Source organism: Bos indicus, chromosome 2 (genome assembly GCF_029378745.1).
Source record: "Bos indicus isolate NIAB-ARS_2022 breed Sahiwal x Tharparkar chromosome 2, NIAB-ARS_B.indTharparkar_mat_pri_1.0, whole genome shotgun sequence".
NCBI lineage: Eukaryota > Metazoa > Chordata > Mammalia > Artiodactyla > Bovidae > Bos > Bos indicus.
This window is the reverse complement of record NC_091761.1, coordinates 103,251,877-103,312,824: the sequence shown is the minus strand read 5'-3', so window position 1 is coordinate 103,312,824 and position 60,948 is coordinate 103,251,877. Positions and strand designations below refer to the sequence as shown.

At 39.7% G+C, this 60,948-nt stretch overlaps 1 protein-coding gene across 1 annotated transcript; it reads right to left on the bottom strand.

Annotated features, from left to right (window-relative positions):
- Positions 1-741: 741 nt before the first annotated feature.
- ATIC (5-aminoimidazole-4-carboxamide ribonucleotide formyltransferase/IMP cyclohydrolase) lies at positions 742-23,909 on the bottom strand. Its single transcript, XM_070771864.1, has 16 exons — positions 23,753-23,909; positions 23,314-23,440; positions 21,701-21,777; positions 20,949-21,015; positions 17,270-17,358; positions 16,240-16,391; positions 15,733-15,889; positions 12,751-12,876; positions 11,533-11,640; positions 10,676-10,761; positions 9,589-9,678; positions 8,170-8,298; positions 3,877-3,969; positions 2,497-2,679; positions 1,369-1,524; positions 742-1,045 (listed from the first exon to the last, which is right to left on the bottom strand). The coding sequence occupies exons 1-16, from the start codon at positions 23,769-23,771 to the stop codon at positions 926-928; spliced, it is 1,779 nt and encodes a 592-aa protein (XP_070627965.1). The 5' UTR covers positions 23,772-23,909; the 3' UTR covers positions 742-925.
- Between the last annotated feature and the right edge of the window lie 37,039 nt (positions 23,910-60,948).

Here is a 60,948-nt window from a genome sequence, read left to right as displayed (position 1 = left end):
TGGGGTGTCACACTTCTTGGTGCTCTCAGTCGATAGAAGTAGTTGTGTATTTTCTAAAGTGTGAGAATATTCCTTTTAAAAACTATTTTCTACTTTATTTTTATATTAACTGATTGAAATATTTACAAATGAAATATATAGACTTTGCTTCAAAATAGTGTTTAGGCATTGCAAGTGGGGGAAAAGTAGATAAAACTCAAGCAGTATTATAGATACACAGAATTTTACTATTTTGTGTTCATCCCAAAACATCCGTAATAAAGATCTTTTAAAAATTCAGAAAACTACTTACAACTATATGCTAATTAACAATTTTGAAAACTTAAAACAGTCAAATTCCTAGAGAGGAAAAAAATACTTTGCTAGAAATTACTTAGAAATATAAAAGCTATTTAAGCTACACCAATTATTATAAGTTATTATATTTATTGGTGTAAATTTTTGGACTAATCCTTCTGCAGATAATTATGAACACTGGCCAAAAATATTTAAAAGGTCTATTTGAAGCTCCTGTAAAGCAACCAAAAGCTGGTGGGAACCAGAGGGGCATCAATCTTCAAAGGGAGAGAAGATGGTACATCAGTTCTCCACAAATTGATCTACAGATTCAATGCAATGCCAATTAAAATCTCAAGAGGTTTTTTTCTGTAAAAACAGACTAGCTGATTCTAAAATTTATATGAAAATGCCAAGGACCTGGACATAGCCAAGAAATCTTTCCAAAACACTACTGCGAAGGACTCACACTACCCAATTTCACAATTTATTAAGTTACAATAATCAAGACAGTGCCTATAACTAAGACAGTATAGACTGAAGATTATTAAATTTTATGCTTTAGTTTTAAACAAAGGCCATTTTCAAAATTCCGTATGTGATTTTTCACCTACACAGAGGCAGGGTATAAAATAATGTATTGATGAAGTCAGTGATGGAAGAGCCGGAGATTCGTGTGAGCAAGGATTATTCCCAGCTCATCGCAAGCCTCGATCACAACTTTGTCAGCGGCAGAACCGGAAGGGGCAGCGATGTAGGCCACGCCACTCTGGGAGGGGAAGACAGAGATCAACTCTCAAAATACAACCTCATGCCAAAACATGCCAGAATCAACCACTACCACTGCCAGCCCCAGTAAAGAGAGTAAGCTAACAACAATTCACATTACAGACTGATTCATTGTCAAAGAGGCAAAATAATGGAATTTGGGCTATCCATAAAGCAAATAATTCTCTAGCTATTATACTGATACATCGTATCATCACAACTTACATATAACTCATAGAACTGAAAAAACCAGAAGCACTATTTCTAAAATAATTAGTACATAATAACCAAATCTATGCAAACACACACCAACTTCATACTTACCCTTTTAGCTCTGTCTACATTGTCCCGGAAAGGAAAGAAGGCATCAGAGCTGATGGAAACTTCATTAAGTTTGTCAATCCATTCCTTTTTTTCTGTCTCGGTTAACAACTCAGGGACCTCCTCAAACAGTGCCTTCCACTTGATCAAATCTTCACCCTGTAAGTGGGGACAGGGGGGGAAAGACAAGTATTACACCATTTTCAGTACTATCTGATACAAATCAGAATGCTGGGATGTACTCTACAATCTACTTTTATTCTTATTCATATATGTAAGTCCTCTTCCAGGACTTAGAGCACAATTTGCTGTGTAATTATCGAGCAGAAAAATCAAGTATTAACGTCATTTTTAAAAAAGACTGTTTGAAACACCTCCTGGTTACAAGGCATGTTCTCCAACAACACTTGTTGATTGTATTGTGGATTCCTATCCCTGGCTGGACAACCTAGTGGAGCTGACTCACCCCCTCAGAAGACCAGAACTTAATTTTTATTTTGTAACCATTACCCATTAAGCACTTGTATTTCCAGAAACTGGGCTAAGTCCTACTTTTTTAGCAGGCTACCTAATACCTGCAATTTTAATGCTCCCTCATACCTTCTTTAAGGTAGAAAACATTAAAGCACATGAAACATAACACAAGTACACTGAGTTGTTAATGGAGTTTCTGGAGAATGTCAGGGGCATTTGCTACCTGCTATCAAGTAACCTGTATGCAATGTTGAATACACATCCATCACACAGCAAGCAACATGCCTGGCACTGTGACAGATATCCAAGATGGGTGAACAACAGTCCCTGCCATCAAAACTTAGAACCAGCGGGGGTACAAGTACACAAAACTAAAGCAGTGGCTATAATCTAAGAAGACATGATCTGTGGTGTCAGAAAGGGGTAAAGAATGCCAAAGAGAGGTAAATGAGACAGAGGTTGTTTACATTAGTAATTTTAGACAATCTAAAGCTTCAAGAAAAATACGATGGCCAAAAAGTTCATTCAAATGTTTCCATAAGATCTTACAGAAAAACCCAAACAAACTTTTTGGCCAACCTGATACCTTTTCTCTTTGGAGTGATGACGACAGTTACACAGGAAAGGGTAAACCCCACTCAGTAACAGCCCTTTTACCTCGCCGATAGTTCCAGTAACATACTGATCGATGGCATTGGAGATTTCCGCTCTCTTCACGCCAGTTTTAAACTTCATGGAAAGCACTTGGGGGTGATGTCTAAGCCACCAACAGTTTGCCTTATCACCTGCAAGGCGTGTGCAGTGTATACGAGACTGCTGTCCTGCTCCGATGCCAATAACCTGAAGAACATGGGCATTAAAATGAATACTTCTCCAACAACATGTTTCTCAATGGATTTTTTGTGCATAGTCCCCTCAAATCTATCAATTTTATGTGGGGGGAAAAATCAGGCCAAACGACGTATAAATAGTTTTAAAAGGTAGGGTAACATGTTTTATAAATACTATTCATGTTTTACTCTTCAGTGACATTTGAGGCATGGCTATTAATATTACAGAAGTTTCTAGAACTTCTAGATATCAGCAGTAAAGCATGGTCTTACTGGAACTTATTAGACCAGCAGCCACAATCTTCCAGATTTTTGTTACTACAGGTTAGCAATCTTTCAACAGTTTTTAGTCACTAAGTCATGTCTAGCTCTTTTGCTACAGTAGGCAATCAATAAAATGCTATATTTGAAAGGGTCTTCCAGGTTATTAATATTAATTAATTCCAATTAATGCCCACTCTCCCCTTCCACTTATGGGCTAAATAATTTAACAAATGTCTAGAGAGGAGCTCAAGACACTATGAGAAGAAACAGTGCTAAAGTTATTATGGCAAATCCAGGTACACCCCAGAGCTAGTAGAGTTCTGGTGATGAGCCACCTTGGTTCTATACTCTGTGGGCTGGTACACTAAGAAAGAAGGTCTCTAGCTTAACATCAGATCAGAAGAGATGTTCAACATCTTGACTGTGGTAGTGGTCAAACAATCATATAATCTGTGCAAAGTGTTAAACTTTTTTTAAAAGGGTGCATTTTACTGTATATAAATTTATACCTCAATAAAGTTGATTTTAAAAGATGATGCTAACTCCCAGCTTGCAGATTCTTAGTAAAATGACTTACAGAAATATAAATAAAAATACCCTTCAAGCTGCAAAATAATGGGCTAGTACTTTCTCCTCCCTCTTCACTGGAATTACTACTGACAGAGAGGAGGGGAGCGAATAAACTAGCTCCGTAGGAGCTATTAACAGTCTGCTACTCCAAAATGTGCCAACTCATTCCAGGTAAGGAACAATAGAACCATTCTAATACTTAATTCCAACAATACTTTGTAGTCATCACCGAGTAAATACTGACAAACCCAAGGAGAAAAACTTGGCAACATCTTCCTTTTCAAGCCAGTCTAGTTCCCAAGGCAGACAGATTTTTGAGTATCACTTTGTAAAACCACAGTTTCCCCCAAGGTGAGCCTGACAGCTTGGTTACCTGCCCATTCTTGGCATAGCACACGGAGTTCGACTGGGTGTACTTGACAGCAATGGTGGCCACGATGAGGTCCCTGAGCGCAGATTCCGGCAACTAGAAAAAAGACAAAATAGTAAATTGGTGTTTCTTTTAAACTTCGTTTGACTTTTAGCATCCTATGCTTCATTTATTATAACAGGCCTATAATGCAGTTCTATCCTTCAGATGAGGGAATGAAATTAACTGTTCATTCAGTTCAGCTGCTCTTTGTGTCCAACTCTTTGCGACCCCATGGACTGCAGCACACCAGGCCTCCCTGTCCACCATCAACTCCCACAGTTTACTCAAACTCATGTCCATTGAGTCGGTGATGCCATCCCACCATCTCATCCTCTGTTGTACCCTTCCTCTCCTGCCTTCAATCTTTCCCAGCATCAGGGTCTTTACAAATGAATCAGTTTTTCGCATCAGGTGGCCAAAGTACTGGAGTTTCAGCTTCAGCATCAGTCCTTCCAATGCATAGTCAGGACTGATCTCCTTTAGGATGGACTGGTTTGATCTCCTTGCAGTGCAAGGGACTCTCAAGAGTCTTCTCCAACACCACAGTTCAAAAGCATCAATTCTTCGGCACTCAGCTTTCTTTATGTCTTTGTAACTGTTCATAGGAGACACTATCATGTTTTACTGAAAGATCATGTCTAGCATATTTGTCATGGAACTCTGTGTGATGCCTAATGCATCACAGACTCAAACTGACACCATTTTTACAGGAATTTTGGCTTAAGCCTGTTTACATATTGCACTAGACATGAAAACTATATCCACTCCAACACTGATGAACAGTATTCTCTCTATCACAGTATCAACAAATAACTGGAGATGCTATTGTTCAGAAACTACACTGAGAATAATTTGTACAGATACTACAATCAACTGTGATGCACACACATCCAAGGCTCTTCAGGCAAAGTCATATTAGGATCATTTTTTGGTTTGCCTAGAATATTCTATGTAGAAGGTATTAAAAAATGTATTATGAACTAAATACTGGTTCAAATAGAATGAAACAACTATGATAACTAAAAATGTCACTATCTTTACTATAAAGAGCAAATAAAATTGAAAAGAAGGATAATGATCTATGTTGGTATGCTAAGTGGACAGAATATATAAGCACAGCTAATTGATAAATTAAGCTAACTGAAAAACTGATACAACTTCATCAAAATTAATACTTCTACTCTTTGAAAGGTACTGTATTGAGGATAAAAAGACAAGCTACAGACTGTAAGAAAATATTTGCAAACTACATATCCAGCAAAGAAGTAGTATTCAAAACATGTAAAAACCTCTTAAAACTCAGTCACAAATCTAATTAGAAAACGGGCAAAAGACATGGAGAGACATTTCAAGAAAAAGGACATACACATAAAAATGAACACATGAAGAAGGGAGAGGAATATAAAGGAAGATAAATCCACCATTCTCATCCGTAGGTTTCCAAATTTCTATTAAAAATACATGTGAACAAGTAGAGAAGAACTTAGATAAATGATTAAAATCACAGACTTGTAAAAATATCCAAGATAGCACAGCCAGAAGCACAAAACCTCTCAGGTTCCACTAAATTATTAATCAGTCCAATACCTATAAACCTACAAGGAAAACTTACAAAAATTAAGATTCTCAATAAATAGGCATGGTTGTCAGCATGGGTACCACAGAATTTGGCTCAATGCCCTTTCAGTATTTTTAAAAATACGTTAGCCAACCAGGTTAAAAAAAAAAAGTGGAAAAAAAAAAAAAAAAAAAATCCAGAGCCCTATTTTACTGTGAGCTGCTTCAAGTAACACTGCTAACCCAGGACCTCAGGGTCTTTACCAAAGGAGTGGATTCCAAAAACCTGCAAGATATCTTTACTTATGATTCCTAAAATGTTCTTTTATTTTAGGGCACCATTAACTTTCAACAATACAAATGAAATACCCAGTAAATCAACAAAGATCATGCCTTAATCACTATACGTTTATTAACAGAACTAGCCTGATGAAGATTTTAAAGCCTATTTTCAGCATTCTACTTAAAGCCTCAGAACTCACACTGGAGAACAATAGCTAACTCATTGTCCACTTCTGTTACACAATGACTTGTTAAGAGACTAATCCTTTTCTAAGAACAAACAGAAATACTGAATACAGAGCTCATAAAATATCGAGTACTGAGAGGCAAGAGGCAAACACCCTGGTGATAAAGGAAGCAACGGTGTGACTCTGTTTTCCCCTCCAAGCCTTCTCCTAGTTGCAAGGTGGTAACTAAGAGGTAAATGAGCTGAGCTCAGCTCTATGGAAGGAAAATATCACTAACCAGATGCTCAAAGTATCTTTATGGCTTTTTCATATTACGGACAAAAAAACTGATCAACAGTCAACCTACAAAAGAAATGGAAATTCTGAGTCAACCTAAGGATTATAAACCCAGGAGAAAGCCTCTCAGAGAGCCTGGAGAACAGTTCCCAACAGGTAAGGGTGTGGCAAGCATGTACTTGATGTTGATGAAGGGGCATATGCAACCAAGCACACATCTCAGTAGAAGGTCACTGCTGTCCTCGAAGACCCACCTTAGTTAACGGTTTCAGTGCTCTTCTAAGTATGGGATGATCTTCTAAGATGCATGAAACTGGGTTTCATAAAATCTCCTGAAAATATCCAAACTATCTGAGGGCCAGTTCTGTCAAGTTTCTCTAGAGCACAAAGTTACCTCATCCTGAATTCCTTTCAGTGACTGCCGTGGCTGAAGACTTGATTCTTACAGAAGTGGATGGTAGGTGAGCTAGTTAATTTTGTGATCCGCTCCCTCTCTGTCTTAATTTCAACCAAGGTTTGGGAGGCATTTCTTGACTAATTTGTTCCATGGTGCTAGGAATGCTCCCTTAGTTCAGGCAAGCATTTTGTTGATCGGCCACCTAATGTGTTATTACTGGTCCCTTTTAACAGTAACCAAAAGCCTCTGGGCCACATGTCTGTTACAGTACAAGAAATGGTTCCCTCTTTTTGCTTCTTCCCGTAACTACAAAAGCCTCTGGGCCACATGTCTGTTACAGTACAAGAAATGGTTCCCTCTTTTTGCTTCTTCCCGTATCTATAGTTACACTGTCACAAGTCTAAGACTGAATGATGATTGAGCAGATAGTTCTATCATTGGGGAGGCCTGGTTAGTACATAATACAGATGCACACTGCACACTCAAGGGGAGACAGGAGGCCAAAGGGCAGAGAGTAAGTTTTATGTTTAAATTTTTCCCGTCTTGCCTTAAAAATATGAATTTTTAGTTCATCTGATTCTCATGACCAGCATTCAGTCAAAAATGCCAGGTATACCAGCAGACAAGACCAGATAACAATGAAGTTAGTTACACATCCGAAGTAATGGAAAAAAAAAAAAGTATAGCCAACATCAGATCCGGAGAAACTTGAAGGCCCAATCAGGAGATCTCAGAAAAACAAGTACCATCTCAACCATTTCCTTACTGTGTAGGAAACTGAAGGCCTTTAAAACTGAAGGCCCAATCAGGAGATCTCAGAAAAACAAGTACCATCTCAACCATTTCCTTACTGTGTAGGAAACTGAAGGCCTTTAAAACTGAAGGCCCAATCAGGAGATCTCAGAAAAACAAGTACCATCTCAACCATTTCCTTACTGTGTAGCCAAATCTCTTAACTGTCCTCTATGTCACAATTTGTGATCTTTACAATACAGATGACAGTGGTTACGCTCCACCCAGAGGCAGCTGTGCATATTAAATGATATAAAACATGTAAATTAAAAAAACAACAACACCCAATCCAGTATTATCCTAGGAACATGTCCTTCTAAAATATGACAACAGGACAAAAGCAAATTCATTACTACATGTAAACATAGACCACAGCACTGAGCGTGGAAACAACCTAGATACCCATCACAGTACACAGACTGCATGTGGCCTTTCTGATGAAGACGTGCACCTATGCTTATTGATACAGAAACACAGCTGTAGCTTAATGCATGGAAAAAAGCCAAGTGATAAAAGACATGATCCCATTTATGTAGAACTGAAGATAACTGACCACATACACACAGGTGCACAAAAGTTTCTAACATGGTTGGTCTTTTGCTCACTTTTTAAGTTCTCAAACTTACTTGACAAATCAAAAAAGGACTAGCTCTTTGCGTATTGATCAGTTTTAAAATATGGGCCTTCATAAATGCATAAGCATATAAATGTTAAAAAACTGATCTACGGAATTACTAGTATTCAGTTATTTTTCAGACTTACATCTTTATTCTTGGTAACAATGTTGCTAAACAGTGACCTGTTGACAACACTATTATTTCTCTTCTGGCTTAAACGAAGACCAAAGAGAGTTCGAACTTCATTTTCGTCTGGAATATAAGACTGGTCCATCTAAATAAAACACAAATTTAAAAAGTTAAGAGTAAAAAAATCCACATCTCGCAAAATCATTCACTTAATTTATGTTCAAGGTATATTATTACAAGTAAGGTTATATGCATGTTTTTTTTTTTTTTTTTCTGACTTAAGCAGGTACAAGATCATTTCAGGATGGCTGTAATAGAATGGCCAGGCACCAATATTTTACTCCAAAACTTTATAGGCTTTATAACCTCACAGGATTTTGTAACTTACACCAACATAATAGAACCAATAATTCTAACAGAGAACTTCTGGTTTTAGTAACTGAAAGCACTGCCCACATAGTTTTTTTTTTTTTTTAAACAAAACAAAACAGTAGATAAAACAGACTGGCTACAAAACAGGCAGTGGCACAAAAATTAACCACTAGTTTTCTTTTCTTTCTAACAATTTACTACAAATACTCAGCCAAGATTAAAAAGTTCAATGGAGAACAGCATTTGTAGTATGTGTCTTTGTCATTTGGAAAGGAGTATGTCATTCACGGCTCTCTTGACCTCTTCCAGATTTTGATCTGAAATGATGGGACATGGGAATAACCTATGTCATAATACTACTCTCTCCCCAGACATTTTTCTATACTTAAACAGTACAGAAAGCACTGATAACCTGTAACTCAGAAGCAAGCCCTCATATTAATTCTACTTAATTTGCATTTTCATGAATTCTAAAATGGTCCTTTTTTTTTTTCTATTATAAAATTTCTAAAACTGAGATGTGCCCACCTATAACTGATGTCAAAAAACTTGCCTCTGGTCAGGCAAAGGAAACACGTTTTTCATGGTTGTAATTACATGTCTAGGTGCGAACTTAGCCAAATTCCCAAACAAAATATTGAGGAAGCCCTGATACTCTTCTGACACCCTGAAACATGACACTGTCTGGTGCTGACTATCAATCGAGTATTTGCTGAATATGCACAGACTATGTATTTCAGGCAAGATGAGCAAGAATTGAAAATATTACTTTAAAAAAAGGTAACAGAGTGGCAGAAGGAAAGGAAAGATTTCAAATAACCTTTAATACCTTTTGAATAGGAAACCATTTTAAATAAATTATTTAAAAAATTAAAAGAAAGGGTGAGAAAGCTATCTTGATCTGAAACTCAAAAAATTAACAGGAAGAAAAAACCTGTAGGATTAAGGATAAAGAAATCATAGTAAAAAAGGATAAATTAGAATGGTTGTCAGTATAAAGAAAAGATTAAATATGGGGAAAAATAAAAGAGCAATTATTACTGTAAATATGAATTGCACTAACCTGAAGAACACAGTAATTACCATTTTTCTTTTTGGAAAGTATTTTCAAAGCTTCATTTTCATATCCCGGGGCAATAATACCATCAGATACCTATACATGTATCAACATTAGATATTAATTTCTATTTTAAAAAATCAGAGAATACCACCTAAACAATCTAGACATACTTATGTGTCATAAATAATGCAGCAGCAGTTTCTGGTTTCTACCTCTACTAGATAATACAAACACTATACTTGGAAAGGATAAGTCTGTGCTAGAAGACATCTTTTTACAGCTGATCTTATCTCATTAGTGTCATTTTGGTTGTCTGTTTCAATTTTAATGAAGAATATATGAATGATTTGCTGTGATACATGTATCTTAGGAAGACACATGACTTTTTTACTATTCTGTTCAGGGGTTGTTCTGCACTAATTAGACAGAGCATGTTCTTCCAGTTCTGGCTCTGCTAGAACCTGGCTAAATGATCCGAGGCAAGGCAGGCTCCTCAAAAGCAAGAGAAGGGGTTCAGAGGAAATCAGAGATTAACACAGTATAGCTAAAGACACAAAAAGTACAAAAGTCACAGCTCACACCCCAAGCCTCATGCTATATGTAACCTGTAATGGGACATGCCAACTCCACTGTCGCTGGGGATGGTAGGGGTGATGGTAAGAAGCCCTGCGATGAAACTAAATATCGTCAAGCCACTGGCCCTGTTAGCCTTAATGCTATCTGTTTCCTTCCAAGCTACCTGAGCTAACTTCATTCTTCTTCTGTCTCCCCAATCCCCAACACCACCCTCCCACCCTTCTGGAATGCTTGTTTGATACTCAATTGATGGGGTTACTTTTTCAGAATAGGTTATAATTTCCCCCACTAAACAGTCTCTTTCATTACAGACCTAATGAAGGTATACAGTCAGCTTCAGAAATAATAATTTTGGCATTAAAATAATGACTAGACAATTTAAAAGAATTAAATATGTAAAACTTTACATCACAATAGCCAAATACAAATATTATACATTATGGTTTCAATAAACACTACGTAAAATTTGGCTCTACTTAGCTATATATGGATCAAGATGCAGAATTCCACTAACCTCTCTGGAGATAATCTTGGCAGTAGGGACATCACAAACATCAGATAATGCAACAAAGTCACCAAAGGAAGACATCCTATCAGCCCCTGTAAATAAAAATTAAAACAAAGTGTTTATCACAGATTATCCTTATACAGAAAAAAATAACATTCAAAAAAACCCCAAAGTAATCACATAAAATCTAACTTGAGATTTAAACAATAGATTAGTAACTTGTTTAACTGAAATAATCAGTAAGAAATATTCTTTAATTTTACCTTCTAGAGCAACATTCAGCAAAGGGCCTGATAGTAAATATTTTTTAAGCTTTGTGATCCCTGTTTCAACTCTGAGGTTGGAACAGTCACGGACAATACCATATCACCCTACTCCACCTGAACTACATCGATAAAGATGCGTGGTGGGCTGGCTTAGCCTGTTGAGTAATAGCTGGCGAACCCTTGCTGTAGAAGGTAAACTATGATAAAGTATCTCAATAATCTCCCATTAATGTTATTACAATATTCATAGGCTATTAAACTCATCAGTTAGACATTTGTGAATTATATAAAATGTTAACTTTAACCAAATTCAGTGTACTTAAATAACTATAATTTAAGCAAAACAAACACATTCAATACGCTAACCTGAAATTGTGTTCCCCTTTATTACATTAAAATACTAAAACACACATTTTTATAAACAAATTTATTCCAAGGCTCTCATATAGTTATTCTGCAGTACTAATAAAAAATGAATTAACATAATTTGAAATCTTATACCAAAAAGGATATTTAAGATCAGATATTACCTTTCCTCTAAAAAAAAAAAAAGAAAGAAAAGAAAAAAAAAAAACTACACGCTATTATTCGTCTGACCTCTTGCTCTTGCGTATGCAGTGGCTACGGGTGTGAGGGTTTTGTACAGATCATAGACCATGCAGACGTTGGCTTCGTCTTCACTGAGTGGAATTCCAACAGCAGCACCTGGTATAGAGACCCGTTTATAAGTCAAAAATCTCAGTTACCACTTGTCAATTCCTACATTAGGACAACATTTTTCCAAACATCTAGTCCATGCAGGGTACTTTCTAGTGCTTATGCCAAATTAAACAAAAATCTACTTGGCCAGATAAATGGCAAAATATAACTGCAGGGGAGGGTGAAGCAGGGGGTATCTCTCCTCTCTGGCCTCTGAAATAGAGCCACCGAGTCTGCCAGCACCAGGCATGTGTATGGAGCTCCTTTACTTCATTACTGACTCTTTCTCTGTCCTGCCTGATATCACACACTATTTTCCTGCTGCTCCCATTGTGTGAACATCCAAACAGTATCTGAGAACTAATTATGTGGTGAATTGTCAGTGGGAGTTATAAATAAGTTGTAAAGTTGACTGAGACACAGAAGCAAAAAGGTCTCTCAGACAATGGCCATAGAAAGTTAAAAGTGTTGTAACAAATTCTTGACGTCTGCTCAGTTAAATTTTCATCCATGTGGAAAAATTTTAGTCATATTGCATTAGGCAACATAACTTTTATTTTCTAAAACATGCTTCCACTACAGATAATGGGAGAAGGCAATGGCAACCCACTCCAGTACTCTTGCCTGGAAAATTCCATGGAAGGAGGAGCCTGGAAGGCTGCAGTCCATGGGGTCGCTAAGAGTCGGACACGACTGAGTGACTTCATTTTGACTTTTCACTTTCATGCATTGGAGAAGGAAATGGCAACCCACTCCAGTGTTCTTGCCTGGAGAATCCCAGGGACGGGGGAGCCTGGTGGGCTGCCGTCTATGGGGTCACACAGAGTCGGACACGACTGAGGTGACTTCGCAGTAGCAGCAACTACAAATAAAACTATTTCCTGACCTTCCTATCTTATAACAATGTCACACATTATTTTTATGTAAATAATACGTGTGCATGTTATTGTTATCTGATTTTATCCCGTTACTACATTAATATCATTATTAATCAAAAGTGGTTTCACACATCCCAGACTGTTCACATTTACTTTAGAGTCTTGTCAAATTTCTAAAAACTTTAAAAAGAAGTTCATTTTGAACAGTTCCAGAGAATCCCAGGGTGCAACGGTTTACCTGCTGGGCTAACATGTTTGAAAGACGCAGCAGCTGGAAGGCCTAAAGCTTCTTTGAGTTCCTTCACCAGCTGCCAGGCATTCAAAGCATCACACAAGTTTATAAATCCAGGGGCTCCATTCAGAACTACATATAAAAACACACATGAACAAGCAAGGTCAATAAGATGTGTACATTTCCTAGAAAACATTTTAAACATATAAAGACTGCACAAAAATTCTTCAAAAGAAGTATAATGAAGAGGCGAACAGATATATATGAACATGTAAGAACTCAGTGAGATGAGTGAGTGAATACAGCACCAGAGTCTGAACCCACGTTACCAAACACACACACACACACACACACACACACACACAGAAATGCATGAACATAAATACGAGCACACACCATGAGGACCACAGCCAGCCAACCCATAAATAAATCAGCAGAGAATTCCGGAACAGGAAAAAGTACAACTAGACTAGCAATCATCAGGGATCCACTTCAGTACAGAACTAAGATAAAATAATTGTGAGACTTTAGTATACAATTTAGAGTATCTAAAATATAGTACTGGAGAAGGAAATGGCAACCCACTCCACTATTCTCGCATGGAGAATCCCATGGACAGAGGAGCCTGGGGGGCTACAGTCCATGGGGTTGCAGAGTTGGACACGACTGAGCAACTGAGCATAATATTTTAAAGTTGTAAGTCGTGTCAGTTTAAGAAATAATGTTATAAACTAAAGCAGGAGTTTAGTGGGTGGGAGAGATGGAGGGAAAAAACTCATTTGATGGACAGGGGAGGAGGTCCTCTTCTTTTAACTGGACTCAGCAGGCTCGGCTTCAAGTTGAAATGCAGTTAAAAAGGAGCTTACAAGTTTTTTGCTGCCTATTTTCTTAACAGTGGCAGGATTTTTAAAAGCCAAAATCTTATGAGTAAATATTTATAAGTTTAGCATACACACACAAAGTAATGGGCCACCAATGAAAAACTTAACAATTTCATTCCTCTGTGTTATCTTCAATAGCAGATACTTTCACAAGCAAAACCTTGCCAAGTATCTACTGAGTGCCTACTACAATGTTAGGCACTGTTCTAGGAGCTTGGGATGTTATCAGTGAATAAAACAGTCCCTCCCAAATTACTGTCATCATGAAGCTTATGAGGAGAGCCAGAAAGGAAACTAAATGTGTAATAAAATCATACAACAGAAAATTAGTTATTTACCCAAATGAATTGACGGCTTGGGTCTATACAAAAACACGTACAAAAAGCTTTATAACAGTTTTATTCATAAACTGCCAAACAGCATCCTTCTGTTTTTGATGTCTTTCAATAGGTGAATGAATAAACTGGTACATTCACACACAATGAAATATTATTCCGTAATAAGAGGAAATGAGCTATCAAAAGACATGGAAGAACCTTAAATACAGATTGTTAAGTGCAAGAAGTCAGTCTGAAAAGACTACATACTGTTTGTTTCCAACTCTAGGATATCTGGAAACAGCAAAAGTATACAGTGAAAAGATCAGTGGCTGCCTGTGGTTAGTTAGAAGGCTGAAGGGGAGGAGTTTTTAGGGTGGTGAAACTATTATGCAAGATAGTATCAGGTTTCCCTAGTGGCTCAGTGGTAGAGAACATGCCTGTCAATGCAGGAGACATTTAGGGCTCAATTCCTGGGTCGGGAAGATCCCCTGGAGAAGGAAGGAAATGGCAACCCACTCCAGTATTTTTGCCTGGGAAATCCCATGGACAGAGGAGCTTGTCAGGCTACAGTCCATGGATCCCAAAAGAGTTAGACACAATTTAGCAACTGAACAACAGGATAATTTTCATAAGATGAGTAAATTAAGTTTGCCCAAACCCATAGAATGTACAAGACATTTTGAATCTAAACTATGGATCTTATAAGGTTAGATATGTGGTATGGGCAAAATATAAAATTTGAAAAAAAAAAAAACAAAAAAAACCCCTGCTCTTTTTAATAAAATTACCTGGAAATAAAGTTCCCTTAAACAAACAAAAAAAAGACTATTTTCACGGAGCTCATGGGAGAGGCACCGAAGAAGCAAAATAGGCAACAGTAAACAACAGAAGCTGTCCCCCGCAACACTTCACCCCCAAAGTCTTTACACCTACAACTCTCTCCTCTGCCCGCTGGACCCACCCTTCCCTTGTACCAGGCAGCAGGATGTGCTTGCTCACTAAACAACCCACCTTAGCAACAAATCAGGGCTTCTCTGATGGCTCAGATGGTAAAGAATCTGCCTGCAATGTGGGAGACCTGGGTTCGATCCCTGGGTCAGGAAGATCCCCTGGAGGAGGGCATGGCAACCCACTCCAGTATTCTTGCCTGAGGATTCCCCATGGACAGAGGAGCCTGGTGGGCTACAGTGCATGGGGTTGCAAAGAGTCGGACGTGACTGAGCGATGAAGCACAACAAAACAAAACCAAAAAACTGTAAAACTCTCTTATTACTCTACAGATCCTTAAGCCCTGACTAATTTCAAAGAATTATCTTTACCATTCTTAGTTCCTAACCTCTCATTACTATTTTGACCCATTTCAAACGGGCTGCCAGACCAATCCATCATTCCAAGGAAATCACTTTTCTGTAACATTCTCAAATCAAATAGCCACTGCTCTCAGCAGCCCTGTCTCCTCTAATGGTTCCTCTACTGCCACTTCAAGGTTTGGTCCTAACCATCTTACTATGAAATCCAGACCGTCTCATCCTGTCCCAACATCTTCAAAACCAATATGCACACAAAGATACTCCAACCTGTATCTTCAACTTGACTTCTCTTCAAAACCCTGGATTATCACAGTATTTTTTGTTTACAAGTCCCACTGGCAACTCAAATTTCAGGCAACTATAAGAGGTACCATGCAATTCATTTTCTAAAAAGTGAATCACGTCTGACACAATAGAAAGAAAGACACATACACACCCAGACACGGCAAACCATGTCACATAATACTCAGCCTTTACCTGTGATAGGGAGCTTGGGCTTCAGCGTATACAGCTGGGCAGGAGTCTGATGAGGGTTCATTCCATACCTCAGGGGCATCTGAGATACTCCTTTACTGTACTCTTTCCTGAAGTAATCTGAAATTGCTTCATCATACTGTGCTGTATGAGTAAAAGCCTAAAAAAAGAGTTAAGGTTTGTGAAATACCCATAGTACTTCCCAAAGTGAGATTAAAACCAAAAGTGAGGTTAAAAATGGTTTCCATGTGCTATATATCCAACTACACCCACAAGCCCACACACCCATCCATGCAGGAAAGACACCAACTAATACTAAACAGCACAAAGAATTACTCCCTGCCACTTCTCTTTCAATTTTTAGACAGAAGACCTCTCTGAATGTCGGTCTCTCCATTTCTAATAAAAGGATAACGGCTCCAACCAGAGCCCTGGCAGGTGATATGATGTGGTGAGAACGGAGTACTGCTGGTTTTGCAAACACCACACCAGATAAAAGCGTGTTCCCACCTTCAAGGCTAACTGGCGTCTTGTCTCCAAGGACGTGTCTTTGCTGTCAGAATCCTGCATCTCTGAGGCTACGGCTGCATAGTCCTCCGGCTCACATACTACTGTCACTCGAGCGTGGTTTTTGGCTGCTGCTCTCAGCAGAGTCACTCCTCCTTTGAAGAACAAAAGATGATTTGCATTTTCATCAGTTTAACCTCTTTCAAATCAAGTGACTGTACATGCTGTGCATTCATGAAAACATGCTCAGTCACTTCTGATTCTTTGTGACCCCAAGGACTTTAGCCTGCTCGGCTCCTCTGCTTGTGGGATTTTCCAGGCAAGAATACTGGAGTGGGTTGTCATTTCCATCTCCAAGGGATCTGTCCAACGCAAGGACTGAACCTGCATCTCCTGCTTGGCAGGCGGATTCTTTACCACTGAGCCACCTGGGAAGCCCCAAAATAAAGAAAAATAATATGTGTGTACTCAGTCATATTCAAAAAATAAGCTCTCTACACCAAGAGCTCTGAAAATATCAATGAATTAATCACAAGAGACACAGGAGACGCTGGTTTGATCCCTGGGTGGGTAAGAGCCCCTGGAGGAGGAAATGGCAACCCACTCTAGTATTCTTGCTTAAGAAATCCCAGGGATATAGTCTTCGGGGTCACAAAGAGTTGGATGTGACTGGGCATGCACGCACACCCACACATTGTTTTGGGCTTCGCAGGTGGCGCAGTGGTAAAGAATCTGCCTGCTGTTGTAGGAGGTACGGTTCCATCCCTGGGTCGGGACGATCCCTCGAGGGGGAAATGGCAAACCCACTCCAGTATTCTTGCTTGGAGAATCCCATGGACAGAAGAGTCTGGTGGGCTACAGTCCACAGGGTCACAAAAGAGATGAACATGACTTAGTGCCTAAACAACAACAGTCCCAGAGACTATCTTCTACCCCTACAACAGTGAACACTGGGACCTCCCTGGTGGCTCAGACGGTAGAGTCATTTCATTTACAGTGCAAACAGTCTGCAAAAATGGTTTTCCAAACTTACCAATATCAATATGTTCAACAGCCTCTTCAACAGTTACACCTGGAGAAGCCACTGTCTTCCCAAAGGGATACAGATTACAAACAACAACTCTGAAACAAAGAGGAATTCAGCTATCATGAAAAAGTGGAAACTTCCACCATTTACACGTCAGTAACTGCTAACATTAAAACATTAAAAAGAAATGCAAAAAAAGCAAAATGGCTGTCTGAGGAGGCCTTACAAATAGCTGAGAAAATAAGAGAAGCGAAAAGCAAAGGAGAAGAAGAAAGATATAAGCATCTGAATGCAGAGTTCCAAAGAATAGCAAGGAGAGATAAGAAAGCTTCCTCAGTGATCAATGCAAAGAAATAGAGGAAAACAACAGAATGGGAAAGACTAGAGATCTCTTCAAGAAAATTAGAGATACCAAGGGAACATTTCATGCAAAGATGGGCTCAATAAAGGACAGAAATGGTATGGACCTAACAGAAGCAGAAGATATTAAGAAGAGGTGGCAAGAATACACAGAAGAACTGTACAAAAAAGATCTTCACGACGCAGATAATCACGATGGTGTGATCACTCACCTAGAGCTGGACATACTGGAATGCGGAGTCAAGTGGGCCTTAGAAAGCATCACTATGAACAAAGCTAGTGAGGTGATGAATTCCACTTGAGCTATTATTTCAAATCCTGAAAGATGATGCTGTGAAAGTGCTGCACTCAATACCCCAGTCAATTTGGAAAACTCGGCAGTGGACACAGGACTGGAAAAGGTCAGTTTTTATTCCAATTCCAAAGAAAGGCAATGCCAAAGAATGCTCAAACTACCACACAATTGCACTCATCTCACACGCTAGTAAAGTAATGGTCAAAATTCTCCATGCCAGGCTTCAGCCGTATGTGAACCGTGAACTTCCAGATGTTCCAGCTGGTTTTAGAAAAGGCAGAGGAACCAGAGATCAAATTGCCAATATCCGCTGGATCATAGAAAAAGCAAGAGAGTTCCAGAAAAACATCTATTTCTGCTTTATTGTCTATGCCAAAGCCTTGACTGTGTGGACCACAATAAACTGTGAAAAATTCTGAAAGAGATGGGAATACCAGACCACCTGACTGGCCTCTTGAGAAACCTGTATGCAGGTCAGGAAGCAACAGTTAGAACTGGACATGGAACAACAGACTGGTTCCAAATAGGAAAAGGAGTACATCAAGACTGTATATTGTCACCCTGCTTATTTAACTTATATGCAGAGTACATCATGAGAAACACTGGGCTGGAAGAAACACAAACTGGAATCAAGATTGCAGGGAGAAATATCAATAACCTCAGATATGCAGATGACACCACCCTTATGGCAGAAAGTGAAGAGGAACTAAAAAGCCTCTTGATGAAAGAGGAGAGTGAAAAAGTTGGCTTAAAGCTCAACATTCAGAAAATGAAGATCATGGCATCTGGTCCCACCATTTCATGGGAAATAGATGGGGAAACAGTGGAAACAGTGTCAGACTTTATTTTTGGGGGCTCCAAAATCACTGCAGATGGTGACTGCAGCCATGAAATTAAAAGAAGCTTACCCCTTGGAAGGAAAGTTATGACCAACCTAGATAGCATATTCAAAAGCAGAGACATCACTTTGCCAACAAAGGTCCGTCTAGTCAAGGCTATGGTTTTTCCTGTGGTCCTGTATGGATGTGAGAGTTGGACTGTGAAGAAAGCTGAACACCGAAGAATTAGTGCTTTTGAACTGTGGTGTTGGAGAAGACTCTTGAGAGTCCCTTGGACTGCAAGGAGATCCAACCAGTCCATCCTAAAGGAGAGCAGTCCTGGGTGTTCATTGGAAGGACTGATGCTGAAGCTGAAACTCCAATACTTTGGCCACCTGATGCAAAGAGTTGACTCATTGGAAAAGACTCTGATGCTGGGAGGGATTAGGGGCAGGAGGAGAAGGGGACGACAGAGGATGAGATGGCTGGATGGCATCGCCAACTCGATGGACATGAGTTTGGGTGAACTCCAGGAGTTGGTGATGGACAGGGAGGCCTGGTGTGCTGTGATTCATGGGGTTGCAAAGAGTAGGACATGACTGAGCGACTGAACTGAACTGCTAACATGACCAAAACCCCTAATGATTTAAAATATGAACTCTGAGTTTGACATTTTAAAGTTCTAATAAGTTACAGTGAAACATCAGGACCTCTCATGGTTGCAAGAGCACAGGGAAATAGAAGGGGCCAGAGTCAGCAAATGCTTTCAATACACATTATTCCCACCAAATCATAATGAAATGTTGCTGCCTGGGTAACCTTAGCTAAGCCACTGTATTATCAAGCCCTAAAAATTAAAAAAAAAAAAAGAAAAAAATATATATAGGCATAAATCTTCATTATACTTTAAAATGGATTCTTAGAAATAACATCTAAAGCACAAGCATAAGTTGGATATTACCATAGTTTAAAGCTTTTATGATGGTCAAATGATACCATTAAGATTATGAAAACAATCTACACAATGGGATAAAATGGATTCTTACAACTCAATAATAAAAAGATAAATAACTCAATATAGCAAAAACACAACACTGTAAAGCAATTATATTTCAATTTTTAAAAAATGGGCAAAGCATCTGAACAGACATTTCTCTGAAGGTATGCACATGAAAAGATCATAATTACAAGAAACCCATATTATACCCACTAAAAATGTTAAAAAAAAAAAAAAAAGAACGATAACAAATGGTGATGATGCAGAGAAAGAAGAACCTTTGTATACTGCCAGTGGGAATGTAAACTGATGAGGCCTGGAAAATAAGTCTGGCAGCTCCTGCAAAGGTTAGAGTTACCATGAAATTAACATTCCCAGGTATATGCCCAAAAGAAATGAAAATATATGTCCACACAAAAACTTGTACACGAATGTCCAGTTTCTTTAGTCAGTATATCCAAAAGTGGAAAACAATCCAAATATCTATCAACTGATGAATAAATGAGAGTATATCTATATAAGTGATTACTTTTCAGCAATAAAAAATGCATCAATGGTATATGCTGTAACATGGATGAACTCTGAAAACATGCTAAGAAGCTAGTCACAAAGGACTATGTATTATACAATTCCACTGATGAGCGGTGCTCATATAAATCCACAGAGACAGAAAATAGACTGGTGGTGGTCTAGGTTGTTGGGGAATATGGAGATTAAAGTTAATGGGCAGAGTTTGGGGCAGGAGGGAGAGTGCCAGAGGGAAGGGCAGTGATGACTATATTCTAATATTAACTGTGGTGGTAACTGTGCAACTCTAAATATACTAAAAACTACTGAATTATCTACTTTAAATTGAGGAATTATATGGTATGTGAATTATATCTGAAAAAACTATTATACATATGCAACAAAAAGAAACTATGAATATCATTATGCAAATAACTAAGTTACTTATATATATCACAATTTACATCACAGATTTTAAAAAAGCAAAGGCTGTTTAAGCATAATTAGGTGTTTCAGTAATATAAATTTGGCAAAATCAAAACGCTTACCCACATACAATGTCACAAACAAGGTCCTCATAAATGTTTACAGTAAGTAATCAGGAAGCGAAGCCTAACGTTAACCTTGATATTTAAAAAGAGACACCAGATTTGGCTTCTTTGTCTTTGATCCTTAATGTAGTAAAAGTTCAACTTTGAAAATTTTTACCTTATAAGATTGAAATCAAGTTTGGCCATGTCAGCACTATCTTCTGGGATATCACGAGCCAAGATTCCTAATTCAACAAAGTTAAAGTATTAGGTTCAAAAAATAAGTCAGAATAAGACACTTCTTTCCAACATGACTTCATCAATCATGTTAAAGCCCCTAGCACTGCCTAATTAAGAATACCAGACAGTGTAAAATTAGGATTAGTGACTGTACTTCAAAACTGTTCGCATCAGTTCCCTATTCCCTTTTCCTGGAGCAACAAAATGTAAACGGAATTTCACCTGCTGTCAGTTCCATCAGTGCATATACTCTCATAAGTAGTAAAGTATTTTAAGATTCCTTTGAAAGTCAGTTATCCTGTGATGCTTTATTCCAAGCTTGAATCACAGCAAGAGTTTTTTTCACACTCTAAAACCTAAATATTTTCATTAACTCCAGCAGGAAATAACAAACTCTAAATTATTTATCAGGCCAGGACTAACAGCTACCAGAGGAATCCATCAGGTAACAAAGCAAACTAGATTGTATTTTAAACATTCTTATGTACTATGAACTTTAGCAGCAGATGTGACAAAACCACCGTAACCTCACAGATTTTTTTGCTGAGCTATGATCTGCCTTTTTCCTTATTCCTGCTTATTCTATTAACCATAAGATGATATGGAAAAACCCCAACAAACTTTGTGGCCAAACCACTGCAAAGTTTATTGAAAACCACTATTTAAAATTGAAGATATCCAACCACTTACCAGCATGGACTGCAGGATGCAAGGTTTTTACACGCCCCCCTAGCATTTCAGGAAATCCAGTTAGCTCAGAGACATCTCTGAAAACAGACAGAATATTGCTACTGTTTCTGTGGCTTTCATTTTACATTTTATATCATTTCAAAGCATCTTCCAACATTTTTTCAGAGCCTGGATTTTCAGAATTCAGAAAATGAATCATAAGCCATACTAATGAAATATTAAGAAATAAATTAAACTCACAAGTAATTTGACAATATACAACAAAATTATTAGTATCTTTATCCCAGTAATAGATTAAAAGGGATAGCAAGGATTTAGCCTTTTGGATTGACCTACATAAAAGTTAAAAACCTTTACATTGAAAAAAGAAAAAAAATAAGGTAAAAATGTAAGCTAGAAAAGATATTCACAAAGTATGACCCAGGGTCAAATAAAAGACAGCATTTAAGTATCAATCCATATCCCCAAATTGACCTGAACACTTTCTCTGGCTGAATTTGCAAGCAAATTTTTATTTATTTTTCTTAAAAATTTATTCATTTATTTTTGGCTGTTTTGCTGGGTTTTCCTCACTGCCCACAGCTTTCTCTAGTTGCAGCAAGTGGAGGCTATTCTCCATTTGTGGTAGGCTTCTCACTGCCCATGGCTTATGTTGCAGAGCCACAGGCTCTTGGACACCTGGGCTTCAGCAGTTGTGGCAAAGGGGCTCAGCTGCTACACGCCATGTGGAATCTTCCTGGAGCAGGGATTGAACCTGTGTCCCCTGCACTGGCAGGTGGGTTCTTCACCACTGTACCACCAGTGAAGCCCGCCAAGTTTTTGAAAACCCACAACATGTGGGGAAAAAAGCAAGAAGTAAAACTATCTGTCTTCTATATGAGCTATGAAATAAAGACCACGCTTATGAAATAAAGACCAAGCTTATAAAAACCCTGGAGAAAAAGACATCAACATGTTGTACACGGTTATCAGATACTCGGGGAAGAGAGGATGAATCTTAAGAGTTGAATTTTAATGATGTGAACAGTTTCACTAAAGAGCCAGTCAAAACAGATCATGTGGGCAAATAAGACCCAGAGCCACAACTTTCAGTGAAGCCTGTGAGCCCTAGAGTCCAGGGCTTCTCTTGTGAGGCCAAGAAAAGACAGGGCGATGAGAAGCCCCTGCAGTATAACTAGAGATTAGCCCCCCACTCACTGCAACTAGAGAAAGCTTGCTGGCAGCAACAAAGAGTCAGCACAGCCAAAAATAAATCATTTCTTAAAAAAAAAAAAAAGAAGATCATAGGCATCCTGAAAATCACAACTCCTTTCTTGCACAACAAACAATCCCCCTAATATGCACTGTGTTATAACATTAATGTGTTATAAGATTTGGCTGAGGGGCGAGGGGCTCTGAAATGAGAGCTCTGGAGGTCCCAACTCCTTACTCTGTAAACCTGAAAATAAGTTTAAGCTTCCTGCAAAAGGTGGTTTAACTTACCAATTTCACAGCACTGTTGGGAGGAGTAAATAACATTATTTCATGCAGTGAATGGAATACAGTACTTTCTGGTCAACGTCACCAAACTACGTTTGGATTGGACTTAACTTAAAAAGCAAGTTGTTCCTTACCTGACTGCCAAACCAGCATCTCTGAGGGCTTTTGCAGTCCCTCCAGAGGCGATCAGATTCAAACCAACAGAAGCTAAGTTCCTGGCAAACTCCACAAGGCCATTTTTGTCAGAGACACTAAATAAAGCTGAAACAAAAGACATTTTGCATCACTCTCAGTACAAGACATTCTGTGCTTCAAGGGGGAGGGGGAGCAGTTTGGAGAAGGCATTCGCGAATCTTAGGGTCCCCACTACTCAGACTTTGACCCGGGGTCGGGTCCGCCGCCAGCGAGCCGCACTCGAGCGCGCGGCGGGCCCGAGCCTTGCTGACCGCAGCGCCGCCTCCCCACCCAGCCAGGGCCCCACAGCTCCCATCTGGCCGCCGCCATTGCCGGGGTGAGGGAGCCGCGGGGCACGGAGGTCATGGCGCGGCTCCACCAGGGCGCCGAGGAGCTCACCGAGCTGGCCGGGTGCCATGGCTGCAGGCGGCCGGGGTCCGCAGACAAGTTGGGGACAAAAGCGGCAACACCACGTGCAGAAGGAGACGGTGCGACCAGAATTTTTACCGGAAGGAAGCGGGGTGGGCGCAGTGAGCACTTGATCCGTCACGTGATCCAACCCGCCTGTAACCAGTTTTCAGAATTGGAGCCTCAGGGCTGTAAGGGAAAAAGGCGTTGGCTGCAGCTGGCTTTCTAAACCCTTAAACTAAAAAAAAAAAAAAACCCTTAAACACAGAGTCGGACACGACTGAAGTGACTCAGCAGCAGCAGCAGAAGGGACTTAGCACATATGCACATACAAACTATAAAATGACTAATAATGGTAATGTGCCTGGATATGCTGCTGCTGCTGCTGAGTCGCTTCAGTCGTGTCCGACTCTGTGCGACCCCATAGACAGCAGCCCACCAGGCCCCCCCGTCCCTGAGATTCTCCAGGCAAGAACACTGCAGTGGGTTGCCATTTCCTTCTCCAATGCATGAAAGTGAAAAGTGAAAGTGAAGTCGCTCAGTCCTGTCCGACTCTTAGCGACCCCATGGACTGCAGCCCACCAGGCTCCTCCATCCATGGGATTTTCTAGGCAAGAGTACTGGAGTGGGGTGCCATTGCCTTCTCCGAATGTGCCTGGATATAGTGGAATTTAATTATCTCTGACTCCCTACCCAAATTATTCTCCCTTTAAAAACTTTCATGGTTAGCAAAATCTTCGGAGTTGGTTTCTGGACCCGAGTTCACCTTCTTTCCAGGTGGCTGACCTCCTGAATAAAGCAACATTTTCTTTTCCAACCAACACTAGAGTATTGGCTTTCGAATAGTAAAGACGCTGAACCTAAGTTTGGTAATATACTCTATTCTCTACACTTTGTGTAGATTAACTCATTTATCAGGTGTACCTTCTCAGAATTTATTCAGAAAAGTCAACCTTTAATATTACATCATATTTTCAGAACTTGAAACCAATATCCTGTGTTTGAAGAGAAAAGGTCAGTCTACAAGGTTAAACTAAAATCTTCAATCTAACATCTGGAAAAGCTCCATATAAAAATCAATAGCAAAAGAAAAAATATTTTGGATCACTAGGAAAAATAAGAGCATAATAAAACACTTGGATGCTTTTCTTGGAGCAAAAATTGTGCAACCCTTCACAAGTAGGAACAAGACTCCATATGCTTAATTATAAATGAAACACAATTGTCATCTGTCATATGTCTCATTTCCCCCCCAAAGAATCTAGTTCAGGATTAAGATTAAATATGGGGCTGAAGAGACCCCACAGTGCATCTATTTATTATTGAACCCGAATGTCAAAACAACTCCCAAGCACAAGAATTACTTCACCATAACATCAAAAAAATTTATTACCACTTTTTTTGTCATTAGTTTCTCAGTCGTGTGTGATGCTTTGCGACCCCATGGACTGTAGCTTGCCAGGCTCCTCTGTCCATGGGATTCTCCAGGTGTGAGATTGCTGGAGTGGGCTATCATTCCCTTCTCCAGATGATCTTCCCAACACAGGAGTTGAAACCAGGTCTCCCACATTGCGGGCAGATTATTCTCTGAACCACTTTATAGGTTTGCTTCTCCCCACTAAAAACTCATGTTTGCTAATACATTAAGGGCAAGGAGACTGTAATGGATGGATAAAAGTAGGGCGGGGATGCTGTGCCAAGTTGCTTCAGTCATGTGCAACTCTTTGCTCCCCCATGGTCTATAGCTAGCCAGGTCCCCTGTCCATGGGATTCTCCAAGCAAGAATCCTAGAGTAGGTTGCCATGCCCTTCTCTAGGGGATATTCCCAAACCAGGGATCAAACCAGAGTCTCTTGCGTCTCCTGCATTGGCAGCAGGTTCTTTACCACTCGGGTCACCTGGGAAGCCCACAAGGAGGGCACTTAGGACATTTAAGCTTAACAAGGGCTGAGAAATGGAAAAGTCCAAGAAAGTGCAATCACAAAACAATTAAACCATTGCTTGCTTAGAATATTTTCTACATATTATTTATGTAATGAGTTCATGCAGTCTGCACAAAATATTAAGCATGTCAAAAGAAAGCATGCCTTAAAGAGTGATGAAAGCAAAGATGATTTATTTCTAGAACAGTGTTCCCAGGAGAACATTGCTGCCACTAGGGAGCAGCAAAGGTTGTTCTCTGGGTCATCAACAACAAACGTGTAATCTCAAAGTCAAGGATAATCAGCTATGTTTGCATAACGTTTTCAGGTTAAAAAAGTGCTCCTGTATCTCATTTTCTTTATAACACACTAAGGGGCATTCTATTCTGACCCCCATTTTTCAGATGCAGGACATAAAGACCTTAGAAGCTCAAGGTCACAGTGCTAGAATGGAAACCCTGAGGGTCTTATACAGGGATTCACAGGTGGCTCAGTGATAAAGAATCTGCCTGCAGGTGCAGGACAGGTGGGTTCCATCCTTGAGTGGGGAAGATCCTCTGGTGTAGAATATGGCAACCCACTCCAGTATTCTTGCCTGGAAAATCCCATGGACAGAGAAGCCTGGCGGGCTACAAAAAGAGTCAGACAGGACTGAGCACACACACATATGTCTTGTACTAGATTAGCACCAGGAGCATTAAGGTAAAGAAACAGTTTTCAGACAAAAGAAAATTAAAAAACAAAAAACTTTCCAGAGACACATAATAAGATCAAGACAGTGTCAACATTAAATGCAAAATGTGTGTGAGTAGCTTTGAAAAAAATTCTTTATCCCACCTTCCTTATGCAAGAAAATACAGTTGACCATTGAACAACCCGGGTTTAATTTGCATGGATCCACTTCTACAAGGGCTTGCTAGCCCGGGGTGTTCTCCCGTTGGCATTTGTATCCTCAGATTCGAAATTCCCACCCACAATGGGTTGAATCCATGAATGTGAAAACATGTGTACAGAGGACGGCGTATCGGATTGAGCATTCGCAGATTTTGGTGTGTGGGCCTTCTGGAAACAATTCGCCTCGTTTATTTGAGGGTTGGTCATAATAGCAAAACACTGTTTAACAAATACTGCGTTATCCATTCTCTTGACTGTATACAGTGTTGTGTCAGAAAACATGGGAATTGATAAAACTGGCTTGCTGTTGTCAGCCTCCCACGTAGTCCCAGAAGATGCCCACCTTCTGGTCTCACCTTTGTGGGGTCCTCTCTCACACTAGCAGGGTTGGGCTGGTGACGGACATCGTGGCAGAAGTGTTGGGGCCGCTTTCAACTGGGACTGTATGGCTTCTTCCTTGAATGGCAAGCTGGGCGGGGCAGGTTGCAGGGCAGCGAGCAGCCTTGGGAGAGGCCGAGTGGCTGGGAGCCAAGGCTGGGGTTTCTCCAGCTGAGGTGGCACCTTCAGGGAACTGCGGCCTCCGTTTGAGACCCTAATGTCTTACCACCCAGGGCAGGCATCGCCAGATGTGAACCCACAAATGGTAATGAATGTTGTTTGAAGCCGCTCAATTTGGGAGTAATTTGTTACCCAGTAACAGAGCGGGAGTGACTTTCTAGGCCACAGATGGAGGCGCACCAGCCCCAGTGCCACAGAAGCAAATGCAAACTTTCAGGTCTCTGTCAATGCCTGGCTTGACCGGAAACGCAGTCTAGGCCGTCAGCCAGTCCCCAGGCCCAAGCCACCGCCGGACTCTGTCCTCACGTCCTCATTCCCTCTCACCTCACACTGGCGAGACTGTGTGGCCCCAGCCAGGTATTCTCTATTTGTCTCTTTCTAGTTCTTTATTCTTTGTCCTAGAAAAGCTGCCCACTTTTCACCTCATTTTGCAGTTCTCTAAGGGGAGAATATCAGCTTCATGAAGTGATAAATAAAGGTGTTATATTACTTCAGTTGTCTTCTTTCTTTTTTAATTTTTTAAAACAATTTTCGGCAACGGAAAATGAAATCCAAAGCTGACTGCTAACGATCTATCGGACAGCGAGACACAGGCGATGCGCATGCTATACCCTTTGAGGTCACTGTCTCATACTTAAAGGACTGTGGGTAAGTCACTCTCAAATTGGAGCTCCATCGCTTGAGTGAATATCTCCAACACAAACTTTATTTAAAACAAACAACAACAACTATATATATGCATATATGGGGCTTCCCAGGGGACACAGAGGTAAAGAATCCACCTGCCAGTGCAGGAGAAGGAAGAGATGTGAATTTGATCCCTGGATCAAGAGTGAGAAGATTCCCTAGAGTAGGAAATGGGCAACCCACCCCAGTATTCTTGCCTGGAATATTCCATGGACAGAGGAGCCTGGCAGGTTACAGTCCATAGGGTTGCATAGAGTCAGATACTACTGAAGCAACTTAGCACACATGCACATCCCAGAAAGTGTCTGGGGTTCTGGAAAGGTTCCAGGGTAGTAATATTGGAAGCCCCCAAAAGTAGCAGTCATTGAGGGTCTCTGTGAAGACTTAAGGTAAGTCCACAGCATAAACTACCGGGGAACTTGGGAAAATAAATTAGGGCAAGAAATTTGAATTGTTTTGACCATCAGAATCTGTATTTAGCAGAAAAGAACTGGTTTTCAGCACTTTTTTCCACCCTCCCCTCCCCAACCAATAATGCCTCACATAGTCTTTACATGTCATCACTGCATGTGTATCCAACCACTTTTTGTGGTCAAACACCTTGAAGTTGCTGTGAATTTCTTTCTCTCATACCCGACATGCAATCTGTCAGTAAATCCCATCAGCTCTGTCTTCAAATGTGTGCAGAATCCAGCCACTTTTTACAACCACCTATTTGGCCAAGTAACTGTCATCTCCTTCCTGGACTATTTCAGCATCCTGGTAACTGGTTTTCCCACTTTCTGCCCTTCCCCCTGTAGCCTGTTCTCAACAGTGTGACCAGCTGGAGAGATCCTTTCAAAAGCATGTACAGTTGTCATTCAGCTCTGCCCTCATCTTTCCAAAGGCTTCTCTCACTGACAGTAAAAATAGAGGTATTTATAATGAACCACAGACCATACAATCTTATCTCTTAACTTCCCTTCCTCTTCCACTGTTCTCATTCTTGTCTGTTCCACTGCAACTGCAGTGGAATTGCTGCTGCTTCAACATTCCAGGCAGGCATCTACTTTGAGGGTTCACTCCCTCTCCAGTCTCACACCTTTCCTCATTGTTAACTTTTCGGAGAAACCATCTCTGACTACACTTTTCATTCATTCCATATGTATTTATTGAGCACCTATCCTGTGTCATGCAATGTTCTAAAATCTTGGGATACAGTAGTGACTCAAATAGACAAAAATGCCTGCCTTCATGGAGGAAGAGGTTGCAGATAATAAGCAATGTACATAATAAAGACATAAATTCAGCCTTAAATCTTATAAAAAAAGAAAGAAAATGTAGAATTCTTTATGGAGGATCAAATATGACATGTTTCAGTGATCAAGGCAGGCCTCACTAAGAACGTGATATTTAAGGAAAGGCTTTAAGGAGAAGAGGGAGTAAGCTACTCCAGTTCAGTTCATTCACTCAGTCATGTCCGACTCTGTGACTCTGCAGCACACCAGGCCTCCCTGTCCATCACCAACTCCCGGAGTTTACTCAAACTCATGTCCATTGAGTCGGTGATGCCATCCCACCATCTCATCTTCTGTCGTCCCTCAATCTTTCTCCTCTTGCCCTCAATCTTTCCCAGCATCAGGGGCTTTTTCAGTGTCAGCTCTACGCGTTAGGTGGCCAAAGTATTGGAGTTTCAGCTTTAGCATCAGTCCTTCCAATGCACACTCAGGACCAATCTCCTTTAGGATGGACTGCTTGGATCTCCTTGCAGTCCAAGGGACTCTCAAGAGTCCTCTCCAACACCACAGTTCAAAAGCATCAATTCTTCGGCGCTCTGCTTTCTTCACAGTCCAACTCTCACATCCATACATGACCACTGGAAAAACCATAGCCTTGACTAGACGGACCTTTGTTGACAAAGTAATGTCTCTGCTTTTTAATATGCTGTCTAGGTTGGTCACAACTTTCCTTCCAAGGAGTAAGCGTCTTTTAATTTCATGGATGCAGTTACCATCTGCAGTGATTTTGGAGCCCTAAAAGATAAAGTCAGCTACTGTTTTCACTGTTTCCCCATCTATTTCCCATTCAGATGCCATGATCTTTATTTTCTGAGTGTTGAGCTTTAAGCCAACTTTTTCACTCTCCTCTTTCACTTTCATCAACAGGCTCCTTAGTTCTTTTTGACTTTCTGCCATAAGGGTGGTGTCATCTGCATATCTGAGGTTATTGATATTTCTCCTGGCAATCTTTATTCCAGCTTGTGCTTCTTCCAGTCCAGCATTTCTCATAATGTACTCTGCATATAAGTTAAATAAGCAGGGTGACAATATACAGCCTTGACGTACTCCTTTTCCTATTTGGAACCAGTCTGTTGTTCCATGTCCAGTTCTAACTGTTGCTTCCTGACCTGCATACAGGTTTCTCAACACGCACGTCAGGTGGTCTGGTGTTCCCATCTCTTTCAGAATTTTCTACAGTTTATTGTGATCCACACAGTCAAAGGCTTTGGCATAGTCAATAAAGCAGAAATAGATGTTTTTCTGGAACTCTCTTGCTTTTTTAATGATCCAGCAGATGTTGGCAATTTGATCTCTGGTTCCTCTGGCTTTTCTAAAACCAGCTTGTGGAGAAGGAAATGGCAACCCACTCCAGTATCCTTGCCTGGGAAATCCCATGGACAGAGGCGCCTGGTGGGCTGTAGTCCATGGGGTCGCAAAGAATTGGACACGACTGAGTGATGCAGCAGCAGCAGCGTATTCCTAAGATTGTACGGGTGTTGCCACTGACTCCAGCTGTTTCCATCCCCCCCAGAAGACAGCCCTTACCCATTTGCAGTCAGTCCACATTACCATTTCCCAAACCTCTGGCAACCACACTGTGTTCCTATGAATTTGCCTATTCTAGACACTTCATATAAAAGGAATTATACAGTCAAAAAAAAAAAAACCAGCTTGAACATCTGGAAGTTCATGGTTCACGTATTGCTGAAGCCTGGCTTGGAGAATTTTGAGCATTACTTTATTAGCGTGTGAGAGGAGTGCAATTGTGCTGTAGTTTGAGCATTCTTTGGCATTGGCTTTCTTTGGGATTGGAATGAAAACTGACCTTTTCCAGTCCTGTGGCCACTGCTGAGTTTTCCAAATTTGCTGACATATTGAGTGCAGCACTTTCACAGCATCATCTTTTAGGATTTGAAATAGCTCAGCTACTCAGGTATTTGCAAAACCCTTCACATCCTTCCATACTTCCTTTCCCTCTCAATTTTCTGTATACATAGTCTTATTACCATCTAATATACTATAAACTTCACAAATAAATAAGATGATTTGATTAACATATTATATCTTCCATAATTAAATAATGGAATAAAATTGACTTCTGAGAAACCTCTGAGAGAAGCCTTCCTCATTTGAATCTGTGTAAAATGTTGCTTGAAAAAATATGATCTTTTAGATCATACTTTTTAGAATGGATAGACTGTCAAAAACCAAGTATCAAATACTGCTACTTTTGATATGAAATCCTGTTGGACCTGGTGTAGGAAATCAATCAATAAAAATACTTGATAAGATGTAAGAATATTTCATGACATCATGAAAGGACTCCCCTCCCCACATCTTTCTCTCTCAGGTTTTGTCATATGGAACAGAAAAACCAATTTCTTCTTTACGTACAGAAACCAAGGAAAATTGAGTCCTTAGATAGAGACAGGAGTCCATTCTTTTTTTAAAAACCATGAAAAGCCTCTGGCAAAGAAAGAACATCTGTAGGGGTTTTTATCACTGTTAGAATTGGTTTGGCGAAAGGGAATCCACATTCCCTGAATAAGCCAAATAAGTCAGAGTGAGCTAAATGTAAGCTGAGGATAAGTCAGCCTCCAATAAAGCTCCAGTATTAACAACTGATAGTTAAAGCAAAATCAATTTTTCTATACAAGAGAAGCCCTATTAATATTTTGGAGAATGAACTATTAAAACTAAAGATGATCAATATTTTATGATTAATATTATTAGTTAAAAAGTCATTGGCTAAATTGGCTCTAGGTTTGATATGTTTCTGAGTCCCACATCATGATAAAGAATGCTGTCAAACTGAAATTTGGGGTGTACAACTGGAGTTACTTGAGGGTTGATGGATTTATGCTGCTTCATCCAGAGTCTTACTCATCAGTAAATCCCTCTTGTGACTAATAACCCAGCATGAATTTGCAAGACTTGTTCAATCATCTGGGGACCCTAGCTGAGGCCTTGGCCTCATTAGCATAACTAACAAGTTGCACGAATTGGTCACACACCACAGTAACTTACAACAGTTTATATATGGATGGCAAAGATAAAATGTTAAAGTATATTTCTGTCAAGTACATTTTAGTTTATTTATAAAATTGAAAAGTAAGAACAATAGTAAATGGAATAGTATAACATACATCCAGGACATAAAGTTTATAATACTGAACAATTTCGTAAAGGAATTTTTTTTACTTCTTTCAAAACCATAACTCCCTTTTTAATAAACATAAAATTATCGTGCTTCACTTGAAAATCATTGCTATGTTTACATATTCCCATTAGCCAAAATACATTCATGAAGCTTTCTTTACTGTGATCAGATATAAAATATTATAATATTGTTTACTTCTACAAGCTACAAATATACTTCCTGAAATGTCTGACACGTTCTTTCCTCTTCTTCCTCTTCTGTCTGTTTTATCTGTAAACAGCCAAGCTCAGAATTGAAAGCTTTCATCTTCTGATTTGATTTTCTGCAAATGTATGCAGATTTAATGTATAATTTCAAAATATGAATATAATTTGTATGTAAGTAGATAGCATGGATCAAACTTTTATTTAGTTAGTAGGTTAAAAAAAGGCTAAATAAGAATATGAGATTTATATATATATATTAAGTAAAAAAGTAAATAAGGAATCATGAAATTAGATTGCTAAATTATATGTAAATCTGGCTAATGTCCTACATGGCAATAAACTGTAACCTTCAGGGTAGCTTCTCTTCAGGACAAAAATCATTTGCAATTGATTTGTTTCCATAAATTAAACATCTGACTTCACAGAACTTAAACCCAAATGAGTAGTGATGTTAAAAGACAACAGAACCATGTTTTCTCGAAGTTTCTGGTAACTTTTAAAAATACAAGTTATAAAAATGCAAGTATATGATGCAGATAGTAAATGATGAAGTTTTGAGGACAAGCTTTACAGTGATTATTCAGTATCACACTACCTTTCCCTATCCATCTTCCCAAATCACTTTTTCCTGGAATATTTTGAAAATTTTGTTTTATCCTACACCAATTCCTAAGCAATCTTCTTAACTCTTGGCCTTTCTTGGCTTACTGTCCTTTCCATCTCCTTTTGTTCTGCCTTAGGACTGATCACCAGAGAAGGCAATGGCACCCCACTCCAGTACTCTTGCCTGGAAAATCCCATAGATGGAGGAGCCTGGTGGGCTGCAGTCCATGGGGTTGCTAAGAGTTGGACAAGACTGAGCGACTTCACTTTCACTTTTCACTTTCACGCATTGGAAAAGGAAATGGCAACCACTCCAGTGTTCTTGCCTGGAGAATCCCAGGGACGGGGGAGCCTGGTGGGCTGCCGTTTATGGGGTCGCATAGAGTTGGACACGACTGAAGTGACTTAGCAGCAGCAGCAGCAGGACTGATCGCTACTCTTTTTGGTGCTAGGCTAGGCTAGGCTAAGTCACTTCAGTCATGTCCGACTCTGTGTGACCCCATAGACGGCAGCCCACCAGGCCCCCCCGTCCCTGGGATTCTCCAGGCAAGAACACTGGAGTGGGTTGCCATTTCCTTCTCCAATGCATGAAAGTGAAAAGTGAAAGTGAAGTTGCTCAGTCGTGTCCGACCCTCAGCGACCCCATGGACTGCAGCCTTCCAGGCTCCTCTTTCCATGGGATTTTCCAGGCAAGAGTACTGGAGTGGGGTGCTTATATTCTGGAAAATAGACCTCCTATGATTGGATGCAGAGGGATAGATAAGCACTAACTGTACTTCTCCTTATAACTCCTTTCCTTAATTTCATACCTTGCCACACTAGGCTATGCGAATGAATCTGATTCACCTACTGTGTTGGAAGGAAAGGGAAATTAGGACGTAGAGAAAAATCTTAAACTGTCTGCCGCTTGTTCTTATTGCCATTCCCCAGGGTAAAGCTCCCAGTCTTGAACCTGTGTGAAGGGTTGCCTTTGTGGACACAACTCCTTCCTTGATCTCCTCTCAGTTCCACTTTTCTTGGCAACCGCTTTCTTCTTCATACCTGTACTCTGTGACCCTCTAATTCCCCTTTGGGAAACCCTCTCTCTCAATCACCAGGACGTGTCTGATCTTCCTCTAGCATATAATCTCTAGGCATAACATTCCACAGCATGACTTGTCTGAATATTCGAGTTATTCAAACAAGAAAATCCCCCCTGGGGCTTCACCATGACAGTCAAAGATGGGCACTACACTCCAAATTAACCCCCATTCTCCCTTCCCTTTATGCCCCTCCTCCAGTGCTAAATAGAGATAACACTCTTTATTTGGAAGCCTCCAATTATCAAATCTAATACACACAGACACACCTGGTTCCCAAGGCCAAAAGCACTTTGTAGAGAGGAAGAGAAATGTTTAGCTAAATATAACAATTTTCCAGGATCCTTGCTCTTTTTTTTGTATGTATCACTTTATATTTATTACACTGAGTGGTAATTGGTCCCTTTATCATAGTTTCTCCCAAACTCTGCTTTTTCCTGGCACTCTTGGGCCATCTGCCCTTGTTTTGTACCTTTTAATATAGAAGGAACTGAATAAACTTTGAAGTGACTGTGTTACTGAGAACAGAATGGTGCATTTCCATTTTGCTTTTTTTAAGCAGAAGGAAGAGTCATAGACGATTTCTTTTCCTCATGTCCAGGCATCATTTCTACGGTGCCCTGGTATCAGCAAGGGAGTTCTAGTTAAACTCACTCTTTTTGGCAAGAACATGGCAGAAAGGAAGCATTTTAAAGCCTTGTTATGGGTTGAACTATGTCCCCCTAAAATAAATTTTGAGGACCTAACTCCCAGTACATGTTAACATGACCTTGTTTTGAAAGAGAATCTTTGTAGATGTAATCAAATTAAGATGAGACAGGGGCCTAGTCCAACTTGACTGGTGTCCTTATGATAAGCAGTGGAAAAGAGACACGGACACTACACAGGGGGATGACCGGGTGAAGATGGAGTCAGAGGATTGAGTTATGCTGCCACAAGCTAAGCAGTTCCTCAGACAAGGTGGGAGAGGCAAGGAAGGAGCCTTCGCTGGAGGCTTCAGGGGGATCATGGCCCTGCCAGCACCTTGATTTTGGACTTCTAGCCTCCAGAAATGTGGGGGATACATTTATGTGTGTGTGTGTTGTTGGCCTAGCCATGTGGCTTGTGGGATCTTAGTTTCCTCACCAGAATTTGAACTCAGGCCCTTTGCAGTAAGAGTGCAGAGTCCTAGCCTGGACTGCAGGGCAATTTCCAATTTCTGTTGTTTTAAATCTCATTTTGTGTTACTTTGTCTGGTGGCCCTAGCAAACTAACAGAAGAACCATTGTCATCATCAGTTGTAGGTACCCTTGATGACATCTGCTATGTGTCAGTTACTCTGTCATTTGCTTGACTGAGTCGTGTGCCAGATGGAAATGTAGGTTCTGGAGTCAGTCTCTGGGTTCAAATTCTGGCTCACACTAAGGTAAATTATGTAACTGTTACTTATTATTTGTATTATTTTCTCAAATAATTATAATAGTTTTGAAAGGTAGAAATTAATAACTCCATGTAACATTAGAGCCTTCTGAGGCATAGAGACATTCACTCTTTACCCATGGAAACTTAGTTGGATATATTTGGAATATTTTTTTAACTTTTTACTTTGAAATGATTTCAAGTCATAGAAAAATTATAAAATTAACACGAAGAACTCTCATATACCCTTCACTCAGACTCCCCTGTTGTTAACATTATTACCACATTTGCCTCATCATTGACTTTGTCTCTCTGTATCTTATATATTTTATATTTTATTCCCTTGAGAAGTACAGACATGTGCCCCATTTCCTCTTAATACTTCAATATTCGGTTCCTAACAAGAGACGCTTACTCCTTGGAAGGAAAGTTATGATCAAGCTAGATAGCATATTCAAAAGCAGAGACATTACTTTGCCAACAAAGGTCCATCTAGTCAAAGCTATGGTTTTTCCAGTGGTCACGTATGGATGTGAGAGTTGGACTGTGAAGACAGCTGAGCGCCAAAGAATTGATGCTTTTGAACTGTGGTGTTGGAGAAGACTCTTGAGAGTCCCTTGGACTACAAGGAGATCCAACCAGTTCATTTTAAAGGAGATCAGTCCTGGGTGTTCTTTGGAAGGACTGATGCTAAAGCTGAAACTCCAATACTTTGGCTCCCTGATGCGAACGTTGACTCATTGGAAAAGACTCCAATACTGGGAGGGATTGGGGGCAGGAGGAGAAGGGTATGACAGAGAATGAGATGGCTGGATGGCATCACTGACTCAATGGACATGAGTTTGGGTGAATTCCAGGAGTTGGTGATGGACATGGAGGCCTGGCATGCTGCAATTCATGAGGTCGCAAACAGTCGGACACGACTGAGCGACTGAACTGAACTGAACAAGAGCACTGTCCTATCTAATGTCCCTTCATGTTCAGTCATGAACATCAGGAAATTAAGGATGATATATTACCATGTAAGGTATTTTTTTCTAAGTGAATATTTTTTATGTAAGAATAACATGCATATAGAAAAGTGCACAAATCATAGATACACCACTTAATGAATTTCCATCAAATGAATACATCTGTGTAACTACCAGACAGGTCAAGGAATAGGTTATTATTAGTACCCAAAAGGTCTCCACCCTCTGTCCCTTCCTCCAATCACGTCCTCCTTCTCCTCCCCAAAGGAAACCATTATTCTGAATCTTATCACCATGGATTAGTTTTGCCTGCTTTTGAACTTTACATTACTAGAATTACATTGATGTCTTTTCTTTTTTTTCTTTAAAAGACTGGCTTCTTTCACTTTATTATATATGTGAAGGTTCATTCTTGTTGGTGTGTAGTTCTGTAATTTATTTTTTATTGCTGTATAGTATTTCCTTATATGGATACATTCAAGGTTACCCATTCTACTGTTACTGAATATGTGAATTATTCTTAGTGTTTGACTGTTAACATTTTTAACAGTCTTTTGATTTTAACAGTCTTTTGGCATTTTTAACAGTCTTTTCTACATGTCTTTTGGTGCATATATGGATACTTTTCTGTTGGTTTTATTACCAGGAGTGGAATGGTTAGGTATAGGGTATGCATAAGTTCACCTTTAGTACATACTACCAGATAGTTTACCAATGTGGTTGTACCCTCTTCAGTACTGTGTAAGAGTTACAGTTGCTCCATATCCTTACTAACACTGGCTGTTATTTTTAATTCTAGCCTCTCTAACTGGTATACAGTTGTATCCCTTTGTGTTTTGATTTGGATTACCCTGATGACTAGTGAATCTGAGGACTTTTTCATTTATTTACAGACCACTTGAATAACCGCTTTTGGGATGTTGTTGGGGATTGCTAGAGTTTAATTTTCCCTACCTGATCTAAAAAGTTTATTTTTTAGTTATTATCCTAAATTCTTTTTATACATCATGGTGTAAAATTTAATTGGTCAATATGAACTAAATGAATAGTGTAATACGGTAGTGCTGTAAGCACACCAGCTTTAGTTGTACTATCGATTTGTCACTTCATCAGTGTGTCTCATTCATAAGGCTGATGAGCTGATGCTTACTGGTGGCAGGAGACCTCAGCTCCTCACAACATGTACCTCTTCACAGGGAAGATTGTCTCACTTGATGCTTGGTGATTGGCTTCTACCAGAGTGAATGATCCAAGAAAGAGCAAGGTGGAAGCTGCAGCATATTTGATAACCTGGCCTCAGAAGTCACATTCAGTCATTTCCACAGTATCTCGTTGGGTGCCCATGTTAACCTTGTTTGATGTGGCCATACCAGGGTCATCTTGGGGTTGGCTGCCACAGTTGTTCTTATAAGCTCAATTTCCCGAGGTCTTTTAAAAATCTAAATGAAGAAAAAATTACTTAACATATGTGTATTCTTTTGAAAAATGTAATAAATCGATTTATGGGTAACTAAATTCTCTTTTTTATAACTGTTTTAGAGATTTGTGGGAGTGAATGGGTTTGGATACTTTTGTTTTTTTTTTTTTTTTTTTTTTTATGGAATGAATCTCCAATTGCTTTATCCTGGGGCTGGTTGGGAGTGGGAGCGGGGCTGGGGTGGGGTTGGGTGGGCATCTACCTCCTGTCTCAGAGAGGTTAAGATCATGGGTTTTGGAGTTACACACACACACAGGTTTGAATATTGGCTCTTTAACTTTGTCAGTGTGTACCTAGGCAAAACAGTTACCTCATCTCTAAATGGGATGCCAGGTTATCTGCCTCATACACAGTCGAAAAATTAAGCAAAATATAGTCAAAGCTTTGGTTTTTCCAGAAGTCCTGTACCAATGTGAAAGTTGGACCATAAAGGAGACTGAGCGCTGAAGAACTGATGCTTTTGAGAGTTCCCAGGTGAATTTAACTCAGATGACCATTATATCTACTACTGCGGGCAGGAATCCCTTAGAAGAAATGGAGTAGCCATCATGGTCAACAAAAGAGTTTGAAATGCAGTACTTGGATGCAATCTCAAAAACAACAGAATGATCTCTGTTCGTTTCCAAGGCAAACCATTCAATATCACAGTAATCCAAGTCTATGCCCCAACCAGTAACGCTGAAGAAGCTGAAATTGAACGGTTCTATGAAGACCTACAAGACCTTTTAGAACTAACACCCAAAAAAGATGTCCTTTTCATTAAAGGGACTGGAATGCAAAAGTAGGAAGTCAAGAAACACCTGGAGTAACAGGCAAATTTGGCCTTGGAATATGGAATGAAGCAGGGCAAAGGCTAATAGAGTTTTGCCAAGAGAACACACCGGTCATAGCAAACACCCTCTTCCAACGACAAAAGAGAAGACTCTACACATGGACATCACCAGATGGTCAACACCGAAATCAGATTGATTATATTCTTTGCAGCCAAAGATGAAGCTCTATACAGTCAGCAAAAACAAGACCAGGAGCTGACTGTGGCTCCGATCATGAGCTCCTTATTGCCAAATTCAGACTTAAATTGAAGAAAGTAGGGAAAACCACTAGACCATTCAGGTATGACCTAAATCAAATCCCTTATGATTATACAGTGGAAGTGAGAAATAGATTTAAGGGGCGAGATCTGATAGAGTGCCTGAAGAACTGTGGACTAAGATTCGTGACATTGTACAGGAGACAGGGATCAAGACCATCAGAATTTAGAAAGATGGTAACAATAACCCTGTGTACGAGACAGCAAAAGAGACACTGATGTATAGAACAGTCTTATGGACTCTATGGGAGAGGGAGAGGGTGGGAAGATTTGGGAGAATGGCACTGAAACATGTAAAATATCATGTATGAAACGAGATGCCAGTCCAGGTTCGATGCACGATACTGGATGCTTGGGGCTAGAGCACTGGGACGACCCAGAGGGATGGTATGGGGAAGGAGGAGGGAGGAGGGTTCAGGATGGGGAACACATGTATACCTGTGGCGGATTCATTTTGATATTTGGCAAAACTAATACAATTATGTAAAGTTTAAAAATAAAATAAAATTAAAAAAAAAAAAAAAAGGACCATCCCCATGGAAAAGAAATGCAAAAAAGCAAAATGGCTGTCTGGGGAGGCCTTAAAAATAGCTGTGAAAAGAAGAGAAGCAAAAAGCAAAGGAGAAAAGGAAAGATATAAACATCTGAATGCAGAGTTCCAAAGAATAGCAAGAAGAGATAAGAAAGCCTTCCTCAGTGATCAATGCAAAGAAATAGAGGAAAACAACAGAATGGGAAAGACTAGAGATCGCTTCAAGAAAATTAGAGATACCAAGGGAACGTTTCACGGAAAGATGGGCTCGATAAAGGACAGAAATGGTATGGACCTAACAGAAGCAGAAGATATTAAGAAGAGGTGGCAAGAATACACAGAAGAACTGTACAAAAAAGATCTTCAAGACCCAGATAACCATGATGGTGTGATCCCTCACCTAGAGCCAGATATCCTGGAGTCCCAAGTCAAGTGGGCCTTAGGAAGCATCACTACAAACAAAGCTAGTGGAGGTGATGAAATTCCAGTTGAGCTTTTTCAAATCCTGAAAGACGATGCTGTGAAAGTGCTGCACTCAATATGCCAGCAAATTTGGAAAACTCAGCAGTGGCCACAGGACTGGAAAAGGTCAGTTTCCATTCCAATCCCAAAGAAAAGCAGTGCCAAAGAATGCTCAAACTACCGCACAACTGCACTCATCTCACACGCTAGTAAGTAATGCTCAAAATTCTCCAAGCCAGGCTTCAGCAATATGTGAACTGTGAACTTCCTGATGTTCAAGCTGGTTTTAGAAAAGGCAGAGGAACCAGAGATCAAATTGCCAACATGCGCTGGATCATGGAAAAAGCAAGAGAGTTCCAGAAAAACATCTGTTTCTGCTTTATGGACTGTGCCAAAGCCTTTGACTGTGTGGATCAGAATAAACTGTAGAAAATTCTGGAAGAGATGGGAATACCAGACCACCTGATCTGCCTCTTGAGAAACCTGTATGCAGGTCAGGAAGCAACAGTTAGAACTGGACATGTGCCGGGGACCAGCCCCGGCTGATCCAGGGTATTCGAAGGAGAGACGGCATAGGCAAGGATCAGGAAACAATTGCTTAATTAAACGTTAATTAAGGATATAAAGAGTAATAGAATGAGGATAGCTCAGTGAGGAAATTTAGTGGAGAAAAGCGGCTGAAATAAGGATAGCTCAGTGAGGAAATTCAGTGGAGAAAAGAGGCTGAATAATTCAGCCAGAAGGTAAGAGAAAGAACGACATGGTGAGACCAAGTTTCGGTGAACAAGGCCCCTGGATACTTTTGATAGTTCTTTTTTTTTACCATTCCGTTCCTTTTCCCCTTTCTTATATTTCATGACTTATGGAGTAAAAAGACTTTGTGTGTATGAATGTATTTTGTGGTGAAGTTAGCATCTGTGTAGAAGATCAGCAGTCAGCAGCTGCTTCTCTAGGTTGGTTGTGGGATGAAGAAAGAGAAAGGAAAGAAGGGAAGGTTAAGACAGATGATGAACTTAGGCAGGTGAGGATTATTGCCCATTAAAGGTTTTATTTTTTGGAAAATATGTGCAAATTATTGTATGCTTCCTATCTACCATCTATTTTTAACATCTTTTACTGAGTGTGCCAGTCACATTTTCATTTTTAACACTTATCTGAGGAATATATGAATAATTCCAAGTGAAGTAGGCATTCACAAAATGTTTTTGTTCTTTTAGCATTTAAATACATTAACTTTTTCTATATTGTCTTACTAGTTTGCTTATAATAAAGTAGCATATTATGACACAGTCTAGTCACTGTCTATTAGCTTCTCTTGGTTGTACTCAATGCTGAAAAGTACTCTTTAAAATGTACTTTTCTATTTATAGTCTTCTTGACATATGTCTAAACTAAATTAAAAAAAAAACAAAAACTAGACCAAAGCTGTATGATATAAGATGTTCACCTCAGCATCAAAATAATTAACATTTGCTGAGAAAAGCCAGGGACTGTGCTTAGCTCTCTTATATACATCATCATATTCACTGTTGCAACTCTATACAGTAACTTGTATTATTATCCTAATTTTTTATAACTGAGAAAATTGCTGTTTAGAGAGATTAAGTAACTTGACTAAGGTCACATAGCTAATAAATGAAAGAGATAGTCAGGAATTGAATGAAATCTGATTTTAATACTTCCTAGTCTCTATAAAAAATTGTGTTCAACAATAGAAGAATGCCCATGTGCATTATAACTTCAATACAATAGAACGTTATGGCATTGGAAATTGTGTATCCAAACAATTTGTGTTAAGTTTGGAAAATATATTTTAATAGCAAACAGAAGAATAAAATACACACTGATATGTTATGATATTCATATTATTATCTTTGCTATATAGAAAATTAATTGTGTGTGAATATCTATAGAAAAGAAGGGCAGTAGTAAATACAAGCATTAATAATGTTTATCTCTAAATGTGATAAGACTATGAATGTTTTTTGCTTTCTTATTATGCATTTCTATAATGAACATTATTACTTTTATAATCAGGAAAAAGATAATAAAAATCTTTAATTCTTACAATATCAGAGAGAAAATATAATGACTTGGTTTTTATGATTAAAGAAATGAGTCCATTTAATAACTTCTGGATCCATTTAAAGGTGCAGTCATTCAATTTGAGATCTGTTTTTGTTGTTTATGTCTATCTGATGTTCATACACAATGTAATATTCTCCTGCTGTTGGATTCTCTTTTTTATTTCTGTCTTATGTTGGAGATAAAGCAGAAAGTGTGTGTTTCTCATTGGGAAACTGGCATTTGAATGAGACAGTTGCTTTTCTCAGTTTAGAGAAGATAAAAGGAGTTATCAAAAAATGTTTTCTTTCACCTAAGGATGTTGGTCCCACTTCAACAATTGGTATTGATTGAACTCCAGTGCTTGCAAATTTAAAAGTCTAACACAGGGGATCTGCTTACTCTGAACTTTACAAATCAATGGATAAACTCAAAACAAAAACCCATTACAAAGCAACTTAGTGTTTATCTGTTTGGCAAGATAAGCATTTGTAAACAAGTATTTTCAACTGTGAGCATCAGTAATAACACTATGAGATCTGTATTGGATGTTAAATTTGCACACAACTATAAAGATAGGACAAAGCCAAAGGAGAAAATTACTTTTAAAAAGGTGGTCTTCTAGTCCATATTCTCAAATTGTTTTTCATTTATCTAAACTAGTGTCATTTCTCTTGACTTTTGATAGCATTTTTCTTATTGTCTCTGGAATATAGCATCTCACGTGACAAGCATGCCTTTGGTAGTTGATTAAATAGTATTGCTTCGTGGAAGCCTATAAACCAATTGAACCAGGCCAAATAAATGATACTAAATTGACTTGTATCTGATGAGTGTGTGTGTGTGTGTGTATAGTGATTGCTAATTAGTTTACTATTTAGCTCTGAAGTTGTCAAAGCTAAATCTTGATGTTAAATCTGGAGTTCATGTTTTACTTACTGAGGTTAACCAAACTGGTATTATCTATGTGGAATCAGTATTTTTTCATAAAAAGATTAACTCTTAGGTTTCAATCAATAGGTCAGTGTTTCATAGATTGTCTTTGGATCAGACAATGGACCAGATCCCCTAGCCCCCTCCAATTTGTTGCTGGCCATTACTTTTATAAAATACAATATTGACATACTAGAACAATGGAACAGAGAAGGCAATGGCACCCCACTCCAGTACTCTTGCCTGGAAAATCCTATGGAAGGAGGAGCCTGGTGGGCAGTCCATGGGGTTGCAAAGAGTCAGACACGACTGAGTGACTTCACTTTCACTTTTCACTTTTATGCATTGGAGAAGGAAATGGCAACCCACTCCAGTGTTCTTGCCTGGAGAATCCCAGGGACGCGGGGGGGGGGCCTGGTGGGCTGCCGTCTATGGGGTCGCACAGAGTCGGACACGACTGAGGTGACTTAGCAGCAGCAGCAGCAACAGAACCATGGAAAAGTGAAAATATAGACATACAAAAGAGAAACACACGTTTTAAATTATTAGTTTCAATAGATGTACAGTTAGCAGCAAATTTTGCCAAAAATTTTAAATCCTTACTTTCAATTTCTATAGTTAACTTGTCATGAACCTGTAACAGATACTTCTCAGACCTGCAGCAGTGTACCAACCACACTTTGGCTCTTCTGTGGATTCCTCTGCTCATTTCTCAGCCCCACACTGCTGCTTGGCTTGTGCTGGGAATCAGATTAGACAGCGGAATGAGGCTGGCTTTGTTATCCTCACCTCCACTTCCCCTTGAGAAAGCCTGTAGACTATAATTATATCTGTGTGCTACTGAGGTCTATCAAGTGTGGTGTTTTGATTTTATCCATGTATTTATAAACACTGCGGCAGGTGTTCCCAAGGTTCAGCTGCCTGTGGTTTCACATGATCATTTCAACTAATAAATGGGCCAGTGTCAGGGGATCCCCCAAACTGAGTACACAACTCAACCAGGGGAAAATATTACTGAGTGTTTTACATCTGTATGGATGAAATAGCTAATAGCCTCTGCAGTGTGTAGGACAATCATGGCCACAACAGTGAAGTTTTAAAACATTGTTAGAACTCAGTGTAATTGTTGACACTGAGCCCCTTGCTGTGGCTCATGTAGACAACTTAAGCTAATTCATTTAATTTTCTCCCAGTTTAAAACTGAGTTTTCAGGTTACCTCAGGAGTTAGACGAAGAAGGCAATGGCACCCTACTCCAGTACTCTTGTCTGGAAAATCCAATGGACAGAGGAGCCTGGAAGGCTGCAGTCCATGGGGTCGCTGAGGGTTGGACACGACGGAGCAACTTCACTTTCACTTTTCACTTTCATGCATTGGAGAAGGAAATGGCAACCCACTCCAGTGTTCTTGCCTGGAGAATCCCAGGGATGGGTGAGCCTGGTGGGCTGCCGACTATGGGGTCACACAGAATTGGACACCTGAAGTGACTTAGCAGCAGCCGCAGCAGGAGTTAGAATCCATTCAGCATTTCAAAACTTCTTCCCCCTTCCTCACTAGTGGATTCTAACCCCTCAGGGAATGAATGCAGCCTACAACCCAAGTCTGCAGGGGAGCAGGAAGGTGGAAGACGTTTCCCTTGCTTGATCTTTTCTACTAGAGGTAGGTGACACTGGCTGCCATGCTGCTGTCAGCACAGTCAGTGCGGCAGCTGCTTCATGAGATGGAAAATTGGCATTTCTGCAGCTGTTCCTGCTTCTGTTGAGTAATTCACTGGTTGTAAGATCCCCCCGGAGAAGGCAATGGCAACCCACTCCAGTACTCTTGCTTGGAAAATCCCATGGATGGAGGAGCCTGGTGGGCTGCCGTCTATGGGGTCGCACAGAGTCAGACACGACTGAAATGACTTAGCAGTAGCAGTAAGATCCCCCAGATGCAGTTGCATGCCCTCATCATGCTAGGGTCCAAGTACATTTCTCTGTGGGGCAAGAGCTTCTCTTAACTGACATCTAGGTTCTTGGATAACTTTTGTCCTTTATTCAGAGGACTATTGGAAATGTCAAGGCCAGGTTGTCAGACTTGAGAGCTTGGCCTTGACCCTTCAGCTCTTCTCCTTTATAAACCCTACCTTCATTAAGGCCAAGAAATAGGAAATCCATCTAGTGAAGCTCTAGCCATCAGGAGTCTCTTAGTCAGAAGCTGAGGTATATGGGTTGAGATGCCAGGGAGAGAGTGAGGGATGAGGGAGGGGAAGAACCCTTCTACCCTAATCCCTGGGCCCCAGGGCCAGAATGTAGTTGCCCTCATGGCTCTTTTCCCATGGTAGGAATGATTTTCATTGAATCAGCCAGCCAGGAAGCTTGGAATCATCCATGAAAACCTCATGTGATGAAAATAATCTATGATGTTTAGAAATCAGGATAGTGAGTACCTTTGTCAAGGGTAGAATCTGGGGACTCCTGAAGATGCCGATAACATTGTTTCTTGATCAGCATGTTGTGTTCTATGAAATTTTAAATTTCATAATATCACTGAGCTCTATACTAATGATTTGTATACATTTTTGTATTTATGTTATACTTGCAATAAAATTAATTTTTAAATTGTACTCCTTTTAATTTATATTAATAAATGTTGGTATTGACAGGGGGCAGACTAGTATAACTATGTAATAGTCATATTTGTTTTCTACTTTGCTGTCATTGAACTCAATCAGAAAATGTCTGCTATTTGTCAGCATTTTGTGTCACTTGTTTTGAATTTAATACAATGGACTTCTTCATCTGTGACAGGGACTATATCACCTGAAATCTGTATTTTGTTCTCAAAAGACTTGAATCTTGGCATTTTTCAAGTGATGTATTCTAGAAAAGAATTTCTTAAAATGTAGCCTAGGGATGCCTAAGACTCTTTTAGGGGGTCTGCAAGGTCAACATTCTTTTCATAATAATAATAAGATGTTGAAGAAGGAAATGACAACCCATTCCAATATTCTTGCCCACAAAATCCTATGGACAGAGGAGCCTGGCAGGCTATAGTCCATGGTATCTCAAAAGAGTCAGACACGACTTAGCAACTAAACAATAAGATGTTACTTGCTTTTCCACTCTTATTCTCCCATGAGTTGAGTTTCCAGTGGCTCCATGACATGTGATGACATCATCTTTATGACACCTACTGGAGCTTGTGCTTATGTATTCTCTTGTGTATTCTTTGTAAAGTGTTGAAAGTGTTAGTCACTCTTTGTAACTCTTTGTAAAGTGAAAGTGAAAGTTGCTCAGTGGTGTCCAACTCTTTGTGACCCCATGGACTATATAGTCCATGGAATTCTCTAGGCCAGAATACTGGAGTGGGTAGCCTTTCCCTTCTCCAGGGGATCTTCCCAACCCTGGGATCAAACCCAGGTCTCCCATTTTGCAGGCCGATTCTTTACCAGCTGAGCTACAGAGGAAGTCCAAGAATACCATAGTGGGTAGACTATCCCTTCTACAGCAGATCTTCCCGATCCAGGAATCGAACCAGGGTCTCCTGCATTGCAGGAGGATTCTTTACCAACTGAGCTATCTGGGAATCCCTTTGTAACTGAGCTATACAGGGAACTGTTTGTAATCCCACCCTTAATTTTGAATATAATAAATATTATAGATACAGCCTCCATAAACTATAGTTGTTCACAGTCTTCAATAATTATTTAGAGTGTAAAAGCTTCTGAGACCAAAAAGTTTGAGACCAAAAAATCAGGCAGTTAATTGTGTTTACAATGAAATGCAGAGACAATTTGACTATGAGAAATTTAGGAGTTTTTGCTATTTGATACTTGGTGTACAGTATGCCATAGCAGTAGTTGGGTAGCATTGGAGAAGGAAATGGCAACCCACTCCAGTGTTCTTGCCTTGAGAATCCCAGAGACGGGGGAGCCTGGTGGGCTGCCATCTATGCACAGAGTCAGACACGACTGAAGCAACTTAGCAGTAGCAGTAGCAGTGTTCAGACAAAGAAACAAATTCTTCCTTAGAACTTTCAGAAGAAACACAGCCTCGCCAACTCCTTGATTTTAGGACTTCTGGCTTCCAGAATTATAGGAAAACAAATTTGTGTTGTTCTAAACCATGAATCCTGTGGTAATTTGTTGAGGTCACAATAATAAACTAATACAGGCTTGTTTCAGAGGAAACTATGATTTGTTGAATTTCTCCTGTATACCAGGTCCTGAGCAAGATCACATAACCAGCAATTAGAAAAACTAAGGTTCAAATTCAGGCTTACCTACATTCAGAGACTAAGTTCTTCTCACTGAACTACGTTTTCCACCAAAAATATGATGTTAACTTCGGTAGGATCAGTTCTGGAAACTTGAATTCTCTAAGGACGATGATTTGTGTTGCTATGTATCATTAACACAGTTAAGGTCCCGATGCCACATTGATCTTGCACCTTTACTTGGCTATTAATGATCCACTCGATATATATAGTGCTGTGAGTGACTTTATTGCCATTCAGTATCTTCCAATTGGGAGTTATTTCCCTCCACATTCCTCCATTTATTCCTAAGTAGAAATTAACTCTCAGACTGCAGCATGTTCATTTACCTTTGAAAATGAAATGTGTGAGTGTTGAATGTCAGGCTCTCTCTCATGAGACGGATATTCTAGAATGAATTCGCATTCAACATGGGTAAGATAAGATTATTTGCTTTATCTTTTAAAAAATTTGTTGGTGAAATATGCTGATTCTTCTAGTCTAAAGCTGAATATTTACCTATTATATAGATATTCAACACCAGCTTATCTGGAGGAATATTTTAAAGGTGGGATGGGTTTTAAAACAAATCATTTAGGATAGATGGAGCTTGCTTTTTTTTTTAGGTAGCTTAACTGTAAACATGGTTTAAAAAAAAAAAAAAGTTCAAAATATCCAAATATTCAGACATGCAATTTAAATGCTCAAGAAATACCACGTATTTGGGGAAAGTGAAAGTGAAAGTCGCTCAATCGTGTCCAACTCTTTGCAACCCCATGGACTATACAGTCCGTGGAATTCTCCAGGCCAAAATACTGTATTTGGGGAAACCACATTGATAGGCCCATATCTTAAGGTGGTGGTAGCAAACAGGATATTTTCATTTTGCCTTAATCTTTGCTTTTCCTCTACTTCTTTCCGTACTGTTCCAAGAGTTATGATATTAATTTCTGAGTTGATATTAGGCAGGACTCAAGATCACTAAATCCCTAAACAGCTACCTGTTGGATTACAGCTACTTCTACTAGATTCCCCGTGGGAGATCCTTTCCCTGAGGATGAGGCCAAGCCCATGAGTACTGTTTATCCCTTTATAGGTTTGGTGGCAGCATCTTTATGGAATTCCTAGGCCTGATGAGTTATGCTGGGCTACATGAGGGTTGAAACCATTCCTATGTGTCTTTTGTTTAAGGCCTAACTAAAAACAGTTCCTTCCGATCTTTTCACTTTAATGGCAAAGGAAAAGGATAAACCCAAAGAACTAAGGGGGTGGAAGGGATGATTTTTCTCCCTCTAGGACCAAAAGTAAAGCAGTCTAACGCTTTGCCCCAGGCCAGGCCTTCTTTTTACAAGATGGGAGGGAGAGTTTGGGTGGGTGGTCAGAGGAGGCAGTTGAAGGAGTTGACTAGTAGGTGGAAAGCAGGGCCTCATCGTCTTTCTAGAGCTGATGGGAAAGTCATTTTAATGAGACAAGTCAGAAAGGACAGGACATCTGAGGAACCAAATCCAGCTGGAGAGCATCACCAGAAGATGTGGTGCCCTTACCTTACCATAACACTAATAGTTCTTCCCTATGTCCCAACACCATGGCCCAATGAAGATCCTCAGAAATTAACACTGCTTCTCCTTAAGAGTGGAGGGCAGTGGGGACTGGAGCCTTGATCCGATCCCAGAGGCCAAAAATATATAGGTATTTTCCAACAGATGGTTAATGCCTGGTCAAGACTTACCTCCCCAGGAATGTCTAGGGTCTGTCAGGTCAACAGAGAGGTGATACAAAGCTGGTGCTCTTCCCTACCAGCCTTCCACAGAGTCTGTGCTGCCTCATTCCTCCAGCACTCCATTTAAATCAAGGGAGGCAAAGAATCTTGCCAGTTTGCATTGTTACGTGGTGTGTGTGATCACAGCCTCTGAATGTTCTGGGATGCTCCATGGCAATGCAGCAATAACATGGTTGGTTTAGTTGCTCAGTCATGTCTGACTCTTGTGACCCCATGGACTGTATCGTACCAGGTTCCTCTGTCCATGGGATTCTCCAGGCAAGAATACTGAAGTGGGTTGCCATTTCCTTCTCCAAGGGATCTTCTGGACCCAGGAATCAAACCCAGGTCTCCTGCATTGCAGCAGATTCATTGCCGACTGAGCTACAAGGGATTGATGCAGCAATAAGTATGAATCAATTAAGCGGTTATTAGGTTCAGAGTCTCAGGCAATGGCATAGTTGGCTTTACACTGACTTTGTTATATGTGAAATCCCCATAGCTTTCACAAAATTCTCAACTCCATTTTTGACCTAAATCTTTCTTCAAAATTTCCAGATTCCATTAATCTACAAAGCTTCTTTCCAACTGTGATGTGGGAGTAATTTTCTTTATTTTGTCCTATAGGTTCTATTGTGGTTCAGCATTTTTAAAAATTGAGGACTCTATTGTTTGTGTGTGTGTGTGTATATATATATATATATATATATTTTTTTTTTTCTTCTCTTTTGGGTGGTCAAGCACGTTTTGAAGGCACCTATTTTTACTGTTCAGTCACCAAGTTGTGTCTGACTCTTTGCAACCCTGTGGACTGCAGCACGCCAGGCTTCCCTGTCCTTCACCATCTCCCAGAGCTTGCTCAAACTCATGTCCATTGAGTTGGTGATGCCATCCAACCATCTTGTCCTCTGTCATCACTTTCTTCTCCTGCGTTCTGTCTTTCCTAGCGTCAGGGTCTTTTCTTTTTTTTTTTTTTTTTTTTGTTTACATTTATTTATTTTTTTTTTTTCTTCCAATTTTATTTTATTTTTAAACTTTACATAATTGTATTAGTTTTGCCAAATATCAAAATGAATCCGCCACAGGTATACATGCGCTCCCCATCCCGAACCCTCCTCCCTCCTCCCTCCCCATACCATCCCTCTGGGCCGTCCCAGTGCACCAGCCCCAAGCATCCAGCATCATGCATCGAACCTGGACTGGCAAATCGTTTCCTACATGATATTTTATATGTTTCATTGCCATTCTCCCAAATCTTCCCACCCTCTCCCTCTCCCACAGAGTCCATAAGACTATTCTATACATCAGTGTCTCTTTAGCTGTCTCGTACACCAGGTTATTGTTACCATCTTTCTAAATTCCATATATATGCATTAGTATACTGTATTTATGTTTTTCCTTCTGGCTTACTTCACTCTGTACAATAGGCTCCAGTTTCATCCACCTCATTAGAACTGATTCAAATGTATTCTTTTTAATGGCTGAGTAATACTCCATTGTGTATATGTACCACAGCTTTCCTATCCATTCATCCGCTGATGGACATCTAGGTTGCTTCCATGTCTTGGCTATTATAAACAGTGCTGCGATGAACATTGGGGTACACGTGTCTCTTTCCCTTCTGGTTTCCTCAGTGTGTATGCCCAGCAGTGGGATTGCTGGATCATAAGGCAGTTCTATTTCCAGTTTTTTAAGGAATCTCCATACTGTTCTCCATAGTGGCTGTACTAGTTTGCATTCCCACCAACAGTGTAAGAGGGTTCCCTTTTCTCCACACCCTCTCCAGCATTTATTATTTGTAGACTTTTGGATCGCAGCCATTCTGACTGGTGTGAAATGGTACCTCATAGTGGTTTTGATTTGCATTTCTCTGATAATGAGTGATGTTGAGCATCTTTTCATGTGTTTGTTAGCCATCTGTATGTCTTTTTTGGAGAAATGTCTATTTAGTTCTTTGGCCCATTTTTTGATTGGGTCGTTTATTTTTCTGGAGTTGAGCTGTAGGAGTTGTTTGTATATTTTTGAGATTAGTTGTTTGTCGGTTGCTTCATTTGCTATTATTTTCTCCCATTCTGAAGGCTGTCTTTTCACCTTGCTAATAGTTTCCTTTGATGTGCAGAAGCTTTTGAGGTTAATTAGGTCCCATTTGTTTATTTTTGCTTTTATTTCCAATATTCTGGGAGGTGGGTCATAGAGGATCCTGCTGTGATGTATGTCGGAGAGTGTTTTGCCTATGTTCTCCTCTAGGAGTTTTATAGTTTCTGGTCTTATGTTGAGATCTTTAATCCATTTTGAGTTTATTTTTGTGTATGGTGTTAGAAAGTGGTCCAGTTTCATTCTTTTACAAGTGGTTGACCAGATTTCCCAGCACCACTTGTTAAAGAGGTTGTCTTTAATCCATTGTATATTCTTGCCTCCTTTGTCGAAGATAAGGTGTCCATATGTGCGTGGATTTATCTCTGGGCTTTCTATTTTATTCCATTGATCAATATTTCTGTCTTTGTGCCAGTACCATACTGTCTTGATAACTGTGGCTTTGTAGTAGAGCCTGAAGTCAGGTAGGTTGATTCCTCCAGTTCCATTCTTCTTTCTCAAGATCGCTTTGGCTATTCGAGGTTTTTTGTATTTCCATACAAATTGTGAAATTATTTGTTCTAGCTCTGTGAAGAATACTGTTGGTAGCTTGATAGGGATTGCGTTGAATCTATAAATTGCTTTGGGTAGTATACTCATTTTCACTATATTGATTCTTCCAATCCATGAACATGGTATATTTCTCCATCTATTAGTGTCCTCTTTGATTTCTTTCACCAGTGTTTTATAGTTTTCTATATATAGGTCTTTAGTTTCTTTAGGTAGATATATTCCTAAGTATTTTATTCTTTCCGTTGCAATGGTGAATGGAATTGTTTCCTTAATTTCTCTTTCTGTTTTCTCATTATTAGTGTATAGGAATGCAAGGGATTTCTGTGTGTTGATTTTATATCCTGCAACTTTACTGTAGTCATTGATTATTTCTAGTAATTTTCTGGTGGACTCTTTAGGGTTTTCTATGTAGAGGATCATGTCATCTGCAAATAGTGAGAGTTTTACTTCTTCTTTTCCAATTTGGATTGCCTTTATTTCTTTTTCTGCTCTGATTGCTGTGGCCAAAACTTCCAAAACTATGTTGAATAGTAATGGTGAAAGTGGGCACCCTTGTCTTGTTCCTGACTTTAGAGGAAATGCTTTCAACTTTTCACCATTGAGAATAATGTTTGCTGTGGGTTTGTCATATATAGCTTTTATTATGTTGAGGTATGTTCCTTCTATTCCTGCTTTCTGGAGAGTTTTTATCATAAATGGATGTTGAATTTTGTCAAAGGCTTTCTCTGCATCTATTGAGATAATAATATGGTTTTTATTTTTCAATTTGTTAATGTGGTGTATTACATTGATTGATTTGCGGATATTGAAGAATCCTTGCATCCCTGGGATAAAGCCCACTTGATCATGGTGTATGATCTTTTTAATGTGTTGTTGGATTCTGATTGCTAGAATTTTGTTAAGGATTTTTGCATCTATGTTCATCAGTGATATTGGCCTGTAGTTTTCTTTTTTTGTGGGATCTTTGTCAGGTTTTGGTATTAGGGTGATGGTGGCCTCATAGAATGAGTTTGGAAGTTTACCTTCCTCTGCAATTTTCTGGAAGAGTTTGAGCAGGATAGGTGTTAGCTCTTCTCTAAATTTTTGGTAGAATTCAGCTGTGAAGCCGTCTGGACCGGGGCTTTTGTTTGCTGGAAGATTTTTGATTACAGTTTCAATTTCCATGCTTGTGATGGGTCTGTTAAGATTTTCTATTTCTTCCTGGTCCAGTTTTGGAAAGTTGTACTTTTCTAAGAATTTGTCCATTTCTTCCACGTTGTCCATTTTATTGGCATATAATTGTTGATAGTAGTCTCTTATGATCCTTTGTATTTCTGTGTTGTCTGTTGTGATCTCTCCATTTTCGTTTCTAATTTTGTTGATTTGATTTTTCTCCCTTTGTTTCTTGATGAGTCTGGCTAATGGTTTGTCAATTTTATTTATCCTTTCAAAGAACCAGCTTTTGGTTTTGTTGATTTTTGCTATGGTCTCTTTTGTTTCTTTTGCATTTATTTCTGCTCTAATTTTTAAGATTTCTTTCCTTCTACTAACCCTGGGGTTCTTCATTTCTTCCTTTTCTAGTTGCTTTAGGTGTAGAGTTAGGTTATTTATTTGACTTTTTTCTTGTTTCTTGAGGTATGCCTGTATTGCTATGAACTTTCCTCTTAGGACTGCTTTTACCGTGTCCCACAGGTTTTGGGTTGTTGTGTTTTCATTTTCATTCGTTTCTATGCAAATTTTGATTTCTTTTTTGATTTCTTCTGTGATTTGTTGGTTATTCAGCAGCGTGTTGTTCAGCCTCCATATGTTGGCATTTTTAATAGTTTTTCTCCTGTAATTGAGATCTAATCTTACTGCATTGTGGTCAGAAAAAATGCTTGGAATGATTTCTATTTTTTTGAATTTACCAAGGCTAGCTTTATGGCCCAGGATGTGATCTATCCTGGAGAAGGTTCCATGTGCGCTTGAGAAAAAGGTGAAATTCATTGTTTTGGGATGAAATGACCTATAGATATCAATTAGGTCTAACTGGTCTATTGTATCGTTTAAAGTTTGTGTTTCCTTGTTAATTTTCTGTTTAGTTGATCTATCCATAGGTGTAAGTGGGGTATTAAAGTCTCCCACTATTATTGTGTTATTGTTAATTTCTCCTTTCATACTTGTTAGCATTTGTCTTACGTACTGTGGTGCTCCCGTGTTGGGTGCATATATATTTATAATTGTTATATCTTCTTCTTGGATTGATCCTTTGATCATTATGTAGTGACCTTCTTTGTCTCTTTTCACAGCCTTTGTTTTAAAGTCTATTTTATCTGATATGAGTATTGCTACTCCTGCTTTCTTTTGGTCCCTATTTGCATGGAAAATCTTTTTCCAGCCCTTCACTTTCAGTCTGTATGTGTCCCCTGTTTTGAGGTGGGTCTCTTGTAGACAACATATGTAGGGGTCTTGTTTTTGTATCCATTCAGCCAGTCTTTGTCTTTTGGTTGGGGCATTCAACCCATTTACATTTAAGGTAATTACTGATAAGTATGTTCCCGTTGCCATTTACTTTATTGTTTTGGGTTCGAGTTTATACACCGTTTTTGTGTTTCCTGTCTAGAGAATATCCTTTAGTATTTGTTGGAGAGCTGGTTTGGTGGTGCAGAATTCTCTCAGCCTTTGCTTGTCTGAAAAGCTTTTGATTTCTCCTTCATACTTGAATGAGATCCTTGCTGGGTACAATAATCTGGGCTGTAGGTTATTTTCTTTCATCATTTTAAGTATGTCTTGCCATTCCCTCCTGGCTTGAAGAGTTTCTATTGAAAGATCAGCTGTTATCCTTATGGGAATTCCCTTGTGTGTTATTTGTTGTTTTTCCCTTGCTGCTTTTAATATTTGTTCTTTGTGTTTGATCTTTGTTAATTTGATTAATATGTGTCTTGGGGTGTTTCTCCTTGGGTTTATCCTGTTTGGTACTCTCTGGGTTTCTTGGACTTGGGTGATTATTTCCTTCCCCATTTTAGGGAAGTTTTCCACTATTATCTCCTCAAGTATTTTCTCATGGTCTTTCTTTTTGTCTTCTTCTTCTGGAACCCCTATGATTCGAATGTTGTAGCGTTTAATATTGTCCTGGAGGTCTCTGAGATTGTCCTCATTTCTTTTAATTCGTTTTTCTTTTATCCTCTCTGATTCATTTATTTCTACCATTCTATCTTCTAATTCACTAATCCTGTCTTCTGCCTCTGTTATTCTACTATTTGTTGCCTCCAGAGTGTTTTTAATTTCACTTATTGCATTATTCATTATATATTGACTCTTTTTTATTTTTTCTAGGTCCTTGTTAAACCTTTCTTGCATCTTCTCAATCCTTGTCTCCAGGCTATTTATCTGTGATTCCATTTTAGTTTCAAGATTTTGGATCAATTTCACTATCATTATTCGGAATTCTTTATCAGGTAGATTCCCTATCTCTTCCTCTTTTGTTTGGTTTGGTGGGCATTTATCCTGTTCCTTTATCTGCTGAGTATTCCTCTGTCTCTTCATCTTGTTTAAATTGCTGAGTTTGGGGTGTCCTTTCTGTATTCTGGCAGTTTGTGGAGTTCTCTTTATTATGGCGTTTCCTCACTGTGTGTGGGTTTGTACAGGTGGCTTGTCAAGGTTTCCTGGTTAGGGAAGCTTGTGTCGGTGTTCTGGTGGGTGGAGCTGTATTTCTTCTCTCTGGAGTGCAATGAAATGTCCAGTAATGAGTTATGAGATGTCTATAGTTTTGGGTTGACTTTGGGCAGCCTGTATCTTGAAGCTCAGGGCTGTGTTCCTTTGTTGCTGGAGAATTTGCTTGGTATGTCTTGCCCTGGAACTTATTGGCCCTTGTGTGGTGCTTGGTTTCAGTGTCGGTATGGAGGCAATTGATGAGCTCCTGTCAATGAATGTTCCTTGGAGTCAGGAGTTCCCTGGAGTCAGGGTTTGGACTTAAGTCTCCTGCTTCCGATTATCGGTCTTATTTTTACAGTAGTTTCAAAACTTCTCCTTCTATACAGCACCACTGATAAAACATCTACATTAAAGATGATAAGTTTCTCTACAGTGAGGGTCACTCAAAGAGGTTCACAGGGTTACATGGAGAAGAGAAGAGGGAGGAGGGAGTTAGAGGTGACCCAAATGAGATGAGGTGACCCAAATGAGATGAGGTGAATCAATAGTGGAGAGAGTGGGCTAGCCAGTAGTCACTTCCTTATGTGCACTCCACAACTGGACCACTCAGAGATGTTCACGGGGTTATACAGAGAAGAGAAGAAGGAGGAAGGTAACAGAGGTGGCCAGAAGGATAAAAGGGGGGAATGAAAAGGAGGGAGACAGATCCAGCCAGTAATCAGTTCCCTAAGTGTTCTCCACCGTCTGGAACACACAGAAATTCAGAGTTGGGTAGAGTAGAGAGGGGTTAGGGAGGAGACACAGGCGACCTGGTGGAGAAAAAGGAGGGTCCAAAGGGAGAGAGAGCAGTCAAGCCAGTAATCTCACTCCCTAGTGAAAAATGGGTCCTGAAGATTGGGTCCTTAAAGGTACAAAATTGGTAACAAATACATAAAAGCAAAAATTAAAAATCTAGAGTAGAGTTTGGAATTTCAAAAATACGATGTTAAAGAAAAGAAGAAGGAAAAGAAAGGGAGAAAGAACGAACAAACAAAAACAAACAAGGTCGTGAAAATTATAAAGAAAGTACAGGTACAAAATTGATAACTAATACCAGAAAGCAAAAATTAAAAATCTAGAGTAGAGTTTGGAATTTCAAAAATACAATGTTAAAAAAAAAAAAAAGAAGAAGAAGAAGAAAAATAAAGAGAGAAAACAAACAAACAAATACGAACAATGTCACAAAAATTATAAAGAAAATACAGGTACAAAATTGATATCAAATACCAAAAAGCATAAATTAAAAATCTAGAGTAAAGTTTGGAATTTCAGATATACAATGTTATATAAAAGAAGAAGAGAAAGAAACAGAGAAGAAGAAAAAAAAAAAAAAAGTCACAGAAATTATATTAAAAAAAACTATAGGTACAAAATTGATAACATATACCAAAAAGCAAAAATTAAAAATCTAGAGTAGAGTTTGGAATTTCAAAAATACAGTGTTAAAGAAAAGAAGAAAAAAACAAAACAAAACAAAAAAAAACAAGGTCAAAAAATTATAAAATATATATATATGAAGTTTGCTGAAGAAGAAAAAAATAGGGTCTTTTTTTTTTTTTTTTTTTTGCAAAGTAATAGGTTTTAAAAGTGAAAATTAAAGGAACAATAGAGGACTTAAAATTTTTTTTTTTTTATTAAAAAAAAAAAAAAAAGAAAGAATGATCGTAAAAATAATAAAAATATATCTAGGGCTTTTTTGGGTTTTTTTTTTTTTGTGGGTGTTGTGGGTTCAGTTCATTTTTGGCTAGTTCCTTGGTCAGATTTATATTTCTCAAGATCTATAGGCCCCTTCCTATGTAGTCCGTAGTAACCACAGGGTTTTGATCTATTGCCTGTAGCTTCCAAGGCGTTTCCCTCTGTTATATCTTCTTCTGTTTGCTAGTCTCTTCAGTATCTGGTTTCCGCCCTGACTCAAAAGGCACGGTGGAGGACACTTTTTTTTTTTTTTTTTTAGGCTTACTTGTTCAGTCGCGCTGTGGGGAGGGAGGGAGGGATGCTGCAAACAAATAACACTGGCGTGGGCTCGCAGTGCCTCAGCCACCCTGGGTCTGCCCCCGCTCACGGCGCGTGTAGCCTCCCTGTCCACACTGCTCGGACTCTAGGTTGTTCCGCCCGGAACAATCCGAGGCTGGCCCTGGGCTGCACGCACCTCCCAGGTCCAAGCCGCTCAGGTTCAGGCACTCGGGTAGTCCTCAGAGGCGCAGACTCAGTTGGGCCTGCGTTTTGTGCTCTTCCCAGGTCCGAGCGCCAATTTGCTCTTCCCAGGCGAGCGCCAATGCTGCGACTTATCGCCTCCCCGCCACTCGGATATCTGGATGTAAAACCGGCGCACCTTCTCAGGCAGATGTTGACCGTCCAGACCCCCAAGAAGTTTTAGTTAGCAAAGAAGCCTGCTTACAGTTTTATAGATAATGTCTCTCTGGGGCTGCGATTGCCCCCTTCCGGCTCTGGCTGCCTGTCACCGGAGGGGCAAGGTCTGCAGCCGGCTATCTCTGTTCAGTCCTTTGTTCCGTGCGCGGGGCTGTCGGTCTTAGGTTAGGGCTGGCTTTTCGCGTGGTAGGTATCCCACAGTCTGGTTTGCTAGCCCAAATTATTTCGCTCAGATAGCGCTCAGGGTATTCAGGCCAGATTCTTACTCTCAGCGATGCAGCCCGCGCCGCGCCTCCCTGCCCAGCCCCGGCTTGCTAATGGCGGATGCAGGCGTCTGCGCTGCTTCTCTGCTGGGGGAGTTACCGTAGGGCTCGCAATCTGCGAGTTTTAAATTGTTTATTTATTTTTTTCTCCCTGTTATATTGCCCTCTGTGCTTCCAAAGCTCGGCGCAGATTCGGCAGTGAGAAGGTTTCCTGATGTTTGGAAACTTCTCTCTTTTTAAGATTCCCTTCCCGGGACGGAACTCCGTCCCTCCCTCTTTTGTCTCTTTTTTTTTGTTTTTAATATTTTTTCCCTACCTCCTTTCGAAGAGTTGGGTTGCTTTTCTGGGTGCCTGATGTCCTCTGCCGGCATTCAGAAGTTGTTTTGTGGAATTTACTCGACGTTTAAATGCTCTTTTGATGAATTTGTGGGGGAGAAAGTGTTCTCCCCGTCCTACTCCTCCGCCATCTTCCGTCAGGGTCTTTTCTAATGAGTTGGTTCTTCGCATCACGTGGCCAGAGTATTAGAGCTTCAGCTTCAGCATCAGTCTCTAAATTTTGAACCGGTTAAACCGGTTACAATCATCTGAAAGCTGCTGCTGCTGCTAAGTCGCTTCAGTTGTGTCCGACTCTGTGTGACCCCATAGACGGCAGCCCACCAGGCCCCCCGTCCCTGGGATTCTCCAGCCAAGAACACTGGAGTGGGTTGCCATTTCCTTCTCCAATGCATGAAAGTGAAAAGTGAAAAGTGAAAGTGAAGTCGTTCAATTGTCTCCGACTCTTAGCGACCCCATAGACTGCAGCCTACCAGGCTCCTCCGTCCATGGGATTTTCCAGGCAAGAGTACTGGAGTGGGTGGAAGCAGGGAATGATTTAATAAAATGGCAGGAACCGTAATGACCGCTGGAGGGCACTAGCAGTACTGAAAAAACAAAGCATCTTTTTGGAGTAAAGAAATACAAATACCAGAGGAGTTGCTTGCAAGATCTTCACATATTTATCTACCTCTATTTACAGATTTCTACACAGAGCTTCTAATGTGTTCTAAAACTTTCATGTTTAAACTATTTTAATGTTATCGGTCTCATAAAGCAAATTTAAAGCAGGCCTGAAAGCAGGACTTTAAATAAATGAAGAACATTATAGCTCGATTCTGGCTACTTATCTGGTCATTGCTGAATTTTTGGGATACCAATTACTGGTCAGTAAATTGCTGTCTTTATTAATAAAAATAAATAACATGATTTAGGAATTTACATAGAAAAAGCAGCCGTTTCATTTAAGACTTTACTAGAAATGCTTTGTCATCATTTATGTGATCTTTCTACACATTCATTCTTTGGAACATTCTGTGTATTTCTTTTGCCAATTGTGGCATTTTGCATCGTTAAGGCTGTACTGGAACTCTAGCAGAAAGCACTTATTTCACCAGAGACCTAGCCTGTCCGTTACCCACCACCTTTTCTTTGTCTTCACTGAAGAGCTAAGACAGGCAGGGATCAATTTTGCTTCTCCTAAATGAGAATTACTCAGGGATTTTTATGTTGTAACTGCCAATTGTCAATTAAGAGCCAAGAAAAGCCAGTCTAAGCAAGTGTTTCAAATATACTTTCACTATAAACATGAAAATAATTCATGTTTATAAAGCACTTTAAAATTTACAAGTATTTGCCTACAAGCCTGACAATAATTTCTTGAGATAAGAAAGTGATAAGTGGTTTTTCCCATTTTATGGATTAGGAAACACCGACTCAATGGACATGAGTTTGAGTAAAGTCCCGGAGTTGGCGATGGACAGGGAGGCCTGGTGTGCTGCAGTCCATGGCGTCGCAAAGAGTTGGACATGACTGAGCTGCTGACTGAACTGATTCCTAAAGTATTGCATGCCATGAACCATTCCTGATGTTGGTTACCCTTATGGTTAGCAAGTGCAAGAGTACAGTCTTCTCTGGAGATCTTCTGATTTCTCATCTTTTCTACTCAGGTATCTAGAAGTCTTTTCTACTCAGGTATCTGTTATTTTCCTTACTCACTTTCATGCATTTTTTTAAGTTTAAAATAAAGTTATTTAACCCATTTTCTTTATTTTTTCCTGCATTTTCCCCCAAATCTTTAATTCTATTTTAATCATTATTTTGACACAGTCTCAGAATTATCTAGTGAGAATGTAGCTACTTATTAATTCATTTACTATGTTGAGCAAAACAAAGATCCCAGTCCAGTTGGAGTTTATATTCTAGAGGAGGAGGACACATAATAAATAATAAAAATACAAATGTGTAAATTACATCATATATTAGAAGGTACTAAGCACTGTAGAAAAGTAATAAACAGCAAAATAAGGAGCATGGAGAGTTGGGGAGGGGGGACAATTGTATTTTAAGTAGGTTGGCCTTCCTGAGAAGGAGATGAGGGAGCTAGCCCTATGAATGTCTAGAAGAAGACAGAATAGCTAAAACAGGCTCTCGAGTCAGAGAGAACCTGGCTCATTGAGGGTCTTAAATAAGGACAGCAGCATGGTTGGGGTGTGAAGTGAGTGGAGGGGAAAATATGAGGGGAGGTGGTCAGAGAGTTGTGATGTGGGGCAGCCCACGCTAAGACTCTGTGGGCTGCTGTAAGGATTCTGACTCACACTGAGTGAAATGGGTGGTCAGAGAGTGGAAGGACATGATCAGAGCAAGTGTTTTAACAGGATCTTTCCCACTGCTGTGTGGAGAATAGACTGTATGTGTGAGTCAGGGGAGAGGTTTAAGTGTAAAAGAAGACAAATAGGTCTGTAATTATAGCAATCTAGATCAAAGCCGATAGGCTCGGAATTGGGGCACTGGTGGCCGAGGGGTGAGAAATGGTCTATTTCAGGGCACTCTTTCAAGGTAGAGCCAACCCAGTTTTCCTGATGACTGAATGTATGATGCAAGTGAAGGTAAGAATGGCTTCCAAGTGTGCGCATGAGCAACCAGGAAGTTGGCGT

What these genes read in the sequence shown, in the direction of transcription:
- ATIC (XM_070771864.1), bottom strand. An exon ending in TGTTGAACATATTGATATTG is followed by an intron (nt 16,392 to 17,269) that starts GTAAGTTTGGAA and finishes TGTTCTTCAAAG; the next exon opens with GAGGAGTGACTCTGCTGAGA. An exon ending in TTACTGGAACTATCGGCGAG is followed by an intron (nt 1,525 to 2,496) that starts GTAAAAGGGCTG and finishes CCCCACTTACAG; the next exon opens with GGTGAAGATTTGATCAAGTG.